The sequence below is a fragment of the Eurypyga helias genome, unplaced genomic scaffold, assembly GCF_000690775.1.
Source record: "Eurypyga helias isolate BGI_N326 unplaced genomic scaffold, ASM69077v1 scaffold13055, whole genome shotgun sequence".
In the NCBI taxonomy this organism is placed as follows: domain Eukaryota; kingdom Metazoa; phylum Chordata; class Aves; order Eurypygiformes; family Eurypygidae; genus Eurypyga; species Eurypyga helias.
In genome coordinates, this window is record NW_010252130.1 from 1 (window position 1) to 53,339 (window position 53,339).

The window sequence follows — 53,339 nt, forward strand, 5'->3', positions numbered from 1 at the left end:
GCCGCTGACGGCGCGTCTCGCTGGAGCTGGGGTCGTGCCGCTTGGCACGTGAGGAGACACGGAAAATAACCCTCTGTTAGGAGTCCTAAACCCCCCGCGCGGTGGGCGGTGAGAGGGGCGGATTGCTCGTTAGGGAGAGGGCTGCGTGAGTGAGCGCCTGCCGAGCGCCTGGCTTACCGGGGCTTTCCCGCCCTTTGACAGCGGCCCCTCAGGGGGCGGCGGAGCGTTCCCGCCGCGGTGACGCGGCTTGGGCCAGCGCGTTGGGGAGTTGGTGTTTCCTGAGACTCTGAAACCTCACCTGTTTCTTCAGTCTACCTGAAAGTTGTAGCCTTGCTCGTCGGCGTAGTTGGCACGGGTGCATTTTCCAGGTACTTGTGCTGACTACACAGAAGTGACTTACCTGGCAAACCTAAAAGTCCCCAGATCTCTGCATTCTTAACGCCATCTGCCAGCCCTTCCATGACAGAGATAAGCTGTCTCAAGTCTGGTACAAGTTAATATAAAGCTAATTGTAACTCATTTACTTGAGGGTATCACTCCGCCCTGACTTCCTCCCTGTTGTGTTTTACTGTAATTTGAGCGCTTCACAGTGGTGGTAGAGGAATGTCATCCGAGAGAGTGCTTAATCGTTGTAAACTGTGCCGTTATCTTACATCTTTTTATAGAACCTCTGAAATATTTTATGGAAAACCCAAAAAAGATTGTTGGTGAGGCATTCAGCTATATATATTCTCTGTCAAGATGTATAAATGACAACCACCATGGGGAATGTTAGTGTCAGGAGTAATGAAAACATGAACTTGCACTGTCAGACTTTGGTTTACCTTTTTTTTAATTTTTAATGGGTATGCACTGAAGACTTGAAGCCTGGAAAAGGTAAGAGAATTCCCTCCTTCCTGCCCAACAGAGTACTCCTAGGTAGAATGTGCTTATGATCACTGTGGACTTATCTGTTTTTTACAGTTTAGGTTTCCTCTTATGACTAAAATCTTGCAATATCGACTCAGTGCTAAAATAATTAGCTCTGGGATTTTGAAAGCCAGTACTTCCCTTGAGGATCTGTCTGCATGTTGCCTTCACAAGGAGGCCTTGTAACTGAGGGAAGGCAGAAGCAAGCATTCATACGGTCCTTAAAATTATGTCAGTTTAGAACTGGTGTATTTTTAGGGACCACTGCTTGTAGTGGAAGAAGATCCCATCTGTAAGACCCTGCATAAAATGTTCATGGTGGTTATCGTGTTTGTCTGTGCTAGCACTTTCTGTGGCCACTTGCTGTCTTTGTAGAGTTGCACTAAGGGTAGCTATGGCCATAGGTTTCCCTTTAGTTTGAGCAAAGTGATTCCCAAATGGAGGCATGGCAAAGGAAGCAGTCCTGTGGCATTAAAAATGTGGTAACCCATGATTTGTGAACAGCCTTGGAGTGATGGACTTCATGGCAAGACACCTGTTAGTGTTTTGGGTGGAGCTGCTGAAGCTGAGGCATGAAGAGCTGTCGGTTAGATATGTGCATGGAGGATGGAGCTGTTGATTTCCCATTTTACACTGTTTCTCCTTCACCCGTTGTTAGATGTGAGAGACAGTGGTGTTACATTGGAAATTTTTGTGGCATTTCTGTAACCTGTTTATGAAAAGAAGATAATTGTGTGTTGTTTACACATTCTTGACAAACTATCCATCCGTGTATATATGTATACAGGATTTAACTGTCTTTTTTGAGGAGTTTGTTAGCAATATTTATACAGCTCTAAAATTTGTTACCAAGGTATGTGCTTGTAGGTATCTGTAAAAGTATGTTTCTTTAAGACAAGAAAAAATAAAAGAGGCATCTTTTTTGGTTGGGGTTGCACAGCACTTAAGTTAATGAAACCTGGATCGTTAAGCTGAGAAGTTCATTGCCCGGGGTGATGTGCATGTTTTCCTGGGTTAGAACGGTGATTAGACAGTCACAGGGCAAGAATTTTTTAAGCACAAAAAGATAAAACTTAAGATACTTCTGGGCTACTTGTAAGAGGAAGCTGGATAAAGGAAATATCACTGTATATTTACTGTACTGCTGTAATTTTTTCTCCTGAGCTTTATTATTAACCTGTGTTAGACACAGGACATTGGGCTACTTGGGCCATTGGTCTGTCTCAGAACAGCCGTCCTTGTGTTCTGTGCAAGTTCGACCACGCTCAGGGTATGTGCCTTAGATATGTCTGGAACAAACTTCTTCAGTTACCTCAAAGAATTAGATGTGCTGCTTTGGCAAACTGACATATCTTCTTTATATCTTTCCACTGAGGGGAATTGACTGAAGGATGATGAAATCTACTTTTCTGTCTTTTTTTTTTTTTTTTTCATTTGCTGCTAACATGCTTTAGACATTCTGACTGAAACGTCTCATAATTGTTCTCAGATCCAAAGCTACAAAATATTTTATAAACATGAGGTAACTTCATTTGGAACTTGGTTCTGAGTGTCATCACTTGAAAATTGAATGGAAAAATAAATCTACTTTAGATTAAAGCATTTAGTATATTGAGCATATGAGCAGCTTAGCTTCACAGTGTTGTTTGTATCAGCAGGATGCTTTATTCAGCTTCAAAAGCCAAGAAGATGTGGCTTTACTTTGCCTGTGGTCCTTTTTAGTTTTGCAAAGCAAAATAAATTTGTTCTTCCAGAGCTGTACAGTTCTTTTCAATTGACTCTCCAGCCTTTTACATTCTCCTTACTAAAGCTGTAAGTGATTGAAATACCACAGCCAAGAAGGTCTCAAGGAATTTACTGTGTGATGCAGTGAAGAAGATAAGGCTGTTAGGAGTCATGTGCTAATATAATGCTGCCTGTCTTTAAAATAAATACTGAAGGGAAAAATCCGGACACCTCCCTCCCTCCTTCACCCCTGACTGCAGGAATTAAGTTTTCTTTTATTCAGTTTGGCATATTAGGTGTGTAGTCTAGCATATATGTACTCAAGCAACACAGGGGCCAAGTTAATTTGTCATTTTGTCTGTTGCTTATGGATATTTGGGATTGGCCACTGCTTTAAAGAACATGCCGTCTGGGTGAATTCCTGTGGATGTGGCAATTCACTTTCCAGTATTATCTGTTTGCTTGAAGGTTTATAGTAGGCAGCTGACCTTGTTGAAGTCCTTTTTTTGGGTAAGGAGGTAGATCTCCAAAGTGCCAGGAGCGCTGACTTTTTGTCTTTCACCACGATTCATGCCAGATTTTGTTTCGGATAGCTGGCGTTTTTCCTGCCCAAAGCTTACTGATGTAGACTAATAATAGTAACTTTATTTTGTTTCTATGTTGGTTTATAACCCTTTAAAACAAATGTGATTTACTTCAAGATGGCTGCATGACGGAATTGAGTAATGCAAATTCTGTCTGTTGATTATGGAAGTAGATGACTAATATTTTTGTAAAGCAGTGCTGGCATTTCTTTAACTATCGAGTGTTCTCTAGACGCATAAGATCGTTAGCTGTGTGCTTGTGGACATGTGTAGATGAAAATCATGAGAGTGTGTATGTGTGTTTTCTATCTGTGCGCAATGACAAGTCAAGCAAACTGTCTTATAGAAGAGGCTAAACTGTACTGGAGCAACACATGGAAATTCTTGTGCAGTGAGGAATAAAGTGATAGAGAGGCAGGGATTTCTTGAGGACTTTGTTTGCAATGGCATTAGAACTTGTAAGACTAAATTTGTAAGACAAAAAAAACCCTGCAGCAATGTCTTGGTTGAGGCTAAAGCGCAGCAGGCTGAAATAAACTTTTGTAACTCTTTCAGGTCATCTTGTAATGGAAAAAAAATGGAGCTGACCTTGACATTGCTATGGAAGGATCCAATGATTTGTTCATAGGCAGCTGTAGTAACACAGGAGACCCAGACACAAATGATTCAGTTTTTCAGGTGAGGTATGAATGTCCTGTCTTCGTAGATGCTTTCTTTACATCCTTTCTGATGAATTTACAGTATGATGTTTCATTAGTGTGTATTTTCTTGCCTTTAGAGTAATACAGTGAGTCTTTTTTAAAACTACAAAAGTTCCTTCCCTTGGATTCTTGTGCCATTCAGTTTTGAACGGGTGGATGCCCAGAAGTTACATGTAATGACTTGGATCTTGTTATAGTGCTGAAGGAATACATGTTTTATTGTGTTAACAGAATCCTTTAGTAGAACACTTGATAACATGCCTTGGAGTAGGAGGGGTTCTGAACACTTGAAAATCAGGTCAGATTGCTTAGTCACCAAATGTGGCAAATAAGAATCCAAGGACACAGGACATCTGTGTAGGTATTGGGGAAGGGGAGTCTTTTTAATGGATTTATTATCAAATATTGCCAGATATTCCTAGTCAGAGAGATTTATGTGCATAAATGTTCTTGTGCAGTTGCTTCAGCTAATACAAAATACTGTTCACGTGGTGATTTAGTGGTCTGCTTATGGTTTTTACACAGTGTCTTTAACACAGGTAGTGCTATTTATTTGTTGCTGCTTTTCTGGTGTAGTTTACAGTAGACAGTTCCAGCACAGAAGATTTATACGTGCAGAATTTTTGAGAAGGTTATTTGGCCCAAGTCTGACTTCAATATAAAATTTAGAAACATTTTTTCCCACTCTTTGGATTTGTAGTTTATGTATGTTTGTAGCAGAAACACCAAAATTGTTGGTGTGATTGCTGCAAGAGATACAACAAATTGTGCTCCCTCTTGCGCTGGCCAAGTGATAGCCTCACATGACATTTTACACAAAGGCTGCCTATTTTCCATTATTTTTACATTTGTGTTGTCAGAGTTTCAATAAGACAGATTTAATGAGAATGGGCTGTGCTGTAAGAACTTGATTGTGCAGGCTTGGTGAGAATAAGCTCTGAGTACCTGTTTTTTGAGACATGCAAAATCTGATTCTTGGTCTTGCATTTATATGGACTTGAATTGGTGGGTTTGTATTGCGTGGGTTTCTTCAGTGGTAAAGAATTAATAAAGCCTGTAGAAATGTTTGTCTTCATAGCTAAATGCATGTATCTAAGGGCCAGGTAAAATAGTATCTAGGATTTCTTTTCAAGTCAAATCAAGTTGGTGGATGTTTTACAGGTGGGGCTTTTTTGGTATAAGTTCTCTCAGTGTCTGGGTAGACTTGAGATGTTTTAAAGTGATGTGTCTTTGGGGAACAGATTTTGTGTACAAAGGATTTTCTTTCCCCTTAGTAGAGAGAGTTTGTTCTTGGAAGTTGAAATAGGAATACTTTTCCAACATGCAAGTGGAAGACAAAAAATAGAACTGCTAGTGTTAGCTAATAGCCTTTTGATCAGGACAAGAGCTCCCTCTGAGTATACAACACAGCACACTGGTTTTAAATGTGGGGATTTGGGGGTGTGTTTTTTTGGCTTTTTTTACTAGAAATTGCTGCTCAAGATTAAAGTACATTTTACTGTTTTTCCTCTGTGAAAGCATCTAACCTGCATGGATTCCAAGGATCCATTTTTTGGACAGAGTGGCTCTCCCGCAGCTTTGGCCATTGCAGTACGTCCCTCGGGCAGTTCCTCATCATCGGCTGCGCCTGCGCAGCCACCCCAGCCGCAGCCTCACTCTGCAGAGGGTTCCCAGCCAGTAGACCAAACCGGGCAGCCTCTCTACGAACTGCAGCCCCTAGGAGGGCCCAGTGCGCAGATGGTGAGTGGGTCTGAAGTGGGGCAGGTCGTGTATTCGCAGAAGAGGGAGCACTCTGAGCAACGCTTTTACCTGGTGCTTGTTTATTGTAACAACAGCTGTTTCAGACTTTAGCAACAAGGTGAAACTTCTCAGTGGTTCAGTTCGTCCTCCAGTTGCCCTTCCTCTGGTAGCCATATCCTGTCTCCAGCCATTAATAATGTGATTACAACAACTTCTGTCTTTTATCCTTATCAGGCCTGGATGTTACTGTGTGATGAGATCTCATACTTCTACCACTGCTGCTTTCTCTATATTCCGTGGCTAGGTGTCTCTGTGGTTTCTGGTGGGTTAGCAATAAGCTCTTTGTCTCTCCTTTTGCCCCGCACCAATAAATTTGCTTAAAACGTCACTCTCTGGTTCTTAACACTTACTTTGTGAAATGGTAACTGTCTGACCAGTAGGGTTTTGTTGGCATATGTCGTACTGTCAGTGACCCATCTGAAGTAATAAATCAGAGGCAAGATGATGTTTTATGTTGTTCTATGTTTTATAACATTGTTTTCTAGGTTTTATAACATTGTTAGGAACAAGTCCTTGGTGATTATGAGAAAGTTTACTATAAGGAGTTAAGTTCTCCAGAATTCTAGGTGATTTAATTTTTTTTAATTTTTTTTAAGTCCTGGAGCTTTTCTTCTATCTGCATTTCCATAAAATGCTGCCCAGAGAGGTCAGTGTCTTAAGACTAAGGGTCAGCATTTTTATATGTTGTGATTAATTCTGCTAGTCCATGAATGGGCTGACAGTGAATCCAACTATGAATGGCTTCCAGGTTTTTGATGGCCGTAATAATAACATTGTAGGTTTCAAATAAATGCATAATTCGCTGTAGAATCCTGTGTGGGTTTTGGGTTTTTTTCCTTTACTCAATTAAAGGGTTATTTTAAAAGGGAGAAAATAGTTTTAAGAACTTGACAGTGAATAGGCAGTTCCTTATTATGTGGAAACAAGTTAATTTACAGGCCCTAATTCCAACCATAATATTTCCTGTTCTGGTAATAAGCAAACCCAGTCGTGCTGCATGATGGTCACCATACAGACCGGTGCTGTTCATGCTTTTGTGTTATTGCCTTGCAGATGATTGTTGCCAGCCAGTCAGAGAATGGACAGGTTCTGCATGTCATCCCTTCTGCTCAGCCAGGAATGGCCCAGGTGATTATTCCCCAAGGTCAGCTTCTGGATGTGACCAGCACGCAGGGTGAGTTTAGCCTGTGGGACGTCAGGGTGTGTGTTCCTGTGACTAAGCGTATGCTGCATCCTCTCTTTTTAAGAACCTTGTTTGTATGTGTTTCCTTTCCTTAGTTATAAGACAAAAATATGTACTCATTGAATCTGCTTCCCGATGATGAACCTGGCAACCCCCACACACTTTTGGTTGGGCAGAAGCCCTGTGAATGAAGAGCTGTTAAGCTCACTTTAGGTATGTGCTGGATAGATTGAGCTATCAAGCACAAAGCTGCTGTTTGCCTTATTTGCTATTACGGATGTTTGTGCCAAGTCAGACAGCTGTACTGTCAGCTTCAAATTTTCACTGTCTGTTTACATCACCTTGAGTGAAGTAGTTACTTCATGTAATGCAGATGGAAGAGTTAATGTTCTTCTGGTCTGTTCCAGAGATCACTGGTGATGATGTCTCTTTTGTGAAGCCAGGAATGAAGTACCTAGGAAGAAATTCAGTTCCCAATGAAGAAAATGAGATGTAGCTTTCACTTCATTGCTGAGTTTTTTCCCCTCAGTGTGTTTAATGTCACATTTTAAGTATGTGGTGAGATGCAAAACTAGAAGTGCAAACTTTAAGCTTTTCTCTAGAAAAAGACATACTGATATCTATGGATTGATCATTTATCTGCAAGCCTTGCTGGGTGGCAAAATGCTGTGTACTAGTTTAGGACTCTAAGAGCTAGGTTGTCACATTTTGTTAAACTCTCCAAGGTTTATTAAACTGTTTTGGTATTTTCTGTATAAAATTCTCAAAATCTGAGTGCTAGTTAAGTGCTGCTGTGGAATGAGAGCTCAAAGGTAGAGTCCTGATGCTGGGTGGAGAGAAAAGAAGTTGGGATTCACGTCAAGATCCAGGCTTGCTCCTACCCTAATGCTCATCTTTTCCTCCCTCTCCACCTGCTCTTGCAGGGGTAAGACCACCAGTTGGTTAGAGTGTAGTTTTACTTGACAAAGCTGACTATGAGCCTTCAGTTTCTAAATAATTGCTACAACTGTTTGTAGCCAGTAAGTTGCAATGTTGCATAGTATTTTTGTATTCTCATTTTCCATCCTACCTGGTACTCCCTGTTTGCAAATAGCTCAGTCTCACAGTATCTCAATATATGTTCTGCAGAAGTGCTACAGTTTTTTTTGTGTGGGTTCTTAGTTTTGGGGTTTTTTTCCTCTTGACTTACCATGTAAAAGACTGTAGTTACTTGGTCTTTAAAAAGTTAGGAAGACTTGTCAGTGGTTTACTGACAAGTAAGATTGAGATTAAAGGGGAAGGAGAAGAGACTGTCAGCCCTTGAGTTTGCTTGCTTCCAGGGGGTAGTAGTGCACGAAACGACACAGGCTTCAGAGCAGGCACCAAAGAAGGTTCAGTGCTCTGAACTTTGAGGCAGTGGTGTTACTCCAAGGTGCACACTTACGAATCATCTGGCACAAGCTTTCTGGTGGAGTGATTTCCGTGCGGAGGTGATAGCTTATCACTCTTTCTCGGGATGGGAGAAAGAAGCTTTCGTAATTGAGGGGCAAAAATTCCTCATCTAAAGAGAGCTCCCTTTGTCTTGAGACAGAAGTATCAAATGTGTGCTTTCAGGGTTTTCCACTGTGTTTTTGTTTAGCTATACACACAGGCTTCTATCAGTATTTTTTGGCTTATGGATTACTTCCTGTTATCACGAAAGGCTACAACATTTGTTCTAGCAGTGTGTCAGATTTGATTACAAGAGGCCTGTTTTTTCTTGTTTAGGTGTTCTTTTCTAAGTGCAAAGCAGTATCATAATCCCCTTTTTCTTATTTTGAAAGCAACCAGTGTGTGATTTGCGGACGAACAAAATAGTTGTGCCATCGTGTATGGATTTGTGGAAATGTAAAGCAGAGTAATTTACAAGTTCTTGTGATTCTTTGCTTTGTTGTGGAAGGATTCGTTAGCAGTAACATAGTTGCCAAAGTCCTTGGGTACAAACAACCTTATGAAGTGTATCTTTGTATGCCTGCCTAGAGTTTGAGTATTGATTCACAACTGCTAAACTACTTTACATCTAGAAATCTTATTGCATGTGTCAAAATGCTTTCTTTTCCAATACACAGAGTTTAATCATAGCTTGTCATTTCCCCATCCTGAGTTCAGTTATTAACCAGGAGGATGTTTTATTTTTGCAAAGCTGTTTCGGAAGAGAAGTGTGGTGATGGGAACTTGCAGACTGTGGCGGTGGCTGCAATAGCAGACAGTGCAAGCAGTTACATTCTGCATCCACAGGCATCTCTCACCATATCGAAAAAACCCACCACCAGGTAGGTCAGGAGTTAAAAGGATGAACAGTGATTTTGATCCCCTGTTAGTACTGCCTTTTTTTTCCTGCAGCTTGTTTTTGCAATAGTTACACAAAATTATTGTAGAACAGAGGTTATGACCCTTAGCATTAGTGAATTGATGTGTAGCTGTCATTGCAGGCAGCTGTTGTACGTGCCAGAGCAATGGAAAAAGCAATTGAAGTACCCGTATTGAATACGGGTAGTATTGAGAGTTGTGTATGTTCTGACCAGAGAAACAGGTGGGCATTTAAAGTAGCACAGTGCAAATTACTGAAATTACTCCAATCAGAGACTGATACTGCCAATCAAGAGTTAGAAGTGATCCAGTGAAGGAACTGCAGAGGAAGTTGAAGTTTCAGGGAGCAGAGTTGTATATTGTATATCTTGTATATAATATACATCTTGTATATTAAGATGTATATAAACTGTCCTCCCACAAGAAAGGTTGATTGTAGAGATTTCAATAGTTGGCATTAACAGGGAGGTCCTAATCTCTGTTCTCTTCCTTTGACAAAATATGCAAAAGTAGCTGCTAGCGGTGTGTTTTGGTGGAACATGTAGACAGGCAGACAGGTTAGCCAAGTTTTCAAACTTAAAGTAGTTATGTTTTTCTTCTGTTGATATCCACCTGATTCTCTCCCCATGCTAGGTGATGCCTACTGTTTTAATTCCTGAATACTCTGGGATTCTTTTTCACTTAAAAAAAACCCCAAACCCAAACCCAAGCTAACTAAAGAAACCCACAGCAACACCCCCACCCCTCACCCCCATTTCTTCTGTGGACTGCAGATTGGTTTTGTGTTGGCTGATGCTCTTTTGAAATCGAGACATGGAAGAGAGTAGAATAATATCACTACAGCACAAATCATATATATTCAGGAAATGTTTTAAATGAAGAAAAACAGTTTGTGAATGGATTTTGTGAACACAGTCTGTACAAGTTAGAAAAATAATCCTTGAAAGGAGAAGCATTTGTATGGACAGGAGGTGATGCACTTGAGTTTTGGAATAATAAATATTGATTCAGCACTGTTTCTGCCCCAGGACTCAGGGAATGGAGAAACTACATACTTAAAATAGTTATTGGGGCTGGTTTTCAGTAATTTTAAAATACACTAACATGTGCAGCGTTTAGCAAGTGCTGATACTGGTTTTAATCTTTCGCATTCTACCATCAGTCTGCATAAGAAAATTATCAAGACGATCAACCACTTTATTTCACTATGTTTTGTCTGTTATTGTCAAGCAACAGCACTGAGAGAATACTGAATGCCCAGAGGTCTTCCTGACTGTAGAGAACAGTGGGGTTTTTAACTACTTACATTTATGTTAACAGTGAAATAGAATATTGGGAAAATGAACCCCAGGTTTTTAAGTCAAGTTGATACAATATCTATAGTTTGATCATAAGCTGTAGGGTTATACATAATGCACTGATTTGATATGTTACTTGTAGTTCAGACTGAAGTGTCTGTATAGATGTTTACTGTATTTTTTTTGTTTTTCAGGCTAACGGAAGATCCCTTTCCCATCCCTCTCCAGCCGCTGCTGCCAAATACGCCTGCATGGGCGCGCCGTCTCAGGAACTGTGAGGTGGGCTGCCAAGAGTCCTGACTTGATGTTTGAAGATATTGATCCTATTCCATGAAAGGGTTAATGTTCATAGTTTTACAAGTGATGTTCAAGCTTCCTGGTATGATAAAATAGTACTGGTACTAGCTGGTACTACTAGCATATTTAAACACATAAAATGCTATGGAATCCCTTCCTTTTTTGGGAATGCTAGAATAACTGACCATCAACAGCTCCAGCGCTTCTGAAATCTCAAAGCTCTGGGAAAAGCCATTCTGTGCCCTGTTAGTGTTCTCTCTTGGACTACAGTGCAAGCTCTGCTGTCTTCTACTGAACAAACTGGTTTTTGTTGCCCTTAGTGATCCATTAATTAAAGAATTGGCTTTTGTATGACCTAAGTCTGCAATGGTTTGTATTAGTTTGTGTTGTCGCTTTAAAACCCAAATCCATGTGACTCACCAGGGTCAAGTCTGGGACTTGTCAGAGCACCTTAATGTTTTACTAATGATTTCTATTTTAGATAGTCTCACAGGCTTGGGGTTTTTTGTATTGTCATGGTTACCTGCACTTGTTTTATCTTTTGTTAAAAAATGCCCCGTCTTTATTCCTTGTGAAGGCTTTTGACCTAAACAGATTTCTCTTTATTTGCATGTTGTTAGATGTCTGCAGAACTGTTCTGATGACTGAGGAGGTATCAGCAGTAGAATGCGTCATAAATCACTTAAAAGGAAGGGAGGGGATATAGGAAGATTCTTGAGAGATCACCTACCCCTTCTGCTACCAGACTCTTCCTAGCAGATGTTTATTTTGCTTTCTCTTAATATTTCTTTTAAAGGAAAGCTCATTCTCTCTCTAGCTGGTTCACCTCTTTAGATATCCCTAGTATCTGACATTTTTTCCTGTTGGCTTGGCAACTGATAACTGGAGATTGCAGTTGCAGGGACTTAAAAACTGAATTTCTTTCTGTATCCACTTAGAAATAATTTTTAAATTAACTAATATATTCATCTATTCTTCTTTGTTATATGCCTTTTATTTCATACAAATGGTACTGTCCACTATTATATCCACTTAGGAAGTCAGAAAATTAATAACACTAATTCTGCGATGGCGGAGATACTGTTATTACAGAATGAGTCGCTTAATTCAAATGACCAGCTAGTTGTTAAAGTCCAGTAAAGATGTATAACCCTTATTACTGTGTTTTTTAGCACTATGTGGTGCATCTGAATCATTTATTATTGGTTTCATTTTATAGGAGGACTTGTATTATGGTCTGCTTGGTCTATCTCAGTCTATTACAAGAAATTCCACGTGCTGTGTTTAAAATTCACAGCAGCAGCATTCATGGATGAGTTTTTATTTTTAAAGAAAAGGAAATTAAATACTGTCTGATTGTGTTCTGAGGATATAAACAGCTGCCCCTGCTGTTCAGTTGAATTATTGCCTGTATACATTAATCCTCCCTGTTCATTTAAACAAACAAACAACATTTTCTTGCTGTTCCCGCAGAGCCAGCCCATCTAAGGAGTAACCCAAGTTCTCTTCCTCCTTTGTCTGTTACCAGCAGGGCTGCTGCGCTGTTTGTCAGATACACAGTGTAAATCCGCTGGAGACTGCTAGGATGCATGTGCCTCTTCATGGGCACAGACTAGACAAGGAGATTTTGAGGTGTCCTTTATCTTTCAGGTGTGACAGTCTTGTGAAATATTTTGTTACTAGTCAGGATTGGAGGTCCAACTGGAAGTTGGAGACCTGGTAGAGGTGCACATAAATACAGCAACTCACAATTCCTCTCTTTCAGTCACTAGCCAGAACAGGAACAAACAGCACAGTGGTCTGTGTGCGTTTCACAGAAGGTGCCAGCAGGGTGAAGCCATGGCAGAGCCTTGGTCTGTGCTGCCAGTTATATATTCCGGGGAGATGGCCAGGACTGAACCCCAAAGGCAAGGAATCCTTTGGCATTTCATACTGCAGGCAATTGCAGAGCGGTACAAGCTGCAGCTGTCCAAAATGAGCACTAAGCTCAGTGTTGGGTGTTGATTCCCTGCCTTGAAATGTTCAGCTTAGGCTTGCTGTGCCTAGACAGTGTAATGCCTCTGGTATCCTGCTGCTGTTAGTTCGCTCAAGGAGAACTCAGTCTTGATGTGTGTACTTCAGCGTCAGCTTTTATGTACCACTGCTGAGATGAGACCAGGGGGAGAAAAGGAGTTGCTCCTTTTTTTGGCTCGAAGCTTGGCTGAAGTTAAAGGGTTGGAGTGTATCTGATTACTTCAAGGTAATTACATTGTTAATAAAAAGTGTGTTTAGAAAAATAGTTACTTTGTCACCTACTCAGTTTTCAGTGGTCTGATCAGAATGCATTCCCAGCATGTATCAACATACTGAAATAGAGTGTAATTAAAAACTGCATTAATTATTCAACTGTACAAAGCTAAGTTAATTTATTTGTGTGGGGCAGATGGTCTCATTTGTCCATTTGTTCCTGCTTGGGAAGCTCCTAGAGAACAGGGATCTTATGTGCTGGATGATTTTCTTCTCTTCCTCCTTCTGTCCCACCAATTCTGGGAAGACGATCCATCTTGTGCGGAAGTAAAGCCAGAATAGGAGACAGTGCCTCAGTGGTTATTGCTACTTTTCTGGCACAACAGTTTTATCAGTTTCCTCTCACCTCTCTAGAATAATAACGTCAGTGACCTATTTATAGTGACAGGTATAAGATATGGAAAGAAAAACACTGGTCATGCAGTATTCACCTTGTGGAGTGGTACTGTATTCCCTCTTGTGAACGGAAGCATCCCAGGTATCTGCAAAGAAGGTACTTGTGGTACTTCTCAGGTTACTTTGCTTCTCCTCCTGGATTTTTTAGGTCAAATTTTGGAGAGGATTGTTATTTATAATTTCTGGCTAAACAACTACCAGCTTCTCTTCCTCACCACGGCTGTGTGAGTGCAGCCTATGTAGACTGTAACTGCTGGAGCAGTGTGCTTCCAGTGCAGTGAGCTGCTGAAGTGTAAGTAACTGGAATCTCGGAATGATTCATGCAGCCGGTGCATCCATAACCCGCTACTTCTGGGCTTGTGCTGGCAGCAACACCGTCCTGCCCCTGTTCGTTCTCAAGATGCGCATTTGTTCTTTGTTGACTTTAGGTCTTGCTAACCACAGACATCTTGTTTTTCTTAGGTGACTATGAGGCAGGTTTTATGCAGTTGACACTGCAGTGTTTGTGAGATTATAATCTTGGAGACATGCTTTTGTTGTCAATATTACTTAACCATCTGGCTGCTCTGTCATTGAATGGGGCAAAATAGATCCATCAGACTTCGGTACTCATTCACCATGCAGTTGCCCCACAGATATGCTGAAAGACTGAGCTGGCAAGCTTACTCTGGGTGTTACTACCAGCTGCTTGGTCAGCCTGATCCTGAGCTATGTATGAACAGAAGCGAGCATGGTGTTCCGAATTCAGAGGGAAAGCTCCTCTCTGTCCCAGTGTGTTTGCTGCTTTCTGGCTGACCCTGGTACATTGGCACTGAACCAGCTGTGACAGCACTCAGTGGCTGAACAGCTGTCACAGGGCATGTTACAAAGCCAACAAGTTGTTTGTGGTTTCTTCATTTGGGTTTGTTTTGGTTTACGTTTGGGGGTTTCTTCATTTGGGTTTGTTTTGGTTTACGTTTGGGGGTTGGTTGGTTGGTTTGGTTTGGGGTTTGGTGTGTGTATTTTTTAAACTTTGGGTCAGGTTAGATACAGTTTATTTGGAGTTGCCGAGAGTTCGTTGTAACCATCTTCAGTTTGCACATGGTAAATCTGGTACATTATGTTTCTGTGTAAGGTTGAGAAGCAGGAGTGCCTTGGAGATTGGGAGGGGCATTGCGTGGGACATTCAATTCAGAGTTAGTGTGCTAAGTGGGCGATGGTTAAAGCAGGTGTATTTTTCTCCAGCAGCGTGTGTGTGTCAAAGCAGATGCGTAGACAATTTTTAGTGCTGCAAAGATTCTCTGGGAGTCGAGTGAAAATGTTCAACTAAGGCAAATTTGCCTTGGAGGTGACTGCAAGTGAAGTGTGTGCTGGGTAAAATGACAGGAGCGAAGTTTGCCTGTGGAAATCAGAGTTGGTAGTAACTGTAAACTTTTTAGGGGTTCTTGGTGTACTTAGGGGTCTTGGAGGGCTGACAAACTCCTGGCCTCAGTGAGGACTGCTCTCGTGTTAGATCCTGTGGTGAACCTATTTGCAAGGATACTATTGGGGGGGTGGGGTGGAAAATGAAACACCAAAAATCTGGGCCTGTGTCCTCACCTGCCAGAGTCCCTGACTGCTTTTGTTTTCTTGTGTAATGTTCAGCAGTCAGCTGGGTGAATAATCCTATTATTTCACCTCCTTTCCATGCAGAAAATTGGGGACTCGTACCGCGGCTATTGCGTGAGCGAGACAGAGTTAGAGAGCGTTCTAACGCTACACAAGCAGCAAACACAAAGTGTGTGGGGGACGCGCCAGTCTCCAAGCCCAGCCAAACCCGCCACACGGTTGATGTGGAAATCTCAGTATGTCCCATATGATGGGATCCCCTTTGTCAATGCAGGTAACTAACTTTTATTTTAATCACTACTTTCAAAATTTCAACATCAGTTGCCAACTGGCCATAAAGAAGGATCTTTATGGTGTTCCTTAGCGTTGAAAAAGTCAAGGCACAAACAAAAACAAGAGCAGCTTGGGCATCTCCGTGACACACTCTGAAGGGGCTTGTTTCCCTGAAACCACAGGCTTATGTTTTGCTGTGACTATTTCCTTTTGTTCTTTACAAATAAATTAGTTAAGTACCATTAGGTGGGGGTTCTTGTGATGAGATCTTTAGATGGAGACCCACTCTGCTCTATCAGGACATGAAAATTCTCATAAGGGTAAGAGCTTGTTTGAGTATTCTTGCCTAACTTGGGGATGCTTTGAAGAGTTTGTTCCACAGGAACTAATGAACTAATTAAATGGCACTCTTTAAAAAACTAAATAAATTTAAAAAGCAAAATAAAACCCAACATATCTCAGCAGACAGTTTTTTTTTTTAATGAATGTGCACACTTCATAGGTTGGTAATTACGTATTTAGCTCATGCAGTGAATATTACTAAAAATTCATTCAGATGTGCAATTAACAGGTTTTAATTGTTGCATAGATCTCATGAATGACTGGAATGTAGGTTATGTGCTTGCTTTTTCTCTTTTCTTTTTTAAGTAACTGAACAAGTGAAATGTTAGCACCAGTTTTAAAACTTCAGCCATAAACTGTGAGGTATAAGAAAGCTAAGAACAAAGCCGAAACAACTTACACTTTCCCCCCCTCTCCCCCCAAATGCATGAAACGTCTTTAATTTCTTGTAAGATCTGCCTGATAAATGAGTTGCCCCACAATAAGATATTTAGAGAAAAAACACTTGTAGATTTTTTTTCTTTAAAGTGTTGTAGGCTAATAGAGACTCAGATTATTAAGGTGTAATGTTTTTTGCTTTGCTCAGACCCCCAAAGAGGCATTATGTATATTTCTAACATGTTGCCTTTCCAACACGCTCAGGTTTAGTTTATAACTCCTCTATGAAAAGCCTTCATTAAAATCCTGTACCACCTGTAGAGCAGAGGCTGTAAACACCACTTACTGAACTGCAGTTTAAATCTCAGATAGCTGAATTCTAAACTCTGCAGGAAAAAAGTATTGGTCTCAAGGAATTTATCCCTTCTGCTTAAGTGGAACCAAGCTGTAATACCTTTCCTTCCTGTGCTTCAGCTATGGGGAAATACACTACAGGGAGCTACCCAGCTTCTCTGTAAAACATGCACTGATAATCAAAATCTTGGGTTTATTTCTTTTAAGATTTTTGGGTAGTTGATACTTTTGTAAAACAAGGGCCCCATCAAATTGCTTTTAAGAATTCATAATGGCAAGGACTAGTTTCAAGCTGTTGAAGTATTTTCAATCCTGGAACTTTGATTTTAAGTTTGTTTAAAAAAAAAAAAAAAAAGAGACAGGAGATATCTGTTATACATAATTCTCTTAGATTTCCTATTTCTTTATTTGCATTGTTCTTTGGTTTTTGTTTTCCCCCCTATGTCACACTCTAAGGCATTAAATTATTTGATATCTTGTAGAAACATATTATGCTGCTGTTGTGATACTTAAAAAGGTTTTGGTTATATCGCTTGTGGTATAGGTAGCTCCTTGCCTGCATGCTGGAGTGTGAGAGTTATAAATGAAAGATAACTAAACGTGACATGGAGAAAATTTGGAAGAAGTTCCTTTCTTGGCCACTTGGATGCTGGTCTTTAGAGGTCTGACTGGAAGGAGTCACTTACTTCAAGTTTAAAGCTAAGGAGTATTTGTTTAAGCCTGTCTGGTTCTGGGGAGGGTACACCACACTGAAACAGTGTTATTTAGCAGATAAGATGGGTCAGACTGGCAAGTAAGAATTTATGGGACAGCATAGTCCGAAGTATTTATTTAACACAGGAGGCTGGAAATAGCTGCTGACCTTTGATTTCAGCTGTGGATTTTCTTCGATTATTGGGGGCATTCTGCACCTCTTATGCTTATTACCAGCATTGTGCTCCTTTGGTAACTTGCACAGCTGCTCATCTTACAAAGTATTGGCATTCACCAGGGCAGAATCCAGTATTTTGCCTTGGTGTATGTTGCAGGAGTGTTGCAAGGTATAATAAGTTTGGGAAATGCTTTGAAAATGCTCTGTGTTCCTTATGTGCTGTGAGAGAAACATTTGCACAGTATTTGAATGCTGCCTTCTGAGGACTCTGATGCAAACAGAAATAACTGTTTCGTAACTCGCATCTTTTCTGTAGTTGCAGTTTTACTGTAATGGCTTCAGTGGGTGCTTCAATAAATAGAGCGCATTACTTTCTGTTCCCAGGAAGCAGAGCCATTGTAATGGAGTGCCAGTATGGGCCAAGGAGGAAAGGGTTCCAGCCCAAAAAAGCAGGTGAGCAGGAAAGCACCTCTGGCCATCTGTACAAAGCCACGTGTCCAGCGAGGTAAGAATTGTCTATAAAGCTGGAAGAGCTACTCAGCTTCCTACGCAAGCATTCTTTCTGTGAGCCTTGCACTCTTAGCTTCGTCTCCTTGATAACTTGAGGTTGATACATATTTAGAGGAAAGGAGGAAATACTGTCCTGTTAAACTGAATGAGGCTCAGATTTGGTAGGTTGCCTGCATGCAAAGTAGCAGTGCATCGGCATATGAAGTACAAGTGGGAATCACTCCCTACCTGGGCATTAGTTAATTGTGGTGTCATTTAGCGACCATTTGGTCTGAAAACTTTGTTGTCTTACTTGCGGTTTTTCCTTCAGACTTTTCATTGCACTCATATCAGTCAATCATCCTAATTTATCAGATGTCCTATTTGCTGAAGGAGCTACAGTTCTTCCTGTTCACTGGGGACTTTCTCCTCATCCAACACTGTTTTGTTTTTTTCCTTGAATTCGAGCATCCTTCTGGGTGCTTGTTCAGTTTTTACTGAGCTCAGAGTGTGTCTGCTGGGCAGTTGCAGCTAGGTATGGGTGTGCTCAACTCTGGCTTCAATCCGGATGATCTACAGCTTGTTCAGAAATGATATTGTGCTTGTGCTATGCAGAGGGACACAGGATATTTGCTGAGGTGGAAAATCACTCTGGCTGAATGGCTTCCAGTCTGGAAAAGGAGTGTGTCTGTCTTCCTCCACCTGCATCCATCTCTGTTGATGTGTCCTTAGTAATTCTACGGTTTTCTTAGAGGCCCCTCACCTCTTGCAACACTCTGCTTGAACTTACTCTATACTGATATCTGATGTGGAATAGTGTTTGCCTTCCCCTGAGGGCGTAGTGTATTGAAGGAGATTTTTTTTTTTTTTTCTTTCCCCTCACCTGCCTCTGCCCTTGGAAGGATCTATATTAAAAAGGTTCAAAAGTTTCCAGAATACAGAGTTCCTACTGACCCTAAAATTGACAGGAAAATCATAAGATTGGAGCAGGAAAAAGCATTCAACATGCTGAAGAAGAACTTGATAGATGCTGGCGGTGTCCTCAGGTGAAACTTCCACTTTTATCTTGACAAATGAAGCAAGAAAGAGCAATAATTTGCTTGGTTTGCTTTATTTTTTTACTTAGTGGCTTTATTAAGGCTCTTGCTTAATATCAGTAGTAAAAATTCCCACACTGTCAGTAAGGCTTCTGTGGCTTGAGTATGTAGTTGGGTAAATGTGTTAAGCAGCAAGCTCTGGAACTTCAGGGGGTATTTTCGTGCAGGGAATAGGTAGAAATAGTTGTATTGTTTGGGGGGTTGAGCTGGTTTACTTTGCGCTGGAAGGTATGAGAGGGCCCTGAGCTCTGAACAGCAGTATCTTCCAACCCAGGGGCTGTAAAAACTTAAGTCCTTCTACCTAGGTCGTTTGCGATTGTCAGGCTGTTCCCCCGAGACTCATTTTTTTGCCTTTGTTGAGAACGGTGTGTAGAAACTCTTTCCTTCTTGCCAGGTGGTATATACAGTTACCCACTCAGCAAGCCCACCAATATCATGAAATGGAAACTTCCTGCCTCCCTTCTTTACCCTCCCATTTTTCTGTGTCTTCTCCTGAGGAGGAGGAGGAGGTTGTTAAAGATGAGAACTGTGCTCTGCCTTCCCGGCTTCATCCTCAAGTGGCAGACAAGATCCGAGAACTGGTGTCTCAGGGAATAGAGCAGGTCTATGCAGTGAGGAAGCAACTAAGGTACAGAACTGTCTGGCATGCTCCATCTGTAGTGCTAGATCTGCTTTTGCATTTGATTAATTTGGTTTGCAGCTAAATGGCAGGGCTGATGCATTACTGAATAGATTGCCCATAAGTCACGAGAATCTGGTTTTCCCAGCTTTTGTCTTCTCTTTCCGTTTCGTTGTAGATACCCACTAAGAGCTGCTGTCCACTTTAAAGTTAGTTGAATAAATGGGAATTTTTAATTCCAAACTCTGTAGCAGATGCACAAAGAACTGGGTCAGATCTTCTAGCTTGTTCTTGTTGTTGCAGCAAGGGGAGGGAGAAGGTAGCAGTATCTGTTACAGAGGGAAATAGCACAAGATATTTTAAATACAGATATTTTAATGTCCTTTTACATGTGACAGAAAGTATGTGGAAAGAGAATTATTCAAGCCTGATGAAGTGCCAGAAAGACATAACCTGTCCTTCTTCCCCACTGTGAATGACATCAAGAACCACATTCATGAAGTACAGAAGTCCCTGAGGAACGGTGAGGTGGTGTGTAATTCTGAGAGTATCCCAGCAACGGTATGTTGGCCTTTGTGTTTATTCTTGATTTTGGGAGCTAAATACTGGAATTCTTATTTTTAATTTTCACCACTTAGCTGTATTTCATCCAAAATTCTCTGTGACTTTATATTTACAGCAGCAATATTTTCAGTGGAATCTCTGGCCTTCTGCGATTGGATTAAATGTGAATAAAGCCTTCTGACCTTATTCCATATTTATCTCATCAGCATTAGATTGCTCTGAGTTGATTGACAAATTATACAAAGCCAGCACTTCATGCTGACTGCATGGGCTTGAAGCCATGTGGTGTAGAAAAATTGTCAAGCGTCAGAAAACTTTATTCATGGCTTTGTCATTGTCTGTGTTTTGGAGAAGTTACTGCTACTTTTCCGTATGTGGAAAACGGGGATGAAGTATGTCTCAGGTGCAGCCTAAATTGTTGTGCAGCCTAATTGCAACCCTAAACGGCTTGCACAACATAATGAATGTGTAAATATTAGTAAGTGTGCTTCATAGCGAGTGAAGTGACCATGAAGTAGATACTTCAGAGTGCTCAGTAATGCTTATGTGTTGTTCCTTAATTTTCTTCCGCCTGTTGAGTAATAAGGGATACAGCAATCCTAGTTTTCCCAGTTATGAGGCTGACTGCTAAGGAATTGCTGATTTAAAATCAGCTTTGACAAACTACTGATAAATCACGCTGTGTCAGCAGTCTTTTCCCTCTCCCTAACTGCTCTTGGCCCTGGTGTGTGGGTGGTACTTGTTAGTTAGCGAAATGGTCTGACTTTTTTCTTGTTTGAAGTCTTCTGACTGTCATGAGCAGACGTTAGCCTTCCTTGTACAGTGCATGTTAAAAAATCTTTTGCATATTCTGGGTTTTTTTTGTAAACCAAGAGCTCCCAAAATGCATAGTTAGAAGAAAAGGAAGTGTAGTTTTAGACAGGCTTTTCATACCGCTCCTGTAGTGACAAAATTCCTGTAGTAGACAAACTTGCACCCTTTCTAAGAACTGAGATCTTTTTCCTTTCAGCTGCAGTGGACCACAGACAGTGGGAGTGTTCTCACAGAAACAGTGACTGTTACGTTTGCCTCACCACCTTCAGATGGTAGGACTGCATGAATAACTTAGCTGTCTCCAAATGTGATTTGTTTTATTAGGTATGTCACAGAAATTCGTTTCCTTCCAGAGAGGCTGCTGTCATGTTCTGTCACTCAGCTGAACTTAAGGAGGACATACTATTTTGGTGTGTCTGTTTTGGCGTACTTTTTCTTAGCTGTTTGACTGCATGTGTGGAAAAGTACGTGTAGTTGTGATGGGGTTGGCAGAAGTACGAAACATTTGGCTTTTGTTTAGCATCCACAAGCAACTGGAGATCTTAATGGGATGGTTATGTGGGAAGAACATTTTGCCTTGGATGAAGGTGCTAATAACACCTGTCTAGAGAGAATTAAATTCCTATTGGGCAGATATATTTGTCAGGGCACAAAATACCCAGGAGCCAACTGGGTGCTTGAGTTCCTTGATGATTTACGCTTCACACATGCTGAAACCATCTTGCTAAAAAGGACTTGAATGTATAGTGGGATTCCTGCTTCTCACAAAGTCATTGGCTTGCTGAGTTTCACTGCTAGGATCAGGCCCTGAACAAGAAACCCTGTCCTTCTATTGTCAGAATTAAGAGCGCTCTTTTCCATTTTTCTTAATGCTTAGAATAGAAATAAACATGTGTGTTTAGTGGCAGCAGGGCTGTGAGATGTTTCTTCAGTTCTTTGTTATGTAACTTCTTCATTAATGTGTGAATCCACACTCTGCTGCAAAATCACCGTGTAGTTTTCTATGGATGCTTGTTTTTATGCATTCATGGTTGAAGGTGTGTTTTTTTTGAAGATGCTAGTTACACTGTCTTTCCTCCTCTGAAAGAGAGTTCCTGCTACTATTACTTCAACTCTAAAACATGAACTAAACCAAAATACAGGTCTGTTTAACTGATCTACTTGCTACCCACATACTTAGGTTTACATATAGGCTGAGATGCTCTGCTGGATCATGGTAGCTGATAATAAATTTAAAATGAGATTATTCTGCCCGTTTTCCCTATGTTTCAAGGATATTTTGTCTAGTATGACACCAAAAGAACTTTGTCGTGTGTTTGTGGATGCTTTCCCCATCCCTTGTTTAATAGATTTGATATGAAATTCATCAGAAAGGTTGTTGGCTTTTAGCAGGGATATGATTGCAGCAAGGAGGAACAGCCTGATCATTTGCATACATTAAGATAATGCTGCAGACTTCTTAGTTGTTTTTAATCTCGGTGGCCCTGCCAGCTTGTTTCCTCATCTAATTGGAACATGGCAGACGGTGGGGGTAGTACTTTTTGTTCCAGACAGTGGATAGAGAAATCTGCAGGGATGAAAGGGACACTGCCACAGTGGTCATGTTTAAGGATTTACTCGTGTTGACAGCCTCCACCGTGGTTCTTGCCTGAAGAAACCCTGTTGTGTTTGGGCTTCTTTCCCCTTTGGTCCCTGTCACTCCCCCATCTATTTCTTATCTTTGTTGTAGCAGGAACAATAAACCCCCAGAGGTTTGGCGCACTGTGTGATTTCTCCTAAATGACTCAGTGAACCTGATTTACATGAAGCAGTCTCATGTACACCAATGTATTTACAGTTAATGAAAAGGCCAATGTGGGACTTTGTTTTGCTTGGGATTTTTTTAACTCATTTTAGCTGTTGCTTGGTGCTCTTGGGGTAAGAATTTCGGTGTTGACAGCTGTCAGAGGACAAGAGGTAAATTTTTAGGCTCAGTTTGAATTGTGTCCCTCTTTTTTTTGAGGAAGTCTTGGGGTTTTTTTTTTTTTAGGGAAAAAAGGAGTTTGCAGTGAGCGAACTTACTGTGTTTAAGCTTGCATGGCTGTGTTAATATTTCCATTACCGTGCTTTTACAGAGAGACGGCGAGTATTTGTGCCTTCAACAGCTCTGATAGAGCTCAGCGGGGATGACTTTTGGTATGAACTGTCTGAATACTGGAGATGGTTCAGAAAGTCCAGTTCTTGCTTTCTTTCTCTTTTACAGATAATCTTCTAGGCCAGGTAGCCTATCAAATGTGTATGATACGATGTACATCCATCCAGTGACATACTGAGCTTTAAAGGAAGCTAGAGAATTGGACTTGTGTAGTTTTCTGCACATGTGCACCAATTGTGACTATAAGCAGATTTTTTTTATTCCAGCATATCTTTTCTCCACTTAAATATGTGAGAGTGGGTATGTGTACGCACTGCAAACACGTCTAGAATTGTATTACATGTTTAAGAAAAAAAAAAAAGCTCCCGACTGAAAAAATGAGCTCTCATTAATGTGTGTGAGGTGATAGTAAGGGAAAACACACTGACTTTTCAAACTACTGCTAGATGCAGGTTTTTTTATTTCTGCTTGTGCTGAATAGGGACCAATTTACTCTTAAAAAACAACCTAAGGAAAGAACTACCATCTCTTCCTATATGGGAATATTCGCATTTGCATATGGGATCTCTGTGTACTATTAAAAAGAGCTTAATTGAAGTAGCTGTGTTCAAAGAGATTTATAGTGTGTATCTGATGGTCAGTCACGATAAAGAGTTAGTTTGCAAATCAATATGTATGTTGAAAAATGTGTCTCCACTCCCTTAGGTTGCCAGAAACCTTTGTATGATTTCCTGCTAGAAAGCTTTTTGTGGTTGACCGTTCTCAGATTTTTTCCATTCACTAGCCTGATATACATGCACAGGGTGAACTCTTCTTTTACAGTTATTGCAGTGAAACTGCGAAATAGGAGGCTAAGCAATGTCTGCTTGCATCTGGATAAACCTTATCTAAAATGTTCTGGGTGGCTCAAACAGGAAATGATCCCATGGGAAGTTTTCTTGCAGAAATTGCTACAGGTCAACCTCAATTTTGACAAGTTTTCAGGAAATGAAGTCCATCGTTCTTGCATTAAGCAAGAATTTTAAAGATATAATGTAATCTGTAGGCTGAAAGGCCTCCAGATAAATGGACTTTGGGTGTGATATTGCATAGAAGTTATCCTGATTTCACAAAGATGTTTGGAAGGGAGTGGTGAGACTTAGAGGATTTCCTGTGGAGATTTTCATTTTGGGAGACAACGCTTTCTTTTGATCCCTGTCACACCTGTTACAGAGCCCTTACTGAGGTGTATGTATTGTCAAATCATTTGACTGCTGCTTTTATAGAAATGTTTTTTCTTTTGTGTTATAACTAGAGATTCTAAGCACAGGGTATGTCGCAATCACTTTGCACTCCAAAATGGATTGATCGGTGCTTCTGTTTTTTACTCCGAGCAGGCACATGCAGTCTTCCTATTGTCTTTTTCTCATACCCAGCCTTTTTCGTTTAGCATCCTACTACTTCTGCAAACAGAACAGCACATACATTCGTGTCTTTTATATGTCTGTACTGAGATTGAAGGGGTTTGTTCAGTTCGCAGAGAAGGCTTTTAAACGAGAAAAGAAAGTCCTAACTGCCTTCTTCCTCTCTGTGGCACTGTAGGGAGCTCAGCAGGGGAGCCAGTCGTCACCAAATCGGAATCCAACCAGAGTGGGGAGTCCTTGCTACCAGAAACAGCTCAGCTGTTGTCTTCATTGTCATCACTTCAGCCCAAGATATTTGCTCAACTTCAGGTACAGTCACATTGTTCATAGAACGTGAAATGTTCTGAGCTGGGAATGCTGAGGGGAGCTGAGAACAGCAACTTCCCTTTCAGCTAATGATCCCAAACTGGCTGAGGATCCCTCTGTTACTGACTAAGTAACAGAGACAAAATAGCTGTTGACTTACTTTGGCCTCTCTCGTGTGTCACACTTAGGATATAGGTGTGGTGCAGGGGATCTCACTCCCACCTTTTGACACTTTGAAGTTAGGGTCTCTTGTGAAGACAAAACCGAGAACATGAGGGTAGTGGGCTTCTGCCTCAAACCAAGAATCATAGAATCACAGAACGGTTTGGGTTGGAGGGGACCTTAAAGACCATCCAGTTCCAACCCCCCTGCCATGGGCAGGGACACCTTCCACTAGACCAGGTTGCTCAAAGCACCTATTCATTTCCCACATGGTCCAGTCATTTTGTAATGAAAATGCTGCAAAACTGAGGGGAGATAAGTCAGTCTTATTTATTCCTTTTGAATCCTCCTCCAGCCTCCTAAGAAAATACATTAAAATTGTAAAACTGCTCCCAGCTTAGATCTGTAAACTTGCCAGTTGAAAGGCTGAAGAGTGAGAATAAGAATGTCATGCTAAAAGAGCTTCTTCTAAAGCTCATCTCCCTTCAAAGTTGGCTCTCTTCACCTTCTTCCCTAACTGCCACTTTGAAAAGCCTCCTTCACCCTTCCTGAACCCCAATGAAATGCATGTTGTCTTCCCTAGAAATACTCTGCAGTATGATGCTGTTCTACTTGCTGTTTCCCTCTTTCTGAAGAGAGCCTGGCTCCACCTGTCTGTTTTTACAGCAGTATGTTTAGCTTTTGGTGCCCACCTCTTGTGGGAACAAGCAGTATTGGGGAATGATTTGAAACTCAATATCAATCCAAAATTGGTTTTATGATCATAAGTAATCTTCTAGATGCTGCTGGATACCATTGTCCTAATTGTTTTCTAGTACAGCCATAGCCGAGGGTTGCTGGGATTGACTGTTCAGAAGAGATGTTGTATAGGAAGTCAGCAGCTATCCAATTCCAGCATTGCAGAATACGTGCCATTAAATGCAAATTCCTCCTGCTGTAAATACAGGTATGTTAGTTCTTCTGCCTTCTCTTTCACAGGGATTACAGCTGCAGTCAACTTTTACGTCCTCAAATGGATCAGCAGCCCTGATAGCTGTTAACAACCATTCCCCTCCCAGCCCTGCAAATCTCTTGGATTCCATAGGGAGCGCAATAACCAACCATCCTCTAGTACTTAGTCAGGGACACAGCCTGCAAGCAGCTGCTGGCCTAACACAGCAAAGCGCTGCTGCCTCTGCCCTTGGGAACCCACCCGGCTCTGATCACAGCCTGGTCACCGTGGGCCAGTTGGTAGCAGTTGAAGGGGTAGATGACTCCAGAAGCCTAGAAGGAGTAGTCCATCAGATTCTCTTGGGAGATGTACACACTATTCCAGTACGGATTGTGGACAGCCATCCAGCACTGGGTAAGTTGCAGTCTTCCCAACAATATGTAAATATAGATAATATGGTGAATTTTGTCCTATGTGTCTTGAAGAAAGAAGAGAAATGTCTTGATAATGGGAAATTCCAGCATGACTTCTGAAACTGCTTATTGGTTGCTTTGACCAAACACCAGTTTACTTGATGAACACTATTTTTTGCTGAAAATCCTAATATTTAGCTAAAATTATGATCTTTCCTTTCCTTTTAAAGGAAAAATAAGAACAGAAAAGAATCAATATTGAAATGAGGAAATATACTGAAATTCATGCATATTAAAGTAATACTGGGATATTTTACTGTGGCAGTATTGTCAAAGTTAAATTTCCAGGATTTTCTGCCTGCTGTACTCAAATGTTTGTGCAACTTGTTGTTTTCCCCCTTATAATTGCATTAGGCTACTCTCCTGAGAAATAGTTTCCGTTCAGGTTAAAAGAATTTCAGAGACATGATCAAATGCCACTCCTCCATTCAGTAGTGTAACCCCTTCGTTCAGTCTAGATGCTGGTGCCTCTCAAGTTTTTTGAAAGTGATGAACGTTGGAAGTGAATTTTTAAAGAAATGCTATTTTACACAAAAGGAGGTGTAGTCAAATATAAAACTAAATAACTGCAAGGACAAAACTCACTGTTCCTTTGGGATTTCGGGGTTTTTTTCTACTCAAGGTGTCAGTCTGTCATCACCAGCCTGAATCTGGAAATTTTGAGAATATTGGGGCATCCAGAGAAGCTGTAGATGCCCCATCCCTGGGAGTATTCAAGGCCAGGCTGAGCGAGGCTTTGAGCAACCTGATCTGGTGGAAGGTGTCCCTGCCCATGTCAGGGGAGTTGGAACTGGATGGTCTTTAAGGTCTCTTCCAACCCAAACCATTCTGTGATTCTGTATTGGTGCCATTCTGAACTTATGTGGAGGAGTTGCCTATAAAATGAACAGATACTTTTTTTTTTTCCCCCACCCTGCCCAGGGGCAAGTTCTTTCTCTGGAGAGCAGGAGGGCAAAAAACAGACTGCAGAGGGAATAGTGTTACAGAGCTTATTTGGAGGAAACACCATATACTTGAATTTAGCAGTCTGTGTATTTCAAGAAATTGTTTCTCCTGGGTGTGTGCCTACCCTTAGATGCTTGGTTAAAATTATCCTGTACGTTCTGGATTTTCTCTTGTCCAAGTGCAAACTTAGGAATAAGCTATTTTCTGCTGAAAATGCATGTGCAGTCATTCAGAAGTGACCAGTCATTTACAGCTAATTTTTTTGGCAACAGCACCTCCCTTCCACTTTCACTTAGAAAAAGAGAAGAGACAGTAGCTTTATCTTTCCATGGGAAAGAGGAAAGACGTTTTGTGTGAGAGTAATTTTATATCTCCAAACATATTATTTTTCTTATAAAATGTTTAAATATTGTTACTGCAGGGGGCCCTTACTGCAAGTTCATGTCAACTTGCAATGTCTTACAGCACAGTAGATGACATGACTGGCTGTCAAACCAAACAGTAGTTACCTTCACAAATGCCTTCCCATGACTTCCTGAAATATGTTAAAGGCATACAGTTATTGGGGCTGATGCATTACCAGTGGAGTTTGAACTTAGTGTTTGATTTTTTTCTTCTGTTTTTAAGCTGAAGAAAATACAGAAGATGCTGTCTGTGTGAGCCAACTTAAACAAGAGCCAAGAGAAACAGCATTGTCTGTGGAGCCAGATAAAATAAACGACTGCCATAACTCCTCCCCTGTTTAAATCCGTGAAGCCTGGACGGATTTTTCAAATTGGAGAACTATCAATGTCTTGGAAGGAAAGGCGGGTGCTTTCCAAGTAATGCCATTCTTTTTAACTGTGACGTTCAGACTAGGTATATTTTACACTAGTTCTGACAGCCAGCTGGTTTGATTTATGACTGGTGTGTCTCACTGCCAGTTCCAGGTCATTCAGTTGCCCTGTGGAACACCACCTCTCTCTTCTATTTCAAGCTTTGAGTAATTTGGGTGCTATCCAAATGGCCCATTTTGGTCGGCATTTCTGAAGGTCTTCCACAACTTAATTCCTTAGCTTTAGAATGTGGATCACAATGCTGGGTTGGCTTTTCTCTTTGACACCTTTGACTGTTACAGCACTACAGAGACCATAGAATCTGCCAGCTCCAAGACCACAGAATCCAACTGCAAAGTGTATCAATACAGCAATGGTTTTATGACAGAATGAAGGTTCAAGATGGTAAATTTCAAAGTGATGAAGGACATGGATGCTTAAGAAAATGCACCTTTGACCTGATCATAATGTTAATGGTGTGAAGATTAAGGAGAGGAGAAAGGTGAGGTTGCCAGGTGAACGTAAGGTGGTATGATGGAGAAAACTGTGTGAATTGTAACAATGAATGTTTTCAACTTTGATATCGTTGAACTTCTGTTCTGGCTTTTTAATGAGACTCATGGCTGCATGCAGCCTTATTCTGCTGCTGTTGGTGATGTAGGCCTTACGGATGCGTTACTGGCAAAGACAGGCTCAAGAAAAAACAAGTAATGTAAATCCCAGCAATATGTGCAAGTCACTGGAACACTCAGAAAACAAACATCTTTTTCAACGGTGGCAGCTTCTAAGACTAAAGTGGTCTATATTACTTACAGCAATTATCAGGAATCTTTTAAAAAATGCATATGATAATAAGGTATCTTTTAGCAATATTTAAGCCAAAGCCATAGTAAGTGACAAACACTGAGTTGCATAATCTGACAGACATGTTTTTTGAGAAAAATAATACTCCTACAAATAACTTGAAACCCATTTAGAGTAGTAAATGAAATTAAACTGATGCCAAGATAGAAATGAAATTAAACAATTACATATTTTGCTTCAGATGCTGAATTCTTAGAACAACATTCAGAGTATTTTATATACAGCAATATCACCAGTTCTGTTACTGGTTCCTCTGTGTGCTGTACAAGAATGCAGCCTGAGGATTTTTTCTTTTTCAGACCTCAAATTTAAAAAAAAAGAAACCAAACCCTCAGAAAAAAGACTGGCTCATTTATGTAGAGGAGAAAGTTAGGAAATATTATATGAACATAAGATTAAAATTTTTTAAACTGTTACATTTGTTAACATACATTCCAGGGCATTCACAAACATCTTAATAATGGCCATTTAAAATTAATTTTGATTTTATTTTGAGTATTTAAAGCTAAAAGTTTGAAAAGTCTCACGCTGAAGTTGGGTTCCTAATACCTTTATATGCAGCATCTGTTGGATAGGTGCTATATCTTACCTTAAAATATATTAACTTCTGTGAGGTTAACTAACACTTAATGCTGTTCGTTTAAAGCTAATGTTTATGGGTTAGCTTAAATCAGAATTTCCCAACAAGATCATGCTCTTATTAAATAAGAGTCAGTATTTAATTATGCAAGCGCATAGAGAATCTCCAGTTCTTTGGAGTCTCTCATATTTGGTTTCTACACTGACGTGTTTTGTGGTGTGCCTTACTCATTTCTGGGTAGGTAACATCCCACAAGGTTCACCCATTTGGGTTTTTTTTTTGTTCTTGTTAACTGTAAACATATGTCTAAAACGGATGTTCTCTGCTGCAGTCATAGTTCTGGAGCGCACAGGCAGCAGTCACCTTTTCCAGCTCAGTAACCATACACCGTAACACATACCTCCTTCCACGCTGCTGTGTGCAGTGATTCCAGCCCCTTTGGTTTTCCTTAGGGTTTAAACTAATGCATTCCAGAGTGCATTGCCTTTCTTAATATTACTCATTTTTTGAGAATTATCCCTCATTTTTAACAAAGCTTGGTCTCAAAAGAATGAATTACAGCTAAAGATTACCAGCAAAAAGTTATTTCAATTTTAGTTCTCTTTGAAGCAGACAATACATTTGTGGTTGGAATAAAAGCTTAAGGGAAGAGAAGTTACATTTCCATCAGTTCTTGCTGAGCTCCCTCATCAACAGATCTGTTCTTTCACAGTCACTGTTCTTCCCACCATGAGTTACAGTCTCATCCTTAGGCTGAACAGTATTTCTGACAGTACTTCTATTTTTGGTTTAGTGTTCACAGCTGGAGGAAACACTCTTAATTCTTGAATTGCAGGCTGTGAGATGAACTTTACAGTCTCCCCTGATTTGCACAGTGCCCTAAAAACAACAGAGCAAAGAGTTGGGAGAAAATTAAAGACACAGTAAAGATAGGCTGTTTTCAAAAGCTGGCGATGAGAGTTGCAATTCTGCCCACTGAAAAATTTTGCTTGAAATGCTTCTTTGGCCAATACGTACATTTTTTGGTTTTGGTTTCCTTAATTTTCACAGAATTTCAGTTCTTTGTCTTCCAAATACGTATTACAGCTTATTACTGTGTTGTTTTCAGTTTAGCATAACCTTTGCTTTTTAAAGAGTATATTTACATTTGTTTTCTGCATGTTGCTAAGAGGAACACGAACTCATCACCCATATCCAGTCTCTGTATTCAGCTTACAACCTTAGTTCACTAATATCCACCTAAATTTTACAGAAAAGACTTTATTATGTTGTAAAAACAGCACATATATATATGAAAAAAATCACACAAGTAAACAATACCACTTTTGATGCACTTAAATTTGTTTGAATAGAATACTCAAGGCTCATTTTTTTTCAAGAGAAAGCTATGTAACTTGGTGCAAGGTAGTTATTACTTTGTGTTGGAATTAGGGATGTTTTTTTGACGTTTACTTTGTTGTGGTTATTATGTTCAAGCATTTATTTTTCAAACCTGGAAGTCCTGAGCTTCCACAGTACTGTAAATGAACAAATTATTCTCCAGTTTATTCTCATTGTTGGTTACCTGTAACAGTGATTAGTTGGCTTGACAAGAAGGGCTGTGCTTATGTATGTGCATGCAAAAATAACACTGCAAAATGTAGGGAAGACATAAAGAGGCAGACATCCATAGCTCTCCTGAAAGGCTGGCAGACACTTGGGTGGAAACCAGTAGTGTCAATGAGTCCTTTTTGCACTGTTCAAAGATCAAGACTTGGTCATGTGGTATGAGATTGTTGCGGTTTGTACAAAATCTAGAGACAAATGTCTGTATATGTATGTGTGTATATATATTTATATAGTAACTTAATGTATAATGTTCCTATTCAAATGTAAAACCACTTTTTTCTTTTAAAGTAATGGTCTATGTTGTGATTATGGGGGCTCATGGGGAGAAAAACAAGAGCTACTTGAGGGCAGTGGTTTCTGGGGAGGAAGGAGAACAAGTAGCATAGCTCCAGGAAGACCAGGTGGAAGAAGGTCCTGAAGGTCTGTGAACAGCAAGGGTCCTGCAGGGAGGGCTGGAGGGGGCTGCGCTGAGGGGACTCTGGGGCCCTGGAAAGGGGTTGCAAGCTCCTGAATCTGTGCCAGTAGAGGATAGGGTGAGTTCATTTTAGGAGTTTAAAGGTATGAAAGAAAAGAGAAACCTATCCTGCCCTCAAAACCAAGAGCTGCTTGTTTTTTGGTGAGTACCAGAGGCAGCTAAATTACTTCCCGTAGTCCTAGACACCCATTATTATCTTCTAATATGAAGAAGAAACTTCTCTCGGCACTTCAGCCCAGGAGTGTAGACACTTCTTTACATGTTACCAAGGAAAATACACCTTTTCTTCCCAACTGACTTAACTTGCTCGCCTCATCCCTCTGACTGCAGCTCTGTGTACCTCAAGCATGCTCAGTATCCACCCAAGTCTCTCTTCTTTCACACTTCTTAGGGCTTCCACCCAAGTCTCGTGTTCTCAAGCCCTCCGATTCTCAGTGTTTCACTTGTAGACTGTTGCAGCAGCTGGTGAGTTCACTGCACAAGTAAACACTGGTGAGATTTGCTCCTGTCAGTTTTTATTCCTGTCTCCTCAGGATCCTACGTCCCTATGTTCCTTTGAATTTCATTAAGTTTTTTCCTTGTTTGCGCTGGGGCTTTACCATTTTTACCTGGATGAATATCAGGCAGCCACATTTCATAGGACATGTGTTACATTCACAGCAACTGGGACAGACTTGAGGAAACAAGGAGAAAATAATAGTTTCTGCCAGCTGTTAGGGCTTTATATTGAGAAACTGGCCTCTTTTCTTTCATACCACTTGAGTTCCTGATTCTGGCTGTGGATAGTAGCTGGCTGTTGACTAGTCTGTTGGCAAACTTACCATTTGCTCCCTTAAGCCCATTCAAACAAATACATTCTCAGGTTACGCAGGAAGAATCTGTTCCATTAGGGATAGAAAATGCAATACAGCTGAAGATGGTGCTGTGAAAAATCAGTGCTCTTTGTGGCTCTCTGAGAAAATTGTCCTTGATCTGCCTTTCCCTTCTGAACAAAGCTTTCATAGGAATAAACTTCAGAGCCTGTCCCATAAGTAATAATTATCTTCTCCCAGCAACAGTGCACCTCATTGATGAACAAAAAAAGTGGTGTGTAAAACAGGCTGTGCTGATTTTTATTTTTTTTAGGTCAGAAGCTATCCAGCAGGTCTGTCAACATACATCAACTAAGGTATGATTTGGGGGGAGAAAGAGGGGAAGGCAAAAATCTCATCACATGGCAGGGAGTCTGTGTTGGGTTTTTTGTTTAAGTTTTTTTTTTTTCCCCCAGTGTAAGCTGTTACACTGTAGAGTCTTACTCCATTTCTAGTGCATGTGGAAAATTACATGTTTATTTTCTGAAGTGATTTGATGTGTTTTCTGGAGTGTCATCAAAGGAGTGATCATAAACACTACTGTAGAAAGTATTAGTGGGGTGTTTGCCATCTAGGGCCCCATTCTGTTGTAGTACAGAAGTGATTTAAAAAGCATGGAATGCTTTCTGAAGTCAAATACTGAGTGTCCTTGTCCTAAGGAGCCTTCCCTGGTCAGAAAATTAGGAGCTTTGGATGCTGTGAGTCATTCTTATGAGTAACCAGTTAGCCTGCGCTAGGTAGAAGGAACCTTATGAAAGGCAAGCATATGGTAGCCTCCTTATGGAAAAGGTTACCTTTGCATGGTTAATAGTTTTAAGTGATACATGCATAAGGGATTGTATGTATCTTGGGGGAAAAAAGGAAAAAAAAGAAAATGGAGACATGAATATAGTTGTTTGCATGTAGTTCTTCGATACCATTTTAGTTAGACTGAACTGTGGTTAAATGATGCGGGTATTTTAGCACACAAATAGTCACATCTTTTAATGTGGATAATTTGAGTTCATGTTTTTACTACAACCATCCTTAGTTCTCTGCAGTGCAGCTCAGTTAGTTATTTGGCATGTTCTGGGCTTCTGTTAATGACAGTCTGCCTGTTTAAACAAGAGCATGCTGTTCTAAGCAAATTAAATTTCTTGCTCTTTCTGATCTTTTTTTTGCATAGAGATTGATAAGGCTCATAGGAGGATGAAAATCTCTTTGTAGTATAGTCATTTTGTAAGAGTTAATTTCTTGGGTCCTCAGTATGAAGGAAATAGGAAGCAAAAACTTAGATTAGAGCTGCCATTTGGTCATTTTTCTCATGTACGTGGCTTGCTACAGCAGGACAGTGTTGGTACAGCACAAGCTACCCCTAAAATACTCTTAAAACTTTAGCTCTATTGTTTGGTTAAATGTTGATCATTCAGTGGCTTCAGGAAAGATCAGGGACTTGCTTCTGCACTTTGTAGAAGTCTTTGTCTCTAGACACTATTCAAAATGTAATTAGGTATGGCAATCAAATGGCAGAAGGAGAGCCAGAAAGAGAGATGTAGAAAGAGAGATGTGTATTTTGGCAGATCAATGGGAGAGGAAGGAGTTCAGTCCCAGTGTCCTCATTCCAGACTAAGGTTCGCTGTGCTAGCCCTGAACGCACCCCTTGAGAAACAGCGGTGGTTTGTGTTCTGAGATAGCTGCTTGCCCACTCAAGAGGTGGTACAAGTTTGCAGGGGACATAGACAGCGTGGAAGCGAGTGTGTAAGATCTTGTGGGAGGACCTGCAGGAACGGAACAGAGGAGGTTGCAGGTTGATGACATGACTTGGATAAAGCCCCCGTTCTTGGGTGGGAGGAAGAGGAGTTTTCAACGGAGAATAAAAAAGAGTGTTCCTTTTCAGAAGTATTAGCATTACTGTGTCTCTCTGATCTGCTTGACAAGATGCTTAGTGTTTGGACAGGTCTCGGTGATTTAACAAGTGTGTACCAAAATGGTAATGAACACTATCCATGCATCGCCGTCGCCGTCGTTGTGTGGCACGCTGAAACTGTAGGCCAGTGGTGCCTCCCGGTCTTTGTATTGTCTTTGTATTTTCTTAACGTAAGTGAAAGCTTGTCTTATAAAGAAGCAGTGATGGGCTTCTGTCTGAAGTCCTTTCACATATATGCTGTTTACAGAGTGAGCTTTAACTTAAGTGGATAACGTCCTAAGTCTGCAGGAATTTCTTGAGGGAATGTTAGTGTGTGCTTCTAACCCTATGATAACCTAAAACAACCAAAGCCTTTTCCAATTTATTTTTGGGTATTTTTTGCTTTTTATCCAGAGCAAGAAGCATTCCAAACTGTCCTTCAAAACCACCATGTTCAGAGCCTGAAAGGTTTGGCACTTCTGTTCTTCTGCAGGTGATCTTCCATCTGTGCTGCAAATCACTGTGTTTGGGGTCTTCTGCAGGAAAAGAACAGCAGTTATAGAACCAAACCCATGGAGGGGAAGGGGTGGAGTGAGAGATGACAGCAGAATCCTTACCACCTCTCTCACATAGGAGGGCACTTGCTTTTCATTTGCATCATCTGATCTGGTCACTTGCCAGTATGTCAGTAACAATATCTGCAAACCACAGTTTGTTTATAAACATCTGTGTCACATCAAGTCAAGATATGACAAGTTTTCTTGGTGCTTGAAATTTGCATTGGTTTAGTGAAACCAACAGTGTTGTAGTCTCAAGAATGGCAGAGCCTTCAGCTCTGAATTTGGTCTTGATCTGAGTTCTAACTGAGCTAGGGACAAATTCTGCAGAACACATGGGCACAGCCTCAGTACTCATTGAGCAGAAGAAAAACCTTCAGTTTCTTGCAGCTCCCAAGAGGAGCTGCATTTGTGTTTCTACCTGAGGCAGATGTGCTCGTGTTTATCTCCTCAAGGATGGCCTGTGGAATTCTGCTTTCCAGCTCAAGGGAAGATTGAGGTCCCCCTGTATGAAAACTTGATGGACAGTGTACACAGTCCAAGTGCGTTGGGAGCACCTAGAACAGTTACCCTCAAACATGCTGTAATTTAAGATGTGTTAGGACTGGGAGATTGCAGAAGGAATAAGAAACTGAAGACTGTCATGATAAAAGTTGGCGTTCTTCCTCTTCACGTAGTATGCTCCTCACTCAATACCTTTTTTTAAAGTTCTTGAGAGAAACACTGGTCAGCAGTGGGAGAAAAACAAATCTCAGTTTCCACCACACCCCTGTCCTCCTCAATTTACAGTTTAACAGTGGTTTTGCTAATTAGCCACAAATTTGGCCTAAAAATTATCTTCTATCCTGGATTTAAGTGTGCACTGTTTAATGCCTAAAGGACTGTGCTACAAATTTAGTTGTGCTTTGTCAGGTCACTGTTCATTAAGATGTAAATTTAACCTTTTCTCACAGATATTTCTCTAACAGCTAAAATTAAATGTGAGAGAGAATTGGAAATTAATTATTTGTTTCTTACAGAAAATTTTCTGAAGTGTGCAGGTGTCTCCTCTTTGGTTTCTACTTTTAGCTGTTCGTTCACTATGTGATGGATGTTTTCTCAGGATCACTTACCTCTGAGAGCACTCCAGATAACTGACAAGAGACCAGAGGAAGTGAAGTTTGTAAAAAGCTACTTGCGAGAGAGAGAAAGCTTTCAAACTTACAGCTCAAGACTGGTTTCTTCTGGCTGATGTGGCTTACTTCAAACGGTAAATGTTTTTTTAATATACAACTTTGTTGATTTTGGTGCTAATAAAAGCTAGAACGGTAATCATGTATATTTGCTTTTATCTTCAGGGCAGTAGTTATCTTCTGAATGCAAACTGGTGTAACAACTCCATGTTCTTGGCTGTTGACAGAGCTGTTATCACATCTGCGGTGTTTTGTATGTGGAGGGAGAAAGTGGGAACCTCCTTGACCTTCTACTGACAGCAGATGATCTGTGGAAAGAGGTCTTTACCAGTTTTAGATCAGAATCTTCACAGTAATTTGGTGGGTGTACAGGTTTCTCATGTCAGGTTCTAGTGCATGTCTGACTTAGAGCATAACACAAAATTACCTCTCCCTGGCATCCCTTTTTTTTTTTTTTTGTCTCCTACCACTGCACTTTTGGGGAATGAGGGGATTGTTTTAACACATTCTCATCTACGACTTTTCTACCTCTTTCCTGTTGCCTTTTTCTCCCATCCAGAGCAGCACAGAAACAAGTTTCTCTTTTTAAAAATCTGCTCTATCATCCTTAGTTTCCCATGTTTGGGGATGAATTTCTCCTCTGCTTTATTGTGCTGGGGGTTGGTTCCTTGCATGACTGAAATGTAAGACACTTAAGACTGAGGAGGGGAAGATTCTGGGGTGAGCTCCACTGCTCCCTTCACTCCAGAATTTCTTGCAGGAAGCACCTGCCACAGGATCTGCTTCTACACCTGCACCTCCACACAGGGCAGCACACCTGCAGAGCCCTGCTGATGACAGCAGTGTCTTGTGCTATGTGTAACAGCAAATTGTCACTACAAATAACTGCCCGTCTCCCCCTTACATCCCTTTGCATCCAGCTCGGTCTGTGGGTCTAGCCCATTATGCACCCCACAAATGACTCTTTGGGCACAACATGAAGGGGAGCATGGGAGTGGGGGAGGAAGTTCTTAATCTCCAGGTTTTAAGTTACACTTCTTCATTGGGTGCAGGTGTCCAGGCGTTGGCAACAGGGAGCTGCAGGGGTGGCCCTGTGCAGGGCACGCCTCGTGCCAGCCAGCTCAACAATGGACCCACTGCAGGACCCGCGGTTGAGCTCATCAGGGAAGCTGGTGGCGCCTCTGTGAGAGCATATTTAAGAAAGGGCAAAATGCTGCATGACAGAGAGAAAGTCCTCTGCACACCGAGGTCAGTGACAGAGGAGAGGGAGGACTTGCTTCAGGAGGACCCCATGCCGGAGCAGGTGGAGATTTCCTGAAGGAACTGCAATCCACACAGAGGAGTCCTGCAGGAGCAGGCTTATGCTGAAGGACTGCAGGCTGCGGAGAGCCTACACAGGAGCAGATTTATCCTGAAGGACTGCAGCCTGTGGAGAGGAGCCATGGTGGAGCAGGGGAAAAGTGTGAGGAGGACAGGGCGATGGAAAGGAGCTGTTGCAGACTGACTGCAACCCCCCATTCCCCTTTCCCCTGAGCTGCTTTGGGTAAGGAGGAAATGTGAAGTTGAGCCTGGGGGAAGGTGCTGTTTTAATTTGTAACTGTTTCTCACTATATTTTAATTGGCAATAAATTAAATTAATTTTCCTCAATCGAATCAAGTACTTGAAATTTATGTCTGAACTCGAGTCGCAGTGGAAAATACTGATTTCTCTTTGATCACTTCAAACCATTATTGCCTTTAATTTTTTAAGTAGGATACAAAATGGATCAAACTTTAATTTTTAAGAAGTTGTTCTATGTGTAGAAAGGAGTGCACCTCGTCTAAATCAGGAGTTGCATTTCTGGATGTATTCTGGTTAGGCCTTTCAAGTTCTGCTGATGCACCTTTTCACTAGAGTAAATCTCAGGTGCAGAGCCACCTCAGGAACAGGTTGGATCTGTTGCATTTCTGCTGGAGAAGAATACCAGCCATGTTTTTACAAGTTTGAGCATGGGAGAGTCATTCTGAGGAAAGTTGCGTCAGTAGATTCTACTTTATCTGCTTTGGTCGTGGTGTTCTTACCAAGTTAAGGATGCAGCATCTTCATGGCATTGTATCTAGCTGTGCTTCAGAAGGGGGCAAAGTCTGGGGTGAGTGGCATCTTTGGTAAGAGTACTGTTAACCTTGGGAAAAGAAATAAGCAGAGTTGGGAGCAAGTTTTATATTCCTCTGCTTTACAGAGATTATTTTCCTGAATGAGTCAGGAACTTATTTACAAGCTAAGTTTTGTATATGGGGTTCTTAAACCACCTACCAAAAATACGTGGCACTGGCTACCAAGGGTATCCACACAGGGTGCTAGGTGATGTGCCATACTTCATGGTTTCTGATAGGGGCCCTGTTTGGAATAAAAAAGTGATGGACAGCTTCCTAGCATTAGCTAAATCAATCTTTAATTTCTTCCCCTTCCTCAATGTTTCGCTATGAAAGGAAGATTCTCTGTTAAAAGGAACATGGTGAATTTTTAGTTGTGTGTATGGAGGACACAAAGCTATTTGGGGTAGGTCAGGAAGGTAGGTTTTTGATAATTAGATGAGCTTCAGAAAGGGTTGCACCGTTGTCGTAATGTCAAGTAGTTTTTTCCCAATGATACCACTCACTTTTGATGATTGTCTTACTGTTTACTTCATGTATAATCTATTCCTTATGCTTTCCTGCCTATGTCAAGGATACAGAAGAAATGCGTATAACAATTCTCTTTTCTCTTGAAGTTCTAGGAAAGGAATTCCCCATTTTGCAGCTCTCAGGGACATCCACCAGCTGCTCTGGAAGAATACATGATTATCCATGTTCCCTAGCTCCCAGAAGAATCTTATGCACTGAAGTACTCCATTTAAAAAGGAAAAAGAGGAAGAAAAAACCAAAACCCACAAACACAAAACCAATCAAACAAACAAAAAAATGGAAGGCAGACTACCCTGGCACCAAATTTATCATCTTCAGGTGTGGTAGCCTAGGGTTTATCAGCTACAGCTGTAAAAAGATCAGTGTTTTCACAGTGAAACGTGTTTTATTCAGCCTGTTCAATCCATGAAAAAAGTGTCTCCGTTCCTTTTATTTCAGACATGTGAACTTCTTTGCAAAATGGTCTGAGAGGTCACTAGTGAGATTAGCTAATAACTGCAAAGTGGAAAAGTTTCACTGTGGACAGGTGATAACAAAAGATACAATAAAGCAGACAGCGTAATTATCCTTTGTAAGGTAAGATCTTTCAGACGTTAACGACAGGCTAATACTTTTGGTGGTATGCTGACATTTATTCTGATTTTGCAAACAGAAATAGTGATTATGAGCTGCTGCAGAAAACTGGGAAATAAAGCACTTCATTCTCTTTGGTTTTCAGTGCATAAATATTTTCAGTTTCCTATCTTTATATTTACCTGACGATGTTTTAATATATTCTATGAAGAAAGCAGGCAACGTTTTTGGTTTTGGATGGTGGGTTCTCATTGCTGAATCACATCTTTAGGTTCTAATCCACATTTATGACATTACCACTTACACAGGGACAAGCTGTGTCAGACAGGATTAGAGAATTAGCACAGAGCGAGGCACCAGAACCATTTATCTGGCTTTTATTAGGTTTTTGTTTGTTTTGAGTAGGAGTAGATAACTGACAATAATAACTATAGGGTCTGTAAGACCCCGCTCTCTCCTTGGAAGGTCTATGCCCTGCTGAAAATTTTTTGTCAGCTACAGGGTCAAGCAAGAGAGACAGGCTGAAGGTGCTGCTGTTCTGGAAAACAATAGCTACAGAGCTGTTGAGTGTTGGCAAGGGACACAACCATCATCTCTGTATCCAGCAGATGAAAGAACAAGGAAGGAAATAGAAGGTAGACTTGAGCCCTGTTTTTTTTCTTCTGGTTGTTCCCATACTAGATCAAAATACTGATGAGGAGAATTAGCGAGCAACGCTGCAAGAGAAAGTAGAGGTGGGAGCTCGGTGATGGCAGCTGGTTGAACTCCTCTAGCTCATCCAGCTGTTTGTGTAGCATTTGGAGTGAGAAGGTATTTTCTCTGTCCTCCTTCAGGCTGTTTGGAAGCCTCACTCACTCACCACCCCACCCCAGTGGGATGGGGGACAGAATTGGAAGAGTAAAAGGGAGAAAACTTGTGGGTTGAGATAAAGACAGTTTAATAGGTAAATCAAAAGCTGCACATGCAGCAAAGCAAAACAAGGAATTCATTCACCGCTTCCCACTGGCAGGCAGGTGTTCAGCCATCTCCAGGAAGGCAGGGCTCCCTCATGCGTAACGGTTACTTGGGAAGACAAACTCCATCACTCTGAATGTCCCCCCCTTCCTACTTCTTCCCCAGCTTGATCTGCTGATCATGATGTCATGTGGTCTGGGATACCCCTTTGGTCAGTTGGGGCAGCTATCCCAGCTGTGTCTCCTCCCAGCTTCTTGTGCCCCCCCCAGCCTCCTCACTGGTGGGGGGGTGTGAGCAGCAAGAAAGGCCTTGACTGTGTAAGCTCTGCTCAGCAGTAATGAAAACATTCCTGTGTTATTGATGCTCTTTCCAGCACAAATTCAATACACAGCCCCATACCAGCTACTGTGAAGAGAACAAACTATCCCAGTCAAACCAGCACAGTTTCTTTTTCCCCTGCCCTGGCAGCAGCGTGGAGAGGCAGGAGGGCACTTGCTCCTCTTCCACTCTCCTGGCTCGGCACCATTCTGTTCTTTTCCTAAGAACATACATAACAGATTTGCCTTGTATGTGGGTCATTAGGACTCTCTGAGCACAACACAAGTGCATGAAGGTTAAACATCTCAAACTATATGAAAGGAGAAGCAGAGGTTCCAGTAGTTTCAGGGCTACTTACTCTGCAGCCTGCAGTGTGGAATGAAGTCTGGCCCTCCTGGCAAGATTGAACTTCTTCGGGTTTAGTAGAGACAGACTCTTCTTGCTCTAACAGCATCTTCAAAACTGAAACTTTGTAGTGAGTTTAAGTGCTTGCTCTTTCTGGAGTACTGGTAGCCTGAAGGAATGGCCTTTCGCTGATGGACATGTGATGTGTGTCGAGGACAAGGTGTTGGTGTCAAAAGACAAGCAGCAGTCACTAGTGCAGAAGAGTCATTGGGAAGTGTCACAAAGAACTGAAATCTGCAATGCCGGCCTGGACTACGGTTATGACGTTCTCCCAAACAGGGGAGAAGGAACTCTCTTAACTACTGAGCACTAGTGTAAAGGTTGGTGTTGCTTCTGTGTGTTATTTTGGCTTGCAGTTTTGGCCAGCAACTATGCGTAGTTTCAGATCCATTTGACCTCGCCTCTCTTTTTGTCAGGAGCTTTGCCTTATTCTGTCTGACACTGCTCCCTCTGTGCTTTGAGAGAATTGCTCTGCCATAGGGGGGCTGACTGGGCCCCTGGCACAGCACAAATACTGTAGTCAGTAGAGCAAAGACATATGGGCTTAGCACATGCTTGTGCTTATCACCTCCCGGCTCTAAAACCACCCCCAAAGCCACCAAAAATCTTGTTGGCTACATCTTTTTTGCTTTTCCTCAGTCTGAGAAAGGAGATTTGGCAACATACTCTAGTTGTAAGATCTAAACCCCAGCAGGGGCACTCCTTTCCCACTCACGTAATTTACTTGAGGGACACCATTTAGGTTCTCGTGGGAAAGAGGAGCCCTTGCACAACCAAAAAACCACCCTGTTTTGTTCCCAAATGCTATAAAATGGAAGTAATGAGTAGAGAAAGTCTCTAAAACACAACCTGAATATTGTGGCACAAGCTACTCTTAAAGGATTATTTCACACACCCCTGTTATCTAAGTTCATTCTTTTCTGTTCTCCTTTTATCTCCTTGGTGACAATGCTCTTTTCTGCTATGAGCACAGTGGTCTCCCTCCTTCGAAATCTTTATGGCCAGAATCATCATCTCTTCAGCTTACGCTGTTTCCCTGTGAAAGCTGATGACCAGGGTGGACTTCTGCAATTTGTACCCATTTCATGGATAAGGATTTAAAATAAGATCCTGCCTTTTTCTGTCCTGCCTCACAATTCTTAAGGTGCCAGTGCTGTGTGCACACAACTGACTTCAAGGAGGTTGGTTGTTTTTTTGGTCAAAAATGAGGAAAGTGGCAGAATTTCCTCACCTTACTGATACTTCTTTACATTTGCTCTGTCCCTTTAGGATGGCAAAGGTACCTACTGCATTAATCCTTTTTGACACTAGAGGGAGCTCGCAGCTTGAGTAGTCACAATGAAACTCCTCTTGGACAATTCTTGAGGAAACACAGATGGGAAGTGAAGTGGCATTGGCGACTATAATGCATCTTTTTCCATCACTGGCAAAACTAGGCAGCCTGAATTCATCAGCTTAGGAGATTACACATGGCTTTCAAAGACACTCAGATAATGAAATGCTGTAGCTGCAATTTCTTGTATATGTGAGCACCTCTCTGTCATGGATTTATCTTCACAACGTCCTCTGAGGAAATAAGCCCTCTTATATCCCTATTAATACAGGGCAGACTGTAGCACAGGGACCACTCATGGTAGTGCAGCTTTGAGACTACACCTGCCATTGCGACTTCAGTCTTGTACGTAGGCAGGAAAGCACCACACAGGTGTTTTTGAGACGTCCAGATGTGCTGCATTTCTGTGCTCAGCCAGTTCCATGAAGCATAAATGCAGCCCTGTGACAATACCTTCTCACCCACCTATGCAAGGCTTCAGCTGCAAGAGGCTGCTGGGTGAACAAAGCTAAGAGACATGCGCAGGGGTTGGATGACCAGAGAAGACAGTGCATGCATGTGCAAACAGACGTATGCAAACACACTGTGTGTGTACATATATGCACAAAGAAGCATTCCAAGGACAGTTTTCCAGAGTACCCAGGAGACTTGAAAGCTCAAGATAATATACTGAAACATGTTGGTTGACTCTTTTGCCACCTCTGTGTTTCTGCACTAAGGATCTGTCATTGTAACAGGGCAGTTGAGGACAGATTAGCCACCAGAAGCTGGGGTCTTGAAGCTGAAATTCAGCCACACTTGAGATGGACTAGCTTAAATATCTTAGTTAACTCTGCCTAATCAGAGCTAACTGAATTTACATTACAGCCATGTAATCATTCAGAGTTCTTGACGCGGGCTTCTCATCCTTCTGAGCACTACCTATATCCTGAGTAATTATATTTCAACAAATCTTGTTCCTTTAGAAATAGCTCAGCTGTCGCTGATGCTCAGTGAGGTTACTGAAAGTGCCAGGGCAACAGTAAGTGGACAATCATATTCCTTCAGTGCCTGAGGCAAGGCAAAATTAATTGCTCTGCTGAGTTCTGGCACCCAGGGCTCCGTGTTTGTGCAGGGGCAGATCTGCCCGGGGGAGGGCAGTGATGCACAGGCGCACCTCTGGCAAGGGGTGCTGGCGGCTGGCACCAACACGGACTTTGGATAGCCATCTCCTGTGCGTACAGCTGGACTGCTTTTCTTCTAAGAGCTTATTCTAAATGTGAAGTGTTTCCTGCAAGATAAGCAAGTGCAGTGCTACTGGATGGGAGTGTGAGGCTTCTTAGACCCTTTCCAATTCAGGGGTGAGAATTGTTCAGTGTCATGCTTTTTGTCTTTATTTCTACGTCAGCAAGAAGGCAGCAATGTCCTTCTGAGGGGCTTCTGGGTGCTGTCAGGCCAGCCTCAGCGTAATGGGGAGCCTTTAGCTTGCTCTTCACCGTAATAGCCATGGTGGGGAAAGTACAGCGTGTCAGGTAGGAAGGACCATACAGAAAGGTGGATATTAGATATGGCCCAGAATAATCACTTAAATGATCACTTAAGTCACAGTAGGGGGATTTCAGTGGAATGTGACAGCCAGAATCATGCTCTCCTGCTGGAATAGATGCTCTTCAGGAAGGCGTACAAGGAGGATCTTGCAAAGTGCTGAAGATGGGAAGGCATTACATCACATTGACTTAATAGGTACCTGGGCTTTTCACAACATTAGGTGCTGATGATTACTATGATCAATAGCTTGGTCTGGTTTGTGACATAGAAGACACTAGGACATACCTGGGTGCAGAGAACTAAAGTTTTTCTCCTCAGCATCTTGTAACACAATTGCATAAAGCTAGATTGCATGGGCTTTACTCTTGGAGGATGCAGCAAGTACCAAAAGATGTTTTTACTTGCTCTCTTATAGTTGACACTGTAGAGAATCCTCTGGCCAAGGCAGTCCTGTTCCTTTGTCACCCAAGCGTTTCATCTCCATGAACACCGATGGCATCATTTTTATTTAGCTAGATTCCCTGTCAATTGTCAGCTTTTTTTTCTTCTTTTTATATGTGCCCTAACAATAGAATTTGAAAAGAAGAAGGCTGAGACTATTATAGCACACACTATTCAGGTTCTACAGAACAGTTGATCGTGTTCTTGGATGTACTCTGAACATGAGTACAATGATGGATTCGTGGAGTAAATAGGATTTTAGTTCTCAGGACAGTGTTTGTATAGGAGTTGGGAGCTATGGGGAAGGTATACTTGCGGGCTATGTTCATGCCCTTGCTCCTCGTACTGTAGAGAATGGGAGCCTTGAGGCTGCTACAACTTGTATCTAACTGCAGCTGTACCTGAATGGCCACAACCTCAGCCAGAGATCTCAGGAATGCAGCAGCAATGCAATCTTGCTCCTTTTCCCCCTGTGCTAATTAAATCAGCATTAAGCTGAACAGTCTCTGTAGAGGGGTGCAGAGGCAGACACTGAAGGTCTGACTGTACCTTCTGTTCTGAGGAGAAAACAAGAGCACGTTCCTAGCAGCAATAACTAGCAGTAGGCAGTTGTTAAGAGATATTTTTTAAGGCAGAGTCAGCGTATTACATTTGTGAAAGCTCTGGCATCTCAAGACTTCTAGGTGGGATCAGTTTCAGGTGTCTCTGTGCAAACCTTTCCAGGGCATTTGCGGCTGGAAGTCATTGCTATATGACATCTGTTCACAGGTCTCACTCCACCTGCTGTATTGTCTTCTTACAGCATTTGCTGCCCTTGCTCCCCAGCAAGGAGCTCACATGGGCTGTACCTATACTGCATGCAAGCAGTGCCTTCTGAGAGATCCCTGAATTGGCTGGAGGCTCCACACTGTTGCGCTGTTATGCAGAGGGACTGGCCTGGGCTGTGAGTGCAGGATGGCTGTTAGCACAGTGGCAGAGGTAAGTTAAATGCTGTGCAGTTCTGAAGTGTCAGTATTATGCTCAGTTCAAAAGCTGGCAGGAGAAGCACTTGGCTAGGGGATCTCTGTAGTGAACTGCCTCTCATGGTATAGATATTCCTCTCATCTGCTGTATTAAAGTCTTCACAGGGAGAGTAAGCAGCATCCTGATACCAGAATCAGGTCAATGCCTGTGACTAGGAAGCTGGAGAAACTGTGGACTGCATCAAAACAGGCCATGAAAGGCCAAGAGACTGAGGTGGGGACAGGACAAGGGGAAAGATGGGCCTGGAGCAAAGGCAGGCAAGGAGGAGTCACAGGCAGCGAGAGCAGAGCAAAGATGTGTCAGGAAAACAGTAGTGAAAATTCAGCTGCATCCCCTAAGGCTGCCTGTAACCCCATAACAAGGGAAGGCTGAACACAATACCCTGATGATCCCAGTCCTTGCATTGTGTGGATACAGAAGCCACATCAGACTGGTCAGGAGATGCATTCTTGAGCTACTAAATTGCTCAGAGTTAAAGTGTTCTCAGATGTATCCTCACAGCAGCGTTCCTCTTTCTGAACAGGAAGATGGAGATGTGGAGAAAGAAGCAGTTGGCTTCAACTCACACAGGAAGCCCACGGCATGCCTGAGGAGTAAAGGCAGAAAGTCACCATCCTTGTCTCGCCTTCCTGCCTTCAAACATTTCCAAATAGGGCTGGCTGCATGGACAGGCAAAAAATGTCACACAACTGCTGCTGTCCCTCTGTTCTTGTGGGGCCTTGATCTACCTGGCTGCTAAGCAGATGAGTTCTCCCCTGTACCACTCTTGGCTGGGAGAGTGGCCATCAGGAATGAAGAGCAGAGGGTAGGTGCGACAAGTGCCAGCTGAGGGCATTAGAGGGAAAGGTTTTTTCTAAGCTGGCAAAGCAAGACCTGTTTTTTAGAGAAAGAAGAGCTGAAAGAACATGAAGACAAAGCAGGGAAGTTGCATTGAACTAAACCAGGATGTGCTTGCAGAGATTAATAGCTGCTTCCTGTCCATATTTCAATATGTCTTCTACTCGCAATAGTTTGTAGACATGTACAACTGATCTTCTGGAAAGGCATCTTTTACTCCTCCTTACTCCTGTTCATTTTCCCCTGGGTTTCAAGGCACAGGTGCAACTGAAAAAAATGGCTCAATCTGCATTAATGAGCTCAAACTCAGTTCAGGGCACAATCCAAAACTGCAGAGCTACTGCAGCCCCTTTGATTGTTTTAGTGGGGTCCAGATCAGATCTCTGTTAGTTTAATTAAAGTGTGACAGGATAACAGCAGCAGAGTGAAACTGAGCAATCTGGATGGAATCCGCTTACACTCATTGTCTGTTAGCCCCAAACGCTAGCAGAATTAGTACAAAAAAAGAAGGGAAATCTGGGGAAAAAATATCCCCGTGCTAAACCATAGGTGTTAAAGAGCAAATCTAAACAGAAGTGGCTTGATACAGGGCCATTGTGGTCATTCCCTGGTCCCTGCAGGAACTATACCTGAAGGAGAGTAAATAGGATAAAGACTTGCTGATGAGGCTGCCTTATGCTGATGGCACTCAGACTGAAACTTTTGTTCTAAGACTTTACTCGCTGCATTACCATCTGTTTCATACTAGGTGTTTCACCTCCAACAGTACTATTCTGGCTGAAGTTCCAAGAAACAGACCTATCAGCCTCTCATTGTCCATCCTATCTCTATCACTGCTTGGAACACTCCTCCCTAGTACCACAGGACCATCTTATTTCAGCCTGCCATGCACAAGCTGCTCACTGAGTTTTCCTTCATGCGGGGTCTCAAGAATTCCCTTTCTCATGACAAATTTCTGTATCTACCTTGAACATTCCTCCTTTCCCATGCTGTAGTTGTTTTATCTGTGGTACCCGTATCTTCTAAGCCATAAACTAACAACTTCTTTTTTTTTTTTGTGTCTCTCCATTCATTTCCCCTTCCTTTGCCTATCAACGAGAGCTCAATTCTCCCTTTGGCATCGCTATTTTGGTTTTGTTCAAATTTAGTCTTCATTTGCAACAAAGCTGCCTGTACTATCTGCTAGTGGCAACAAAAGATTATATTTAAAGACACTTATAAAGCAAAGCCCATACAGATCAGAGGCCAGGTCATGTGCTCCTAGTAGCCCATTGCATTCTGTATCAGTGTATTAACTTCCTAATTTAGATTGCAAAATCCATAGGCAAAGGCAGTTCCATTGTATATGTATAACGATTATTCTTATAAAAAGAGAATATGAACAGAAATTGTGATTAACATGAAGAATGAAATGCTGAAAATAGAACTGATTTTCTGTTTCAGGAATGTGATCCTCCAGACATTTCAAAAGTGAGAGAAGGAATACCACTGATCTTGGAACACTGCAGCTCTCTGTGTAAAGGGTGATTGCTCTCTCTTTGACTTGCAAGGCTGTTCTGAGATGTTTTGATCCTATAGAGATGAGCCAGAGCAGCACCTATGAAAAGTTGCTTTTGTTACAAGAGATGTAATTACTGCTAAAATGTTGAAAGGAAAAGGCCAAAATCATATAGATTTCAAAACTACCAAGCCCTCAGGAAACAAGAGTGAAATCCTGTGTGGAGTCTGTTTCTTTAAACCAGGGTCTTGTAGTTTAAGCAGTGAGGAGTTTCCGCACATCTTTCTTCCTCTGCTTGTGATAAACCTTTAGCATCAGGACATTTGCCTTAGTGGAGAGGGCTGGGTGGGTGTCTATAAAGAGAAGTTGTCATTCCGTACTTAGCTGAATAAAACAACATCGGGTGACTCTCAAGTGCGGTTGCTGAGGCTGCTGACGTGCGCACGCATCAGGTCTGCAGGCGCTGCTTTGTCTCTGCACTCCACAGGCCAGTTGTACAGTACAACTAACCATTAGGGGCGCATCATTTGAAGGTGAGGAAGAACAGCACCATGTCCAGGGCTTGGCTTCAGTATAGACCTGCACAAACTTGGGCAAGTCATTTCCTTTTATTGTTCTTTAGTTTCCTTGTTGGCTAAAATGACTCCAGCAGGTCTCAACCTTGTATCCACAACACCTTTTGCATTGTAGATGAAAAAGGCTATACCATTCCTTTGGTCTATTTTTCAGATATGTGTGTATCATTACAGTTCACTGTTTGAATGCTGTCTTTTGCAGATACCTCCTGAGGCCTCCACGTTTCACTGTGTTAAGTGACCAGCGTGCATCTGACCCTGTAATACTGCAAACTGCCTCAGAAGTTGGCCCCTTAGAGCTGATGTTTGTAGATGGAGACAGTCTGGGAGCCCTCAGAAGAATTTTAGCTGCATGCTCCTGAGAGTGGCTTGGAAGGATCTCGGCACGGAGGTTAACGCTGGCTTCTGCCTCAGTCCATCTCTACATCACCAGAAAAGTGCCCATGGGCAGAAGGTAGGAGACATTGGCCTGTGCTAGATCCCAACCTGCCTTCTCCAGCAGTGTGGGGATGGGAGGCTGCTCCGAACCTGCCTTCCCAGCAGCATCTCCCAGTCACAGCTGCTGGATAATGGACAGCAGCTCCAGGTTTTGCTGCGAGAACTTAATCTGCACTGTCGTCCCTCATTACTGCCACTCAGTGCTGTTGTGTCCAGCCATGAAGGGTCACAAGATGACATGAGAGAGGTCGGGCAGAGGGTGTATAAAAGGGCCTGGCAAGCTCCGGGAAATATGGAAAGGCTAAAAAGAGAACAGCTACCCAAACGATGCTCCCAGCGGCTCGGTGGGGATGGGGCTGAAAGCGGCTGGGTTCACACTAAGTTTTCCCGAAGGTCACTCTGCAATATGGTAACTCCCAGCTTGGCTGTCAGTGCCCATAAAGGCAGCTCTCTTCACAGCGCGGGGGTGGGGAAGGGAAGGAGGTTTGTTTAGAAGCATTAGCGTGCCCCTCCCCCGGCCCCATTAGTGGCCCTTATTAAACCAACACAGACAAAGAGCAAAGATGCCCTCGTTAATGGAGAGTCTCCGATAATTACTCTGCTCTGCCGCTTCTTTTGGGGCCTGAATGGCCTTTGAATAATGTTTCTCTTGCTGTGGTTGCAGACAATACCCCCGCAGACTGCTTTAAGCGGTGCCAATCCCATTAGCAGAAGAATAGCAGAGCTTTCTGGTTGTGTGGGTCTGTGTGCTCACGGGGAGGACAGCGGGCTCACAGTGGGAACGAGGGCTATGCTGCCCACTGCTTTGCTTCCCTCTCTTGCCCTCCACGGCCCAAGAAAGGCAAGCAGGGAAGTGCTGGGCAAAACTCTATTTCAGAACCTATCTCCCTATTTAAGCAGCGCCCGAGCCAGGGGGCTTGCAAGAACTGTGCTGCCCCTCACCCCAGGAGCGCAGAGACATATCTGCTCACCAACAAGGAAGAGCTGGGAGGCAGAAGCCCCATAGGACTGAAGAAGAGTAGTGCCTCCAGCCTTTCCCCATTTTCCCCAGGCACAACTATCCTCTCGCACACACACAAGACACCAGAGGGGAGGAAGGCCCAAGAGTCTCTGAAATCAGAATCAGGCTGTGCTGCTGCATTACCGTAGAGAGGGAATGAGGTGACAGTCGTCCCTCTGCATCCAGTTGATTACAGAGCATGAAAATGGCTATACTGCCCAATTTCGGGAGGGTTAATTTTGTGCTGCACACCCCAAGCAGGGAGCTAATTAGTGTGTTCAGTGGGTAGCTATCAACCAAACTTGGAGGAGTTGGAATAACTCTACCTGAGCCTTTCTCTTTGATCTCCCCTTCTGCATGATAAGTGAAAATAGTGTATAGCTGGGCTGGCTGCGGTGTTTAATTTAATCATCTGATGATATTTATTTTCACAAACATGAACTCAAGGAACAATTATCGGAAAGGTTTCATCTTGTGCTGAACGTGCCAGTTAACGGCCTTTCTGTGAGGTAATAGCTTCTATGTAGGGAGTCAGTAATTAAAATGTGTGAAAAAAGGCCCCTTCTTCAGAGGCAATGGGGAAAGACAGTGGGTCTGAGGCTCAGCTGGTGTGAACTGGCAAGTCTGTCAATGGCCAAGATAAATGGGCATTGCTCCTTCCACATTTGCCAGTGAAGGATGCACCCAAAGGGTTCTTTAGAGTTTCCCAGTTTAAGAGAAAGATGTTTGGAATCTTATCAGCAGGAGCCAAGCCCGGGGATACATGGTACAAGGTCTGGTCTGTGGCAGATGATTCTGCAATACTCATGGGGGATGTTCAGATCTAAAGAAGAGCACTCTGTCCTGCAAATTCTCCCACAAGGAAAGCAGCTCAGTTAAGTTTCTAGTCTTATCCTATAGAACTGTTTTCTCCCTCTTCTGACAACTCTTTAGACATCCAGAACTTCAGTCTAAGAAAAAGCTGGCATTTGAGGCATTCCAAGTAGAAGGGAGATGACTTTATTGGTGTCTTCACGTGGACATGTAGGGCACAAGTTTATTCACTCATACAGTTGATCACCAGGTGGCTCTGTGCACCCTATTCAGTTTGGGCTATACGGTGGTGGTTGATGAGCAAGGGGGACAAAGCTGGAAGTCAAGCTGTGTGGAAAGTTTTGTTGAATAGCCACCACCATGTCTTTAACCAGTATATCCTGCTTGAAACAGCTCGTGATCTCATGTTGGAGGATGGTGATATGCTTAAACAATGCAAATTGCAAACTCTGGAACTTATATACTTAAATATATACAGTTATAACAACAAAAAATATTCCCACTTCTTCTGAATTAGTGTGTTATCCAGCAGCTTTGCAGGATAAGGTTGGTCATTTGTTCTTTGCAATTGGCACACAGACTGCGGAAGAGAAATCTCTGCCAAACTAAGGGAAGAAAACATAGTCTCACCTGTTCTCAGAAAGGTTCAGTTGTTTAAAGCTGTGGTAGAGGGTTATGTGATGGGCCACAGGTAGAAAAATGTCATTTAGAAAGGGGATGGAATCTCCTTCTCCTGCCAATAAAAGGGTGAAAATTGTTTATAAAGTGCTTCTCAGACAGGAAGGAAAATAAAAAATTTGAATCCAGACCGTTCCCTAACAGCCAGCGTAAGAAAGGTGCATGTTAATTGATTTTGCCTAGGAAATGGAAAGTGTTTCCCATCCCAGTCCTTGTAAAGGGTTTCCAGCAAATGAGCAGAGAGTTAGAAGTACCTAGAGCTGGGAAAAGTGCTCTTCAGAGGGCTGAGAAGGATAAAAACAAGAGACCAGTATCAGCCTCTTTTACTATGTGTTCCTCATCTTTCTGGGGGGAACAGTTTCCTACAGACCCTGCAGCGCAGAAGGCAATGCTGCAAGCATGGAGGGCTGGGAGGTGTCTGGCAGGGCAGGGAGTCCTGGCAGGAAGTGCCTTTCCCATAACCCACGCAGCAGAGCACTGGGGACTGCCCAGCACAGACCAGTGCAGTGCCTGGATGTGTTTGGCAGATGGGGTCCCAAGGAGCCCCGTGGGACATGCTTGGACTGCAGGAAAGAGGGGGCAGGAATAGTGCCTGACTGCACTGGATGCCTGGGAATTGACATGGCTGCTAGGACAACTGGGATTGGTTTGGGTTCATGGCACATGGCACATCCTTCCACGTTTATGGCTGCCAAGTGTTTCTGGGGTCTGTTTTTGAGTAGAAGGGTGATTCTTCTTGAACAAGGCCTCTCTGCTGTCCTCCCCTATAAAGAAATGCCATCTGTGCCCTTATGCAGCCTAAAGTTGCTTTTCCATTACAGGTGGAAAATTATACAGGGGCTGCTCCCAGAAAACGATCTAAGTGAGCGTAATGTTGAACGCAAGCGATTTCTCTTCAGCGCAGCAGTGAAATCAGAACCAGGGGAGGGATGGTTTCTTACACGTCTCTTTGAACTGCCTACCTGCTCTCCTCCCCTGACATTCGTGTCCCCACAGGCGATGGACCAGCTTGCCCTGTGCCTCCCCCACGAGTATCCTGAGCCTGGAAGGGGAGCTCATACTTCATAGTTGGCAGAAGGACAAGTCCTGAAGCATCATCAGACCCGGGAGTCCTAGACAGCCTCTTTCCTTCTGAGGACCCAAGGGATAAATGTGTTGGTACCATTTAGGCAGGGGCTGGATGGCGATAAATAACGTGGCAAGTGATGATACTGCCTTGTCCCTCGAGGGATCGCCGTGCGTACAGTTGAATTAGAATAAAAAGATCAATGTTTGACTGTTACCCAGTGAAGAAGCCATTCGTCTTTAGGAGCAGGACTTGAAATCTATGGTGCTCTAGCAATGTATTATTTGTAAAGGCCAAGATTAATTAAATTTCAGTCAGATAAACTGGTGGTTCTTTTGTGCCAAAGGTTCCCATTCATCCTTGCTGCCGCTGAAATGAGATAACCCATGCAAGCCCAACTTCGTTAATTGTGCCGGTCGCATTTTGCAGCACGTACTGAATGGCTGGTGTGCGAGGATGAGAAGAAGAGCCACGGATGGAAGCTAACCTAACACCTGCCTTTTGTTGTGGATGGTGAATCTCTTCATGGCTCAGTTCAGCACCACATTTTCCTGCAGTTCCATTTCAGCACTGACCTTGTCTCTGCTGCTCAGCACAGCATGGCCGGCTCCCCTGGGACGTGCGGTCAGTGAAACGGCACAGCGCCCGTCATTGGAAACCTGTGTGCGGGGCCCCTCAGAACTGCTCAGCGTACACCGGAGGTCAAAATTCAGGTACATCCCTAATCCGCACATGGGGATTGCTCGCCGTGAGGTTATTTTTACAGGACTTGCATTTTTGGGTGGGGTGCCATGCTACTGCCCATGCAGTAAGCGATTTCTAATTGCCTTGTAACTTTTTGTTTTCTTTGGGTAACAGGTTGTGCCAGAGACCTTTTGCTGCCCTGTGGCGATTTGGATGCACACGCCATGCTGCTCCCTGCAACCTTCACGCCTCGGGCGCACCTGGGATTTTTAGAAATCCGGTTAGTGTTTTGCATTTTCCTTCTCTCGTGAAGTATCAGCTCCCCGAGAATCCCAGCAGCTTTACACATGGAAAGGTGCACTCCTACCCCTTATGCTGGTACAGGAAAACGGGAGGGTCCTTCTGTCACTACTGTTTTAAGGGGAAACGAGAAGCTGGCGGGTTACCGGGGCGGGCG

The 53,339-nt window shown here is 42.4% G+C and overlaps 1 protein-coding gene across 1 annotated transcript; it reads left to right on the forward strand.

Annotated features, from left to right (window-relative positions):
• The first annotated feature begins 3,818 nt into the window (after positions 1-3,818).
• On the forward strand, positions 3,819-27,994 carry CARF (calcium responsive transcription factor). Its single transcript, XM_010152249.1, has 14 exons — positions 3,819-3,896; positions 5,438-5,659; positions 6,773-6,893; positions 9,064-9,193; positions 10,723-10,807; positions 15,179-15,368; positions 17,697-17,817; positions 18,704-18,847; positions 19,293-19,526; positions 19,916-20,078; positions 21,091-21,166; positions 24,610-24,740; positions 25,878-26,244; positions 27,876-27,994. Exons 1-14 carry the CDS (start codon positions 3,819-3,821, stop codon positions 27,992-27,994), a joined length of 2,181 nt encoding a protein of 726 aa, XP_010150551.1.
• Positions 27,995-53,339: the final 25,345 nt, after the last annotated feature.

What these genes read in the sequence shown, in the direction of transcription:
- CARF (XM_010152249.1), top strand. Translation starts at nt 3,819, where the DNA reads ATGGAAGGATCCAATGATTTGTTCATAGGCAGCTGTAGTAACACAGGA. An exon ending in GCCGTCTCAGGAACTGTGAG is followed by an intron (nt 10,808 to 15,178) that starts GTGGGCTGCCAA and finishes CTTTCCATGCAG; the next exon opens with AAAATTGGGGACTCGTACCG. An exon ending in GATCCCCTTTGTCAATGCAG is followed by an intron (nt 15,369 to 17,696) that starts GTAACTAACTTT and finishes TTCTGTTCCCAG; the next exon opens with GAAGCAGAGCCATTGTAATG.